The sequence below is a fragment of the Tyto alba genome, unplaced genomic scaffold (assembly GCF_018691265.1).
Source record: "Tyto alba isolate M040663 unplaced genomic scaffold, T.alba_DEE_v4.0 Super-Scaffold_44, whole genome shotgun sequence".
NCBI lineage: Eukaryota > Metazoa > Chordata > Aves > Strigiformes > Tytonidae > Tyto > Tyto alba.
In genome coordinates, this window is record NW_024881320.1 from 10,376,484 (window position 1) to 10,447,865 (window position 71,382).

The 71,382-nt window shown below is 42.7% G+C and overlaps 3 protein-coding genes and 1 long non-coding RNA gene across 4 annotated transcripts; 1 reads left to right on the plus strand and 3 right to left on the minus strand.

Moving 5' to 3' along the window:
• Positions 1-364: 364 nt before the first annotated feature.
• Positions 365-4,818, minus strand: SDF2L1 (stromal cell derived factor 2 like 1). Its single transcript, XM_033008393.2, has 3 exons — positions 4,595-4,818; positions 3,536-3,732; positions 365-1,521 (listed from the first exon to the last, which is right to left on the minus strand). Exons 1-3 carry the CDS (start codon positions 4,761-4,763, stop codon positions 1,243-1,245), a joined length of 645 nt encoding a protein of 214 aa, XP_032864284.1. The 5' UTR covers positions 4,764-4,818; the 3' UTR covers positions 365-1,242.
• A 9,292-nt stretch (positions 4,819-14,110) lies between these two features.
• Positions 14,111-30,610, plus strand: YDJC (YdjC chitooligosaccharide deacetylase homolog). The gene is made up of 6 exons (XM_042805158.1): positions 14,111-14,311; positions 14,937-15,109; positions 23,708-23,867; positions 24,620-24,719; positions 25,681-25,858; positions 28,016-30,610. Exons 2-6 carry the CDS (start codon positions 14,952-14,954, stop codon positions 28,338-28,340), a joined length of 921 nt encoding a protein of 306 aa, XP_042661092.1. The 5' UTR covers positions 14,111-14,311; positions 14,937-14,951; the 3' UTR covers positions 28,341-30,610.
• LOC116965347 lies at positions 15,820-27,010 on the minus strand. Its single transcript, XR_004409303.2, has 3 exons — positions 26,799-27,010; positions 24,678-24,805; positions 15,820-15,940 (listed from the first exon to the last, which is right to left on the minus strand). It is a non-coding gene; the product is annotated as an uncharacterized LOC116965347 (long non-coding RNA).
• Positions 30,611-32,611: 2,001 nt separating the features above from the next.
• On the minus strand, positions 32,612-48,888 carry UBE2L3 (ubiquitin conjugating enzyme E2 L3). The gene is made up of 4 exons (XM_042805159.1): positions 48,782-48,888; positions 40,127-40,222; positions 36,889-37,075; positions 32,612-33,431 (listed from the first exon to the last, which is right to left on the minus strand). Exons 1-4 carry the CDS (start codon positions 48,806-48,808, stop codon positions 33,277-33,279), a joined length of 465 nt encoding a protein of 154 aa, XP_042661093.1. The 5' UTR covers positions 48,809-48,888; the 3' UTR covers positions 32,612-33,276.
• Positions 48,889-71,382: the final 22,494 nt, after the last annotated feature.

Sequence of the window (71,382 nt, forward strand, 5' to 3'; positions counted from 1 at the left end):
CTTTAACTGATTGACTAATTAAGACCCTAATCAGTAAACTATTTACACATGGAGACAAGCACATCTGAATTTTCTGACTTTTCACAGACATTTTGTGAGCTTTTCTGTTTAAAGCAAACAGAAAATATATGGTACTTTGAATTTTAATCAGTATTTCTAGTAACACCATGCAACAAACACATTCAAGAATTAGGGTTTTTTTTCTTCTTTCCACAAAGGAACACAGAAATTCATAACTTAGTCAATGAAGATTCCTTGCTAACACTCCAGAGAGCATACCATTCTGTCAAAAATCCAGGACCAAACCATTGTCTAAGATTATTTTTTCTCTTCTTCTGGATTCACACAAAACACCCCACAGAGGTATATGCCCCACTATTTATTCATCTGGATTCTCATACCGACCTTGCAGAGTGATATGCAAGTACAACATTAGTCAAATTCAACTATTCCTTCATACCACGTGGAATTTTATAAAATTCTAATATTAATTAAATAAACAGTAGCTTTCTGCACCAGGTCATAGAGCAGAGCAGTCTTACCATTTGACACCTAGAAATATCACCATTACCAGAAAAATCTAAACCTCTTGGAGGAAATTAATAAATTAAAACTTTGTCTTCTTACTCCAACATAGACAGTATATTCAACTCTTCTAATACAGTACACAATGAAACTCATGAAAGACATTGGAAGCAATCTTCAAATGGACCACATTTTTTTTCTGGAAGGCTGAATAGCTGACTTCAAGCCGTTCAAAAGACACCATCTTTGATAACTATTTTTCCCTTTCTAGACTTACTCCATCTCCTCATTAATAACATTCTCTCACTAAGAAGTAGAAATCAGTTTCCAAACATTTAATTACAATTTGGAAAAGATTACAAAAGGTAAAGTTTTATTGTACTCGGGACTACAGAAATATATTGCTTCAGTTTTTCCATTTCCTTCATATTCAAGAAAAAGTAACAAGCAAAACAAATGACAACAAAGACTAACAGATGTATGTACTAGTTTCACCAATTAAGCTTGAAAATTCAGAAAGGATTTCACCAAATAAATTTCAATGGCTGAACCTGGCAGATGCCATTCCCCACAGAAGTGCCGCATTCCTAGAATGAACTAGTGCCCTTCAGTAATACAGAAAGTCAGTCACTTAGGCAAGGCAGGACTTGTAAGAGACCAAGGATTAGCATCTCCGAACATTAGAGTAAGCCGAAGCATTTTGGATCCTCTGTCAATTCAGAGCTCATCATGTTTTGCAGGGTCCATACTGGGTTTGATGAAGACTCCCTCCATTGCTTTCCAATAGTTGTGATGATTAGCAGTAGGCATACCATGAACTTCCCGTTGGCCTCTAATGGGATGGCCATACTGTTCCCCTGTTATCGAAAGGAACACCTCAGTTCCTACGTGCTTGAAGCGCACTGCATCCTCCCGCTCCCAGTAAGTCCCACTGCATTGCACAATCCATATATCGAGGTCATCTCCTTCGCCATCATCACCAAAGGCACTTACTTCCTGTTAGAGACACAAACTTCCTGAAGTGAAAATGTAAACAAACACCTCCAATACACACACAAAAATATCCACCACATAGTCAGCAGTGTATAAAGGCAAGGATGGAGAGAAAAGAAAAAGTGTTCTTGCATTGCTCTGTCAACAGCTATCAAATCCAGAAGTAGCAACTTTCTACCACTACAATCCGAACACAAAGTACCAACAAACTCCACCATGTAATCTGAGCAAAAGGTGCCAACATACCCCAACATACATTACAAATTAAATTAAAGAGGACTTGAGCACAGAGATCAGAACAATTCTGTTGAGTAAAAATTCAAAAGAAACAACACTAATGCTGACGCAAATCTTCCCCACTCAAAAATGCTTGTAACTGTAGACAGTTTAATTGTATGACCATCTTCATAGTTACCATTGCAACAGGTTTTTTTCAGCATGCATTTATCACAACAGCCCAACAATTTAGCTTATTAAGTAAGCGTATTCTTTTTTTACTTAATTATACCAAGCTTACAATTGGGTCAACAACTATTCTGGTTTACACTCTTTCTTCAGATAGACAGATGAATAGCTCTTTAAAAAAATAAGGAAGACCATTAACGCAAATGAATTCCTGCTAAACAAAAGTTAGAGATTAGATTTCATTATGTATCAAAAAATTTCCAAGCATTTCCAGAAACCAGATAGGCTAAGCTCCAACTGTTTAGGACTCTAGACAGCCTTTAGTTCTTAAAAAAAATATAATTAGAAGTGATGAACAACTTGAAAACAGAACTGCAATAATTTGTACCTTGACCCCTAAAATTTTAGGGTCATGTTAATTCAAGTTTATGTAGTCCAAAAAGTGTAAAAATCCACATACTAGTTGAAAATCCAACTTCTGTTAAGAAAATGATATAAAAGTTTGTGTTCATAACTATATCATATTTCAATAATGTCGTAAGTCAACAACCCTGTCAATCTCTGGAAAGTCATGCAAACTTTCCTTTCACCAAAGATACTGTGCAAACACTGCAAAACCAGAGAAACACAATGACAATTGCGAACATTTTTATTTTAGTGGCAATGCTATACAAATTGTCTAAGCTGACAAATGAAAACTGGGAGAAGGTTTTAGAGTCAATCTGTTCTTTACATAATTCTTCTGAAATGCTGTTTTTTCCATCACTTCTTTTGTTTTAATAACCAGATCACCTAGATACCCTACACAAAACTGAACCTTATTGCTTCAGCCACTTTACTTGTGGTAAAAGACAAACCTTTTTCACAGAGAGTCAGGTCTTCCAACTTTGAATGTAATGACCTATCTACACAGCCTGAAGGAAGACTAAAATGACTACTAATGACAAACTTCCAACAAGTTTGGATTATTTATTTTAAGAGAGATTTTTAATCCTGTAGAAGCATTTGTTCAAGGACAATACTGTGACCTAATTACAGTTAGAAATTACACTCTTCTAGATATGTACAAAATGATAAATAACTATGATTGTGAGAGCAGATTAATTTTTCCTGTGGAAGGACAGATTAAGAATAGTGAACTAAAATGGGGATAGTGAGAAGATGACTAATAGATTGGATCACCAAGGAACTTAGATATAGGAATGCCTAGTGTTATAACAAATGATTAGTTGCCTTGCTCTAGAGCAATCTTCACAATGTTGAAGGAGGTGCCCAGTCTCCTACACCTTGAAAATGCTAAACATTTCAAAACAGTCTTCCCAGTAGCAATGGTGCAGAATAAAAAAAAAAAAAAAAAAAAAAAAAGGCAGATTTGTTAAAACTACTGTGAAATACTGATACTCATACATATTAAATTTTACCTTTGTCAAGAACTTAAATACATTATTCCAAGATGCAGAAAAGCATACACTTGAACTCTGGATATGCATAGACATACTGCTTCTGGCAGCTGGTACCCAAGCCTGGTTCTTCAAAAACATGAGAAACTGGAGAGACTGTTGCCAATAGCATGCACTATTTATACAAAAGCTTAAGATTTAAAACAACTCACTTGGTTATTTGAGAGTGGTGATGGGAAGTGATGAGTGTGTAAATTTTTTCCTGTGTTAACGTGGGTGAGTCGTACAGCTTGCCCACATTTCACCGGAGTCCCACGCTGGCAACTGCCATCGCTTTTCCCACGGATCCGCCAGTAACTGTTAGCATCATCTGAAGCTTCAACTCCTGTCACTGACTGTTGCCCACTTCCTGTTTGAATAGAATTAAATGGCAGGAGACTTAACCCACTTCCCCAGTTCAAAAAGTCCTGACAGAAGTAAAGCAATTTGTTTTAATATTCTCATGCCTTCAAGTTTAAGGGGTGTTTAATCCCCACAGTCTTGTTTTTTGACTGCAATTTTTACAGCAATGAGAACACAGGTACCAAATAATCTTCTAGACTGAAGAAGTTACACACAGCATGTGTTAGCAGATGCAAACTGTCAAAGTTCATGCTGGCCACATGAGAAGAAAATATAATCTATGATGGATACTACTCACAGCATCCTGCCTTTCTCAAAAATACTGCCAAGTTTTTTGTGTCCCCAGACAAACCAGCACCCTCATTGCCAGAAATGATGCTGGGAAGGTACTGCTGAGGCCCTAGATAGAGAGCAGGGCTCACCTCATGGATGAGGGCAAAGCATCCCTGTCACATCCCCGCTCCAGGACCTGTGGAGTGCAGCTGCAACACCCTCCTGTACCCGGGGCCTCAGCACCCTCCTCTTGCTGCCAGGTCTCCAGTGGCCCCATCACCCCATCCCCAGCCTGCTGCTCCTTCTGCACCAAGGACACGAACCTCAGCAACCTCTAACCTCCCTCTCCTTCCCTGACACTCCTCACTGCCCGCCCTCCCATTTCTCTGCCATCCCGCCAATCCCCTGTTTCCCTCACGGTTTGTCCCCCCACCGCTTCCTTGTCCCCGGCACAGCCGCTTCCCTGCCCCCCTCCCGCCATTTTCCCGCCCCGCTCACCACCTGCCCCCCAACGCTTCCCAGCTCCCGCTATTTTCCAGGTGCCTCTCACGGCTCCCCGCCCGCTACTTCTCAGCCCTCGGCCCGGCTCTGCTCACCGGAGCCGTACTTGACCTCGTGCGAGTGGAGCCGCACGCTGTGGCGGGTGTTGAGCAGCTTCAGCACCGAGCCGCAGGTAACAGCGCCCGGCGCCGGTTCCCTGCCGTGGCACAGTCCACGCAGCAGCGCCAGGAGCAGGAGCGGGAAGAGGCGGCAGCCGCCCCTCATCGCTCCGCACCCCGGCTGCCGCCGCCGCCGTCCTCAGCCGAGCGCGCTTCCGCACCCCCCCGCCCCCGCCGGCACAGCCAATCGCCCCGCGCCAGCACCGCGGCCGACCAATCCCCGCCCGCCCGCTGCTTGGCCTCGCTCCCGCATTGGGCCATGGCTTAGTGACCTCACCGCCGGGAGCCCTATAGCAGGAGGAGCTCATTGGGCCGAGGGAAAAGGTGACCAATCGGAGCAGGCAGCGTGGCACCTCCCCGGGCAGGGCGCGCGGGGGGACGGCGGCGCTTTTACCTCAGCGACGCCTCAGGCAGGTCCCCGGGCTGGGTCGGGCCCACGGCCCCCGGGACGGGCCAGCGCCCACTGGGGCCTGCCGTGCCGCCACCCGAGCCCGGAGCGTTGTCATCCCCGGCTGCCGGGCGCTCCAGCGGGCGACGGCCCCGAGCATCCCCGGGACAGCGCTGACAGGAATCTTGTGTTTCTCTCACTGGGAGTTTGCTCCTGCAGAGAACTGGTTTATGTCGGAGGAGAGCAGCCCAGGTTTGTTACAGCAGCGGCCCCCCCCCCCCCCCCCCCCCAACATGTAGTCTGAGCTGTAAGAAAAATACTAGATGGGTCGCTCTGTTAAGCGTCTTGTGAGAAAACATGTTGCAAGTAGGACTGATCAATCAATTATCATCAGAGCCAGGGAAGAACATATGTCTTCACAGTGAGAGCACCATCAGCCATAAACCAGCTCTAAGGTCACTAACCCAAGTATGGGTGATGGCCTAAGATACAGCCTCAGGGAGCCAGAATTGGCACAAATAGGTCAATCAGCCCATGCTGTTGCATTCAGGCCACTTCTAGCTCAGAGCTGGCAGGTGACACTTTCAGGTCTGCTCATCCCTGCAGTTCTAGATCTTACAGCTTTGTAAATATGTACCCATTTTAGGGATTTATAGACAAATGTAACAATGTTGAAAAACAAAGGAAATTCACGGTAGTGAACTGTCTTGCATGATAGTACACCACTGGTCCAGTCATTTCTGGATTATATTAGAGCTTCTGACGATAGGGCATAAATACTGTACAAACAAGAACTAACAATGGTTGCTGTATCATTAAACTATAGCTATTACATATTTGCTTTTGGATCTGGAATTTCACCAGGGATTCAGTCTCTTTTGTGAAGATTATTAACCTCTCTTCTGTATCAGACAGCTGCATTAATTAACATTTGTACTGTCCTTCATTGCATAGTTTTGCTGACTGAAGAATACAACCCTTCCACACACACCCCCCCTACACACTCCCACCCCCCCCCCAAAAAAGTCTCTTTTATCAATAGGAAGCAACCATGGACAAAGGAGACAGGAACACCCACATACTCCGTTTGCTTTTGACTATGAAATGGCTCAGTGGATTGACCCATGTATCACATTCACAGACAGTCTGGTGTGAGTCTTGTGTAACAGTCCCAGGAATACAAAGTAATTTAACAGAACAAAAACTTTTGACCTTCTTAGCAGAAAGGAAACAGGTAGATGGGCACCTGCATTGGAACTTAAGTCTTTATAACAATGGTATTTTGTGTGTGCAACAGCAAACAATTGAAACACTGCACTTTCTATTACAGGATGATTTAGAAAGCACATTAGTGTTGCTGGCTAGAGGAAACATCATAAGATGCTCAGCTGACACTATCTCTTTCACCAGACTTGGATCTGCAAGGCTTTTTCCTACCCATGTGATACCATTCAGTTGAACAATTAGTACTCTTTATGCTGGCTTTGGCCCATTTCATATATCTATACTTACATCTAAGAAAAAATCTGACTTAAATGTCAGGCCTGCATTAAAACAAGATTGAGTACTAAACTCAGTCACATACGTGCACAGGTACACAGACTCAGTGTGTTTTTCCGAGGACTAAAAACTCATTTCCTACTGCCAGAAGTATAAATATTTGCTCACATAAAAGCAAAAGATCACCCATTGATAGTCAAATGCCATATTTCTATGTAATTCTAAGAAGCCTTGCTGTTCTGACTAAGACAACAGCTCGCATTTGCTGCTGTTGTTATAAATGGGGCAAAACCAGATGTCTGTGGTTGCCATTTTAGCCGTGGAAAATCAATCATATGGGGCTTTAGCTGGCACCTGTCTATCTTTCTGGGAGGTCGCTCAGTCTCAGTGCATTTAGTGCCATTTACATGGTGCTCCCTACAATGCTTTTCAGTCCTACTTTAGAAACATAATTGGGTTAGAACGGTTGCCAACAAAGAACCCCATCAATGCCAAACACCCGTGGCAATTAACAGCCACCTCATTGCTACAGGGCCCAATATTGTTTCTAGTAGTCTGCTGTAAGCTACAGGTAAAATTGCCTCAGAAATTATGTGACAGTGCACAGGGGTAATGGAAACATCAGCTTTTTTGATAGGAATGTCATGATTCTTGTTTATGCACACGAACAAAATAATTTGACAATGCTGTAAAAGGGGAAAATGTATAATGTAACTAGAATGTCTTATGCCTTCAACCACTTAACCCTGTAGTCCTTGTGCATGCTCGATTTTCAAGGATTTTCAAAATGCCTACCATTTCCACTCAGGTGCACCTGTAGGTATAACCTGGCCCTCCCAGAAAAACAGGTTTTAGCGGATTTGGCAGCACCAAATGCTTTCATGAATGAGAAGTCTGTGGCACATGAAAATTTCAGAGGGCATATATTCTGGTCCAAAGCAACATATTATAGAAAAATTATTTTCCTTCTTTTTATATTGGCCGTTGTTAGACATGCTTTTAAGCTTTCTATTTGCTTTGCATGACGAAAGCAATGATTGACAACTAAGATAGCACAGCAGGCAACTCCTGGGATTGATCTACATCCCAAAAAGCAGTGGTGCATCTTTGGCTATAGAAAGCCCTTGATTTAAGAACACTGCAGTAACATTGCCTGGATTCTTTCTCAGACTGTCACTAGCCTTAAGCAAAACAGATAGGGCACAGTTCTGAAGATATTAGTATCTGATACAAAAATAAGTTAACATGAGCTCTTCCATTGACTTTTCTCTGTACCTGGACCTCTCTCTGATATCACTAAGGATGAACTGTACTGAAATTAATATACTAACATTAGAGAATAAGGCCTGTAAACATTCCATGTTTTTTTCTGTCTCTTTTTTTCACCCCACTTCGATGAACTGATGGCTATAAACCTCACTTCAGATCAAACATTTGTATCCATTAGCATAACTTACAACAGAGCTTTTCTAACTGTGATCCCTAAGCATAATACAAATATTAAACACTAGTAATAACAATAAAATGCTGTCACCCAGGGAGAAATCAAAATGACAGAAAAGATGGCTTGCCAAAAATGTATAGAATTACATAGTTTCTTATCACTCAGCCCAAATTGTTAAAGGACTAGAGACCCAAAATCAGCTATACAGATTCTGCATTCAGTATATATAATGTAAGAATAAGCAGAGTAAGTAAATAAGCAGAAGACACTAAAAAAAAAAAAAGTATTAACATATACATGTTTAAATGGAAGAATTTTTCATCTGGGGAAGAAGAGTTGATGATTTTTTTATTGCTATCTTGTGTTTCTAGTCTTTGAGGAAGAGAGGACTTCCTTCAAAGTTCTGCAGAGTCCTGGCAAGCTGCATCTGGTAACACTGTCAGCATCTCTCAACTACTCTCCTGACTGATGCTAGTCCTTCAGGATGACGGAATCTCTTCTCAGAGCTCCAAAAGAATTATTGTGTATTTCTGCTCAGTCAACTGAGATTCTCCAGGTGCTTTCAGTGATGCTGGGAGGTGACAACAATCACTGTAAGTGATCTGCCAGATTAACTTACATGTGTACTAACATTGCTGAGGAGTTCCCAATGTTCTCATTGGTAACACTAAATCTTTTGTAGAAGGAACTCTTTTGAGATGACAAGGAATACTGACGGCTCTACAGCTGTCTCTTTTTCCATGTCTGATAAAATAGGTAGTTCTCCCTGGCTATTATTTGTACCACTAGATTTTTTAGATGTTGTTGTTTCTCTTAAAAGTTCATCAGTAGCCTGCTTTAGTGAGTCTTCTACCTGTTGTGGTAGACTTTCAGGGAATTCTGGAGGCTGTAATTCTGTCATCTCTGGCACAGGAGTGATACTTTGGCTAATGGATTCCTTGGTTAATTCTACTTTGGTGATACTCATTTTTTGTTTAGGCAAAATCTTTTTATCCCCCACTCCTGATGTAAGCTTCTGAGATTTATAAGAACTCTTTGTATATTTAATAGACCTCAACATCAGGCAAAGAGGCATCTGGAATAGGAATGGGCAGGCTTTATATCATCTCAAACCCAAGCAGAAATCACAGATGCTGCAGCTCAGTTCATATTCAAATGCTAATTTTTACTCCACATTAGCCACTCTGAAAGAAACACAGCAGAGAAAAAATAACATTCTGAAAAATTAGAAGGTGGATTAAAATTCACTATCATCGAGCAATACATAGAATCACTGAAGACCAGAGGCCTGCTATTTGCATCAGGAAGGATATGAGCTTGATACTTTAACAGTATGCTATCATTTAATTCAACGTCAAGTTAATAATAAGGTCATGATGGCAAATTTTGCCTTTTACTTCCAGCAACCTTGCTAGCATCAGGCACCTTGTCAGGTAATGATGTTATTTTGCGCTGGTGTAAATTCAGGTCATTTCAGAAAAAGGGAGAGGGAAGATGACAGGTATACCACCCAGCTGGTCTTACATGTTGTGCAGGGAGACCTTTCGACTCTTAGCAGAATTACCCTAGAATTTGGGGATTTAAACCCCTTTTTGATGCCAGATGGACAAAGCTGTATGGAAGAGACTGCAAGTCGCAAGGGGACTAACCACAGGATTTTGTTGTGTTATATGATTAGTTTTGAGTCCATTTGGAGCAACGCCCTTTGCTGCTTTCATCTCAGGTAACAGTGCTCGTGCCCAGGGTTCAGAAGAGCTGCCTCTGGGCAGAAGCCACCTGCTACATGCTCTCCCTATTGGGGATTTGCACAACCAACCATCTGGCATGCCCTGACATTGTGCACACTCAGATTTGCTCATGAACTGCTCTGTCTTGTCACCTTCTAAGCTGGGTGTCATCGTAAAGGCCAACAGGACCATAAGGGCCCCTGCATTGTCCCACAGCTGCACACCCCGCCATGAGCTCTGGCCCAGCCCCCCAGGGGCTCCCAGTCTCTCTCAGGCACCGTCAGACCCACTTTGGCAGGGAAGCCCGCACAGTTAGAGGGCTGCCCAGGAGCAGGGTGGGCGGGAGAAAGGGAACATGCTGCTCTTCTTCGGGCTCCTCTTTACCATTACTGCCAGCCACGTTAGAGGAGAAAACCTCTCCCTCACCACAAAATGGCGCCCACGTGCCTTGCTGCCTCCTACCCAGACAGCACCGCGCCAACAGCTGGGGCGGGAGCGGGCGCTGCGCAAGCGCAACGGCCACCTCCGCCGCGAGGCACGCCGGGAGCTGTAGTGCGGACGGGGGCGGCGGGACGGGCTGCGGGCCCTCACCGCACCGGCACACGCAGCACGGGAGTCTGTCGAAGGGCTGAAGAAACCTGCTTTTCTGTCTCACCCAAGGCAGGTCATGTCTGTGAATTTTAGGAAATCTGGGCACTTGCAGTCCTGCTCCCCTCATAGTTACCTTTCTTCACTTCTATTCAGATTCTCTCAGCTCAGAGGCTGAAAATTACAGCTATCAACGCATGCCCCTACAGCACTCTTGCATGTCCCCTACCTCAACCTCTGCAAAAGCCCACTCGATTTATTTTCCTTTCTGTGCTACGCTTCATCGCAGCACACTCCATCTCTTGCCCTGGCCAACTGACCAGACAGTTTTGTACCCGGGCTATAGACCGTTGTGGGTACTGCAGCCTCCGAGCCACATGCTGCATTGGCTTGCTTGTTGTGGGGTCGTCACCTGTGCTGCAAAAGGGGTTGGAATTGTCCAAGGCATCCCACTGCTACTAAGAGAGGACCGAGACAGGCACCTACAACATGAACACAAATGTCTTGTTTCCTCTGAAAACCAACCTTGGTGGAGTGATGAAAAGATTTTCAGTTAAGCATTTATACAGAAGCCACTGAACTTCCAACATTTTATAAATCTTTGAGGCTGGGAAAGAGAAGAAAATGGTAACATCCTTTCATTTACTAAAAGGATTTTACTTAGTCTCATTCAAATGTCTTTTACAATTCACAATTTCAACAAAATTTCATGCAAGGAAAAGACAAACCAAGTCCTACTGTGCTACCATTGTAATCCCAAATGAACTAACTCACTGCAGCCAAGGGAACAAGAAAAAGAAAATACATTTTTTATGTCAACAGACAGCTTGATGGAAGCATTAATTGTTAGGAAATACTTTTGTGAAATACAGAAAACCTCTAAATCTGCTACTGAATAACTCGAAGTTCAGAGAAAGAAATTCACTTGAGGTTGGAGTGAGCTCTTGCTGGCTTCTTCAACTAAGATAAGGTAGGGCTGTGTTTTGTTTCAGTTAAGCTGGAAGGTGCAGCCTGTGCTTAGTACATGTTGTGGCTTATGCAGCACTACCAGAAACATTGGCCAATATTCTCATTCATGTCTTCGTGGAAGAGGAGAGACTAGCCAGAGGAAGCCAGCCTTGCCTTTCAGCTCCAGGTTGAATTTGTAACAGACTTTTCTCCGGACTGTGTGGGGGTTGGCTGCAAGGGCTATTTTAGCAGCCAGCTGGGGTACACAGGCTACAGAGGAAATGCTGTGCTGGGATCTGAGGGGGGATATGGCACAATGGCAAGATTTTCATGCTGGGGAGTTTTTGTTTTCAGTCATGGGAAGGAGAGCTGGATAAACAGGAATGAAATCAGAAAAGAAAAGCCTCCAGGAACTGCATTCAATATTTAAGAAGGATGTTACCCTTAACAGCATTAAACACATACTAAGGTTAAGAAGGCTGAGAAGCCAAGGTTTGTCTAAGATTCTTATGTAGTGCCTCTTACCTGTGCAGAGGTAAGCAGCATTGACTGTGCGAGAAAGAGGCAGAAAACCCCAGAATTTGCATTGGCAAAGGCAGGAAGTATTTGGTTTTGATTCATGACATTACTTCAGAGTTGTGGTGACTTCATCTGTTATAGTAATAGCCCTCATCAGTAAGTGAATCCTTGGGGGAATGTGGGCAGGCTGTGAGGTTCATTTCCCAGAAGGGGAAGCAAATAGCAGTTGCACAAATATCTACTCTGAAATACCAAGGGCCCTGGAAACTCTTACAGACCATGAAAAACTTTCCTGTAACAGAGACATACAAATATCAAATGATGGAAATGCTCACAGGAATTGCTAGAATGAAGATTTAGCAAGTTCTCTACAGCATGTTGATGTGATTTGTTTGGAATTTCATTCCAGATAATTTTTTTATGAGAAAGGAATTACGAAGGGGGCAGAAGGCTGTCTCCCGCTCTCACCATGATTTCCTGTAGTCAGTGTTCATTTACATGTCAGGGAACAGTAAGCTCTACAAAGTGACAGCTGATGTCCACTCTAGATCCAGCAGAAGTCTCCATGCAGCCCATTTCAGGCACAGCCTAGGAACCAAATTTGTGCATAAATAACATTGCTACCACACATTCTTCTTTTATTTTCTTCCTTCAAAGTATCAAAATACTCTCACAAAGAAGTATCCAGATCTTGGCTGTCCCTCAAAGTGCCCTCAGGTTAATGGAAACATTTTTTCTGCTGCAGAGTACTGAGGTGGGAGGCAGAGGCATTCCCCTCCCAAGGTTCTGTAGCAGTTTGCTATGTGGACTGTAATTGATGAGAGCCTAAAGATCAACGGGGTGCAACCCACTTCAATTCACTGATTTCAAATTCCTTGTGAGGAAACAGACATGGAGAACCACTGGGTATGCAGGTGGTTGTGCCCCCACATACAGGTGTTTCATACCTCAGCTCTGGGTATGAAAGCGGTGGAATTCCCTCTGCAGAACTGTGCTGCTTTGTCTCCACAAACTGATGGTTCTTCCTTTGCTGAGACAGATGGTCAGTCTCTGGTTATGCTTGCACATCATCTCCTTGACATTGGGGCTTGTGTATGATGGCTGTCATTTAGGAATTTAATTCTGCAGAAAGAGAACACCTGGAGGCTTTGATTTCTTCATGCAAGGACTGCCCAGAACTGAAAACAGGGTTGTGGTTGCAATGAAAGAGAGCTAAGTTAGTCCAAATGACTTTATCTTAGCCACGAATTAAGCAGCAGGATAGTCAGTTCATTCTCACAGAAACAACTCTTGAAGCCTTTTCCAACCTGTTCCACCCCCAGCTGCTCTTTCAAGAAGCCTGTGCTTGGCCTGACAGCTGTTTCTTCTCTTCCTCAGTCTTCTTACCTCCATGTTGACACAGGTTTAGACATGGAAATCACCATCATCCATGCACGGGTACCAGTGCCAGTGTGTTCCCTGCTTCCTAGGGCAGGTTAACAGCAACCACTAAGACAGCTACCCTAAATCCACGGACATGTTACTCTGGCACTTTCTGAACTATCACTCTCTCCAAACATCAGTTTGTTGCTTCTCCTGCAACATCAGGAGCAGGTGAATATTTGGGGCTAACATTACAGACCAAGAAGGGGTATGTTCTACTCTGATAGGACTTCTTCTACAGGTGGAAAACATAGGCTGATAGTATCTCCTACTCAAGATTTCTAAACTACTTCGTGCTTTCACTTTCATTCTGGTTGATCAAGAATAGCTTTTCTGCAGTAAGAAAAAGCAGCAGTTCCATCCCAGGACAAACAAGATTTTACATGCAGCCTGATGGAGAACTGGCTTACATCCAGCACTGAACCTTCCTTAGAAGTTGCCCTTCCTGGGGCTCTCTCCTGTTCTCCCTGCCCTTCCCCAGCCCAGCATCAAGAGCTGCGGGGACTTCCTGACCAGGGTTTACTGACCTGCAGCTCTAAACTCGCACCCGGTTCAGACTGCCAGCAACCCACGGTGGGGGGGGAAAGAGGCACGCAGGTACTACGAAGGTCACGGGTTGAGGGCCTGTATATTCATGGCATTGTTGGGATGGTTAATTTTGCCCTGAAGCAACCAAGGAGCACAAACCGAACGGCTTATCCCACCTGCGGCTACCGGCGCAAGCCTCGTCTGGAGCGGGAGAGCCCCATCCTTGCGCGGCGATAGCCGAGAGCCGCGGCCGCCGAGCCCCCTTCCCCGCCGCCCCGGCCCGCTCCAGCCCCGCCGGCGCCCGGCCCTGACCCGAACCGCCGGGCCGCGCTGCGAGCCGCGGCCGCCAGGGGCCGCCGGCGGGACAGGACGGAGCGGAGCGGAGCGGAGCGGCCGCCCCGGTGCTCGCAGCGCTGCGGAGGCGCCGGGCTCTGCGGCGGGGCAGCCGCTCGCCGCGGGTGAGCTCCCGGCTGGGGCTGCTCGGCAGCACCGGGGGAAAGGGGATGCGTCAGGGGGGGCCGGCATCCCCCCCTCCCCCGGGGCAGCGGCGACAGCCCGCACCTGGCGCGGCCCTGCGTACGGGAGCGGAGGTACGCACCGCCCCGTGGTGGTGGTGGGATGGGGGGCTGGCGGGGCCCCCTCCGCCCCAGCGGGAAGGCAGGGCCTGAACCGCGCCGCCGGAGGCCGCGCCTCTCCGGTTCTCCCCGCGGACACGGCCCGCACCCCGCTGGCCGTGCTGGGGAAGCGGGGATGGCGAGGCGTCGCGGCCGTGGGGCTGCCGCAGGCGCTTCGCACCGATGCCCGCTTCACCGGGCACCGCGGGCGAGGGCGTGCGGCAGGGAGAATTTGAACCCCTGACGCGCCCTCAGGCGATTAAATCAGCCCACGAAGTCCCTGACCCTTTGCACACCCCTCGTCTGCAGCAGTGCAAAGTGCAGGCCGGCCGGCCTTTGCTCCCACAGAGAGCGGCAGGCTGTGGTGCTCGCACTGCAGGAGCAGGCAGGTGTGGTGCGAGCCAGGCGGCTGCATGCAAATCGGGCTACTGTGCGAGCTGCAAGACAGTGGCAGGCTGAGGTGGAGCAGGAGGAGTTTAGTCAGGGGCTGAGTCACGACTGGGTTCGCCCCCGTTGAGCCTGTCTTTTCCTGTTTGCCTGTGATCTGCAGACGGCTGATTCTTCTAATTTTCCCTCCTTGACTTTTTTTTTTTTTTGCTAGGGATGACCTCTAAGGATGCTTCAGGTGAAGCTAATAGTAACTGGAGATGACTTTGGCTATTGTCCTCGGAGAAACCAAGGCATCGTGGACTGTTTCCTGGCTGGTGCGGTATCTAACGTGTCCCTTTTAGTCAACGGAAGTGCTGCAGCAGATGCAGCCAAGCTGGCAAGGAGGTAAGCTACTTTCTTTAGCTCCTCTGTGGACAGCCTCCACAGACTATCCATGGAAAGCCAAGCCTGTAAAATTTAGTATTTTGTAGCCCCAGTATAAACACTGTATCATAGCCCAGACTGGTATAAGAAAACTGGATCCCAAGTATATTTACTAAGACTCCTCATAGTAAAACCAGTGACCTGCCAACCATACCCATAATGGCTCTTTCTCTGGTATTAGCCACTGCACCTTTTTTCTCTCATGATAGAAAGCCACTAACACAATTCATCTACTAGAGTTTGGGTTTGTTGGACCATGCTTCTAAAAGATGCACCATCAGAATGAAAGTCCATGGTATATACCCTGATCAAGCTGCTACCCCTAAAACTGTTGGAGCATAGAAGCACAGATCTTTAAATCTCATTTAATTTGATGCATTTCAGCCAGGCTGAACACAGGGTCAGCCAGGTTCACTGCAGAATTGGGGAATGGTATGATTCTGTGAGGGATAAGTTATAAATCTGGGCAGTGAAAAACTTGGGGTTTTCCATCCCAGAAACCTTTTTAAAAAGAACCTCAATATTTCAATTAATTCTAGGTTTGATAAGTCCGTTTGTAAAAACTGCATGTGTAAAGAGAGGGACAATACTTTGTACCTACCACCTTTACTCCACAAACTTTTCCAAGCTTGCTGGCACAGTTAGCTCACTAGCAAATTAAATGCTGTGTGTCATTCTTAGGGACTAGCCCAGAAAATCCTTTATTAGGAAGTATTACTTCCATTTAGAAGGTAAAACCCAACTAATGCTTCAGCTCCAGTGTGGGCAGGCACTTGGAAGCAGGAGTATGTCCTGAAAGAGAGAGCAGCAGGGTTGAGAAACAATTTAGGAAAGCAGAAAACCAAGAGAGTTGTACTGGTACTACAAGAACTGAAACCTTATGCTTCACAGCTGCTGCAGGGGACAGTTTCATGAGAGTCACGCTGCCCGTGTTCTGGAGCATCTCTCCCCAGTTTGGCTATGATTTTAGGGGTACTTGGAAATTGCTTGTAGCTTTGGTGTTGGGTGGTATAGGAAAGTCAGGGTGTGGTGTTAGTGGCAAACTGTTCTTCTGTTAAAAGGGTTAGAAATTACACACAAACATTGACAGAGGAACTGCCTCTGGGATGATAACGAGAGAGGCAGAAGGACACAACACTCTTGAGGTACCCAAAATCCTGTTAGTAGAAGAAACAAATGAAATGTGAAACATAGAAATAAAGCCACCACTTCTCTCAGAGACACTGTGAAACCCTTTAAGTGCCAGCACTCTGGTAATGATGACAACTACTTTAGCTGTGGTCTTGAGCAGGCTTTTAAATATAGAATCCACCTGGCCTCATTTCCATAGACAGAAAGTAGGCCATGTAATCAGAGGTTTAAAAAGCATCTTTGAATCCAGGTCATGACACTTGTGCTCACAGCTGATAGGGGCATGAAAAGCCAGGTTGGAGGGCAGGTGATAGCAGAAGCTGCAACCTGCTGCTACAATTTAATTTTTTGGGGGGGAGGTAGCTTTGAATTGTAAATGTGAATTAAGTAGATTTATATCTGTTTCTGAGAATATAAGCAAGGTGACTTTGGGAACGTGTGTCAGTACTGAAGATCAACAGACCAGGTTCTGCAATTCCTCATTGGTGTAACTCTCTGCAGCTGTATTCTGCCCTACCCAAGCATGGGGAAGGCATCTGTAGGTTTGCGGCAGAAGGTTGGTCATGTTCTAATGCAAGCCCTGCTTCAGGTGCTGCTAGTACACGTGCACTTAATTGGCACCTGTGCATGTAAACAAATTCTTGTGTTACCCCTAAGATATCCGTTCCTCTATTGCAAAGGTTCATCCAAACTCTTTAAGACACAGATAGGTCAGACTTACCAGAAATGTCACTGAATCCTCCTCGTCTTGTGGTGCAAAAACAAGAAAGAGCCCCTGTTGCTTGACTGCCTTGCCACTCTTATTCCCTCTTCCCTCCTGCTTGGTGTTGTCTCCCATCCCACTGTGAATATTGAGGCTTCGCGACACTTTGTGTTTTATGGGATGAACCACTGCTCTGTTTTTTCTCCCCATGTTTGTCTTACCCCACAGACACCCCGCTACCACTAAGCAAGTACCATATATATACAATAGATCTATACACGTGTGCATATATGCTTAGCTCCATAGCAGGCGTTTCAGCCTTGACCAGTGGTGTGAACAGGGAGACTGGATCTATCACCAGCTGAGAGAAGACGCTTGAAGCAAGTAGCTTGTTCTTTCGCATGGTGTATTCCAAGTGTTGTGGTATTTGGTCTTTTGAACACGTAGTGCCAGGATTGTCAGAGTGCTGGACTGTTTCTATGGCTTGTGGAGATTATCTGGGTGGTTCTTAATTAACTGTCTGACATTGTTTGCTTGTCACTGCAGGTCTTGAGCTCTCTCTTCACCTGGTTTTCAGTTAATTGGACACAGGCAAAGCTAATTAGTAACAAGACAACTTTTCTTGCAGGATAGTCCTTCTTAAGCACCTTATGCTGCCCTGCAATGTTAGGACTCAGCATCCTTCAGAAAGGAACACAGGTCCTCTGGAATTTCATTCTTCCCTTCATTTTCACGATAATTCTGCAGGCTTCTGGGTATACCATCTGTTGTCCTGTGTTTTGATTAGAAGCCTTGGCAGAAATACAGTGGTAGTCAGCAGATCTTTGTATTAGCTCTAACACAAACTAATTGCAAAACAGCAGAACCAAGCAGTAAATAATATACCTTCCTTAACATCTAGGTTCTGAATCTTGGGCTTTTCTCATTCAGTGTCACAACTGGTCTAAAAGAAGGGACTCACTCACTTCAGGCAAAAGAGAAGTTTCAGCAGAGGCCCGATTGATCACCAAATGACAAACCTGTTGATGCCAACTGCTAGAGCAGTACATAACCAGAGCAGCAGGCAGGAGAACAGACTTCCATTGTGGGTTTTTTTTTGGTTTTTTTTTTTTTTTTTTCGGTAACTGAAAACTTTTCTCTTTATGGGGCATAGACTCACTGCAACTGCCTGGTTATCCATATAATCTCAATTTTCTACTCATCAAGCCCCATCTTCAAGTCAGCCAGTCTTCCTGGTGATTATTCCAGGGACTTTCCCAGAGATTGGAAGGGTTATTTTGCTACCTGAAATTAACAGGTCCCTTAATTTTTCTGTAGTAATATAGAGATAGCAGAAATAAAGAGAGCTGAGATTGTTTGCTGCCATGTTTTCCCCTTTGTCAACCAGCTCAGTTGTGACTATTGGGACCCTTTTCCAGATTATTATACCCATATATATGATATATATATATATGCTTATATCCATATATATGATGAAGAATGATACATTTTAGAACACAATGTCAGTCTTCATGAGTTTTTTGCAGTTTAAATGTTGCACATCAGCTACACAAAAGCTGAAGCCCCCACAACATCTGGGTACATTTAACAGAAGAATCTAACAAAACCACATTTAATTGCTGTCTATGTTTTCACTTCCTTTCCCATCAACACTAATTGCAAAATGTGTGTATAAATTGTGACTTAATTCTGACCCTCCCAGTCAACATCTGACTAATCTAGAAGTCTCTCATGCTTTCTCATCACCCTTTTATCTGACTGTTAATCACATAGCAGACAATTCCACTGCTGAACTGTTCTTGGATTAGGGGTGGGGCCCAATCTGAGGCTTTAAACTAGAATCCTAGAATTTTACTGACAGCAGCACTTTTTGTTGATGTAAGGTCAGGGACACAGGAGCTTCAGTTGATACAAAGATGTAATTAAAGAGAAAGTCACATCCCTAAGCTATGTTACAGTACCAGTTCTTAACACTGCGGGGGCTTTGGAGTGTTTCTTCCAGCAGAAATAAGTCCTTAGCAGTAATGGAGCAAGACAAGATGGTATTTGATGAAAGACAGTTAGATCTTACAGTTTGCTGAAGGGTAAAAAGAGGGGGTAGGAAGTATGCAAATGCCAACATGGAGAAACTAAGAGGTGTACTTTTTCGCACAAAGCACAGCCTTGCTTTCTCTCACTCCAGACACTTGGATGTTTACTGAAGCAGGATCTCTAGATACAGATATTTACATGAAGCTCTTAATTGTGTCACACTTGGGCTGAAACCTGGTGAGCCAGTAATTTCCTGGATAAAGATACAAACAGGATGTTGAAGGTGGGATCTGTTTAACCATTAAGGCAAAGGGTAAGTGCCGTGCTTATGCCAGAGCATACAGCCTTCAGCAAGACAGTTGGGACTGTGCTCAGGAAATCACATAATTCCCACTGCATCTGCTCCCAGGAATGCAGGGACTGCACAGAGGCTGTGCCATGGCCAGGCAGGACCCAGGGCACTCATCCCCCAAGCTCAGAAATGTGTAAAACTGGTGAGCACTTTAAGGAGTGACTCAGTATAGTTACAGTCTCCACGGACCCTTTACTGCTAAGGATATGAATGAACAGGGATTTCAACTGCACAAAAGCCCATTGCCTCAGCAGAGACATTTGTTCAGAGCACTCATGTGGCAAAAGAAGCAACTACTTGAAAAGGAAGCAGTTTAGCTGATTGTATTTCTTCTCTCTATTTGATAACTGGGCTGGGCTTGCTGACTCAGAGATGTTTCCAGACTGAATTCCTTGTTGACCCTTGTAGCATTTATTGTAAGGGTATCTCTTCCCCACCCCCTCTACAGGGGATGCTGAGCAGAGAACCACAGAACCAGGCTGGCTTTAACAGCCAACTTTCTCTCAGTGGAAACAGCTCACTAATGGACTAATTTTAGTGGCTTCAGAAGCTACTGGCCTGAACCCCTTAGCAAGCTCACAGACAGCCCAGTCTCATGCTCCTTATGCTATAGGAGCACACATTTGTAGACACTGTTCTTTGGTTTTATCAGGAGTGAACTGAACCCTTGTGCTAAATCCTGCTTCAAGTCTATGTATTCTCCAGGGCAGTGGGACAGAGTTGCACCTAGACCTGGGCCTCTCCAAACAGGTTGTGGAAGGGTCATTGCTGCTTAAAACAACCACCAAAATGAGTTTAGAGACACCAAGCAGATTCCTGGCATCATTTGTTTTGGCAACAGTAGCTGTTACTGCAGTGCTTTTGTTGCAGAAACTAAACTGTTGCTTGAAGATTAATGCCAATCCTTTTATTCTGGATTTTAGGTGGAACGATTAGCAGTTAGACTTGACTGGCAATGACCAGCAGGGCTCACCCTGTCCCATCTATAAAGGACTTAAGCAGAGGAGCGGGTGTGAAGCCAAACCCACAACAGCTGAGCTCTGTTCCCAGTGTGGCATCACATGGTATATAAGCTGCTTGAGCTGCTGGTCTCTGCATCCATATTTCAGCCAGTAAAATAGCAGATGCTTTACAGTTTTTTAAAAGATGTGGGCAATGATAAACTATGTGCAGCAGAAACAGTCATCTGCCCTCTGAAAAAAGGGCCCTTCCATGATATTCCCATAACTTGACTTTTCTCCCTGCCTTTTTTACAATACAGCATGTCTTGGCATTGCTCTTTGGTTGCAGAAGCTACTTTTCAGTGGTGAGAGGCACTCAGGATTACCAGTTAGTCCACTGTGTGTGGTAGCCAGTGGGAAAGCCTGTTCGTTCAGTCTTAAAGTCGAAGCCTCTGGTCAGGACAGAGCGTGACTAGAGCTCTGTCTTCCAGGGTACAGCCCAGCTAATTACTGTAATGCTTTAAGTTTTGCTCATGATTTCATCTCATTGCACTTAGGACTTCAGATAGTCCTGACACAGCATGAGTGTTAGGAATGAATGTGGGGCAGCAGCACACTTGGTGCTGAATAGGGGCATCATCTGGCTCATTGCATCCAGAGGAAACACATATTTAGGTACAGGAAAATGTTAGCTAGCAGCTGAACCTTGCTGTTCTTGCTGCATGGTCCTCCTTCCTATATCCTTACATCTTTCCCAGCATGCCTCCTTCTGTGCATCTCCCACAGATGAATGTTTCTGAACAAGTTTCTCATGTGCTGCGTTTTGAGTTTTTGTTTCAGTCCCTGTATGCCAGAGCTGTTAAACACTATCAGTTCCTCTTTAGATGCCTCAGCATGGACAGTCTGTCAAACCAGCCAGGACTAACTCTTAGAGAAAACTATTAAGGTATTCAGCTGGTGTTAGCCAAAGCTCTGAAACATGCTCTAAAGTTACAGCCAGAGTGTCCCCTTACAGCAAGAACAAGGCCGGCTCTCTCTGCACTTCCACATTCTGCACATTCCCCAGCTCTGGGGCTGGCTTCAGCTCAGGCTGAGGAGCAGCTCTAATGTTACGCAGTGCAGCGCTTGGCTCCTTGGTGTCCCACACCTGTTGGAGGGGCTTGCCTTTTCCTGGAAATAGCCTCCCTCACAGCATTTGAGGCATTGCACAAGTGGAGGTAGTTCATTTGATGCTCCTGGGAGACAACACTGAGAGGTTCAGCTGTTCATTTCTTGCCCTCCCACAACACATGAGAAGGAGAGTGCTCAACAAAAAAAGCCTCCCATCTGCTGATTCATGGTAACACATGAATTCTTTTTCTTGCAGAAGGCAGTGGCTGTGGTACAAATAATGCTATCAGCTGATTCAGTCAGACCTTCCCAGAGACATGATAAAGAATCTGGGATGGGCTTCTAAAAAAAAACAAAACAAAACCACACACTCCCCCCTCTGCTCTGCCTTTCCGCTCATGCATGGCACACAGCAGGTCACTGGATGGAGGGGAAGCCCTCCTGCCACAGCATCCCTTCTCCCCTGTACTGCCTCCTGCCCTGCCATCAGCTGCCTGCTTAAGGGCCCCCACTCCCAATGATGGCATCTTCCAGTTATTGTGTTAGCAAGGAGTTAGTGTGCACATCATGTGCTCAGCCCCCATGTATGAAACCCAGATGAACATTTATTCACCAATTATACAATCAGGCCCTGCTGCAGAGAAATCACCAGATCAGAAAAGCCAGAGATAACCTTTCTCTCCACAAGCTGTTTTGCTCCATTAAGCAAACGTTCAAGCTCCCTAATCTTACACGTTGGACTGGAAAGACATGGACTCCTTTTGTTTCACTGAGCTGTCCATAGAACTTGACTCATAACATTTATGTCTCTGAGAAGGAGCAGTACCTAGCAACACACTACACCATTGGCCTGGAGCACGAGACATGGATGAACCAGGAAAAAAGACTTTAAATCCTGCAAGGGCCAAAGCCTTAGGACCTGAAGGAGCTCAGTGACTCTGACTTGGTCCAATCTACCCATGACCCCTCTGTCTCCAGTAACTTGGTGCTTCACTAGTCAGCTTCAGGGCAGCAGACAGAAGGGGAAGATCTGTTTTTTTGCACACTTTACCTAAATGAAGATTGCTTTTGTTTTCCTCTCTGTGGTAAGGGGCCTGTAACAGGGACAGACCACGCCCAGGTTTAGCAGCTCCATGCAGAAGTTCGAGGAAGGATTTAAAGTATCACAGACTTGTTGCCTTGAAATTAACTCTTCACCATGACTCGGACTGGGCAACATAGAAGGAACATTTCACTGCTGTCATTTACTTACTGAGTCAGCCAGAGGCCAGGGGTTGTCTTGGAAAAAGTTTAATTCTGGACACTGATTCTGAGGATTTCCAGAAGTGCTAATGGAACTCAGCACAAATCTGAGCACTCACAGGTCCTGTTTTTATTGTAGGGGAATCCACAGCATAGACCAAGCAGGAAACACCAGCACTCTGCAAAGCCTTGTGGCTGAGAGGAGCTCTGCAGATACACTAGCTCCATAGTTGTTTTTGTTTTGTTTTGTTTTTTAAATTATTATTATTAATGTTGCAGAGTGCAACTAGTTAATAAACTGTACCCTTGTGATTCCTCAGCAAGGTTCTACACTTCCACTGCTGCCCTCCCTCCAGTAATCCTTTGTGCCCGAGAGATGCTACTTTGTACAGCTTATCCTTGTCACTCCATGAGGGATCATATGCACCAGTAGACAGAAACTTGGCCACTGCAGGCAATTTCAGCTGCAGCCAGGAAACCCTTAAACTCAGACAGTATTTACACTTGTAGCCTATGCTGTTGCCATAACAGCTGCCTTGGGTGCTGTTTATATATGGATTCTACTTAAGGGCAACTTTAGAATTTAAGTAAAACTCACATGTCTCATAAATGTAGCATCTTTAATAGTTTGAACAACTCAAGGAATACCTAGCAAGGGCTAATGAAGTGCTTTACAATAAGGTTGCAAGGTCCAGATTTTTCTGTTAGTTGTTAGTGACTGCAGGGCAGTTGCTAGTAGCATGCAGTTATAGCATTTAGCCTGAGATACCTCGTGGCTGCTCTCTCCACGTGAGTCAGGGTGGGACCAGGGTTGGGGGAATCTCACAGACTGGCCCTTGGCAGACTGCACAGGGTTGTTACCTGGAGATATTCTGCTCTGTTTAGTGTTCTACTTTCCTTTCTAGAAGAGCAGAGATATGAAGATGTACTCCAGTGAGTAGACCACCACTTTTTAGCTCAGTCTAGATTTTTCACTGAAATGTCCCCCTTTGGCCACAGTAAGGAAGGTAGAAGTGCAAAGCTTAACAGGGATTTCATTCCTGTTACAGATACAACATCCCAATAGGCCTGCATGCCAACCTCTCCGAGGGCTCTCCTGTATGTGAGGTGCTCAAAACAAACTCTACTCTGCTCAACCAAGATGGATTCTTCCATGGGAAAATGGGATTCAGAACAGCTCTATCAAAAGGTCTCCTGAATATGTCAGAGGTAGGAGAAAGCCCCATACAGCCATGAAACTTGCTTTCCTGATATGGATCAGCCTGCACATACGCCAGCGTGTAACAGCTGAAGATCTTTCCCAGGTCCCAGCTGTGAGTAAGCTTAGAGATGAATCTTTACTGTGTTGCTTGGGCAGCTGGAACCGGCTTTCTGGGTCCTGGGCCTAATTCTGCTGAAGGTTCTGCTGTCTTTGGGAACTCATTCCTCCCTGCTTCAGTGCCTGCATAGACTAACGTCCTGTTAACTACTATCTGAGGGGGCAGAAGAGTTATTGGAACAGATATTTACAAAGAACCTAGAGATCAGCAAAGGGAAAATGCTAGAGAAGTATTAAGTAGGCAGTGGGCTTTTCATCAGCTTGTGAGAGGCTTTTGTTCTCTAGGGAGACTGGTTTTGCCTCATGAGCAAGGATCAATGTGTTCAGGTGATCAAAACTGCCCATGGAATATGAGCACCCATTTCCCCATTCATTTTAAAGGGAAATGGGTATTCAAATGTCCTCTGTATTTCAGAAAATTCCAGTATCGGCACCATCCACATAACCAGTACCGTAAAGAGACCCACACCTAGGGGACGCTCTGGGCAACCCAGCAGCACTGCGTGTCCACTCACACCACAGCACTTTGTGCCTCCCAGGGGCAGGTCCCCAGCACTGGCCAGCGAGGCCTCTGGCAGCCCCCTGTGCTCTCCTGATCTCAGCCTGCTGACAGGTCTTGCTCTGACCCTTCTCTGCTGTGCAGGTGAAGCAGGAGCTAAAGGCCCAGGTGGAGCTGTTCCATGAGCTGACAGGTCACCTACCTCCTCACATGGATGGGCACCAGCACATCCACGTCCTGCCAGGTAAGAAGGGAGTCCTCTTCTTCCCGGTGCTGAGCAGGTGAGACTCGGAGAGAGAGATCAGAGGGGACTCGCCTTGCCATGGCTCCCTGTTTGGGCAATAAACCTCACCGTAAGCTACTTGATCTGCAATTGCAGTTTGAATGTTCCCCCCTGGGCCCTGGTGAGACAGTTCTGCTCGGGCCCAAAGTGGCTGCTTGGTGACCTGGGTCTTCCTGTAGCAGTGCAAGGGGATTAACTGCACAAATAGTCCAGGCTACTCCTTTTCCTCCCAATGACTCCTTTCACCTCATCATCCTAATGCCATGCTCCTGCCCACACTGAAGGAGGCAGACCAGGGCCAGCAGCAGACTGGCCATTTTAATCTGGAATGCTGGAGTTTGCAAAAGCTGGTAGCTCTTTCAGGTGCTACAAGAACACCATCCTGCCAGTTGTGTTTCCATACCAATCTCTGCAAGTCTCAGCATGCTTTACAGAGATGAGTATGCATCTCTTGTCCCTGTTTTGTGAATAAGGTAATTGTGGTACAAGGATGGAAAAGTGAGAAAAACCAATCCAGACTTCCCCACTGCAGCACTCAGCTGCCTCCAGATGACATTGCCCTTGGCAACTTTCCCTCAAAAATCTGGCTGTGCAGGGACTTGATGAAGAACTTGTTCCTGACTCTGCAGTCAGGTCTGGCGCACTCTAGGACCAGAGTCACTAACTTAGAAGGGGCTGCTGGACTAAATGCTCAGTGCTGAAGGGAAGGCAAGGCACCTATAGCAGATGTTGAGGGAGTAATACTTCCAGTACAGAAGGGGACTCCCATCCAAATAAAGAAAATCATTTCGGCAGGAGATAAACCAAATGGGACTATATTTTCTTAAACATGGAAAGGAAGGATCTCTGTGCTAACGGCTCACAGAGGACATGACGAGCTGGTTACCCAACTCCTGACTAGTGTCTTTGTTTTTACTTGCAGAGGTCAGGCACGTATTTGCAGAGGTGTTAGAGGAATATGGGATTAAGTACACACGTGTCCCAATAGAGCCAGGCCTTCATAACTGTGACTGGATTCCACCATCCCTGATGGACTTTTATCAGGGAGTAGAAGAAGATTCTTTTAACACAGTCGATGTGTTTACAAGGCATGGAATAAGGTAAGACAGGCATTACTCATCCTTCTTGTAGTAAAGCTTTTAAGATTTTATCAGTTCCCGATAGCATCTTTCAGAATGAAACACCACCTTTCTCTTTCCACTTTGGGGCTTACAAGGAGGTTCAGAAGGAGTACAAAAGTGCTGGGGGCACTAGGGCTTAGAAGGAATTTTGTTTGAAGAGATGACTCACTTCTCACCTGAAAGAGATTGTTCTTTTCAGGGCATGTTTCTCAGCCTTTCTAGTGAAGCTGTGTTAGCCTGGCAGCTGGGACAGCAGGAAGCTGAAGTGCTGTATCAACACAGGAATTTTAAAAGTATGATCTAGGGAAAGTTTTTAAGAAATAACTTTTAATCTCCCTGAAGAGTGGAGAAAGGGTGTTAAGTAGCGGGAAAGAGATGAATTAGAAACAAATGTTTGTTGTCAAGGGGAGGCAAGCAGCTCAGGGAGCTTGCAGTGCCACAGCAGGTAATCACTGCTCTAAGCAAAGTCTTGCCAGTGCCCTGCATCTCAGGGGCCAGACCCCAAAAGCTCAGCACTCCCCCCAATAACATACTTTTCCTAAAAGCTTAGACAGTGTTTCATTAATTAAAGACATTTGAGACCCTTGCAGTCACCTGTCCTTTGGGGCAGATTTCACTACTTCCTAATTCTACCGAAAAAGTTATTTTCCTGGATTTTTTGGGGTTGTTCGTTGTTCTGCGCAGTAGCAGCAGGCAAGCATTTTCACCGTGCGCTTTCCTGCCCGAGCACACGGGCTGTGCTCAAACGGCCCGTGTCTGAGCCAGAGACGGGCACAGCCGCTCGCCGAGCGGTTCAGCAGGAGAGAGGACCCCTCCCCGCGGGGCTGTCACGGCGGGGCCGTGCGGGAGAGTTGGTGGAAGCCCCGCACGCTCCGGGGCTCCCCGCGGTAGCAGAGGGGCGGGGGGGGGGTCGAGCTACCTCCGAGAAGCCGCCGTCGCTCCGGTGCTCCGCCGCTCCGGGGGCGCAGGGAGGAACTGGCGGCACCGCCCCCGGGACCTGCGCGGTTCCACCCGCCGCCGCTCCGCCTCCTCTGCCGGCGTCGAGGGGCGAGGAGGGGCAGACTCTTACAAAAGAAACGTAACACGAGGAAACCCAGGAAAATGAGAAGAGTGTGGTCAGCTGGAGTCATAGGGAACCCAATTCTGCAGCTCAGTTTCAGCATCTGTGCAGAGAGGAACCCCACTGAGCCCCGGAGTTACTTTATGACACTAGAGAGCACAAGACTGCTTACCGCATAGCAACGAGGCAAGTTTAGGCAGTTTACAGTTAAAAAAAGTTAAAAAAAGTTAAAGCTTTTCCTTCTAAGTCCTGAAAACTCTTCTGAAGAAGAGCTGAGTGTTCAGCTGGGCTCTTCCTTATCATGCAAGTGAAGACTCCAGCCTTGGTTTCTTCCAAAAACTTTCTCATTCTGCCCTCGCGCACACTTGCACAGCCCTCCTGCACTAGGACTGAGGTTTGTAGCCAGACTTGAACAAAGGATTGTGTTGAAGCTACACAGGAAACACCCTCTAGCCGGTGTCCTCTTCAGTGTGATGTCTTTAATAGTAACATTGGGTCCAGTGTTTTGGCTTTGTTATGGCTCTGATACATTCTAGCACAATGCTTTGTTAGCAAGGTGTTTCCATTTTATTGCAGTCACTTTTCTCATTTCCATGTAGCGGAGGGCTATTGTATAGAGATATTTATTCAGGTTTTAATTAGCCTAGCAATGGTATGTTATTTTGGTAGCATGGCATTTCTCAGTTTAGCTCTGCTCTTCCCTCTTGTGCCAACCAAACGCACATGTGAACTCACAGGTGCCCAACAGTCCTTGGGCTGTGACACAGTACACGTAAACACAGTAATAGCAGCAGTGCTGGTACTGGGGCTGTGCTGGGACTTCTCTCAGACTGAAGGTCTGCTGCTTCAAATTGTATCCTGGTTTCAGTTAGGAAAGAAAAAGCATTGGCAGTTTGTAGTTCTGGTTTTACTTTTGTTTATAGTCAAAAATTTTACACACACCACCCCCCCACTCCCCCTCGCCTTTTCTATCTTAAGTTTTAGGTAAATTTTGATTCCTAATCCACTGGACATAACACACTCTTTTTCACCTACCTCATTAGCATTAATACCAGTGTTCCCTCCCCTGGCTACAGGTGGCCAGACATTTACATAGGTTTGAGCACCATGGGCAAGAACATGTCCGTCAGTAACATCGGGAGTGCCATCGACACCGCCATCCTGCAGCTCACCTCCCGGGCGCCCGCGCAGCCGACGCCGCAGAGCAGGACAGTGACGATTGAGCTGATGGTGCACCCGGGGTACCCCAGTGTCCCGCCCGTCGGTGGCTGTGGGGAAGGACCAGATGATTTCTCACAGTCCTGGGAGCGCCTCCATGAACTCCAGACATTAATTAAGCCAGAGCTGCAGAGCCATTACAAAACCAGGAACATTCAGCTTTGTTCATTCAAAGATCTTTAAGTAAATAAGCATACGTACATACATTTATTCCCACTCTGAAGACAGGCAGTTGCTAATGTCCGGAAGCCAGACCACTGTTATCAGTGCAGTTACCTCCTGGTACAGCTGACAGGAGCTGGGAACAGCCTGGGAACAGCATCAGGATGTTCATGGAAGAGCAACACGCTGGGAGCAGCTACAGGCAGTGCCCCGACTGGCGGTTTTTAGGCCACAGCATCTGCTCTGAATGCACCAAACCTCTTCCACATCACCCCCTCGGACACCATTCCAGCGCAGTGCGGCAGCCAAGGGCCAGCTCTCCTCCCAGGGCTCAGTTCCTGCCCAGGCAATGGTGAGCAGCACCAAGACACGCTTTGCTGTGAGGCCAGGGAGCACATGGCACCCCGAGGGTTCTGATCATTTCTCTTTTTGGACTTGCCCGCAAAGAATGAAAGGTGTTGGGGAGCAAGGGCTGCTTTGGAGCAACGGCTCGGTGTAGGCTGCCCACAGGCCTCGGAACCTTCAGCATCTGGTTTTCTTAAAGCACTCTGGCGTGGTGCCTTCCCCTCTGCCCGTACCAGCTCATCAGTGTTGGGGGCACTGGGGCACGTTACCCTCACAGCGTCTCTCTGCTCAGAGCAGTCGCGGCGCAGGTTGAGTGTGGTGGTGTTGCTGCCATACGCCACCTCCAGCCTCAGCCAGCGGCGAGCACGGCTCTTCCCAGTTACGTTGCCTCTTGGCATTGAGGCAGGATAGGAAAGTAACATCAGCCACAGCCCTTTCAGAGAGGCTTTTCTTTTTTTTTTTGGATGACTTTGCAAGAACAGCAACTGTTGACCCATCTGCTATTTCAGTAACTGCTGCATATGAGAGCTCACCAGCAACTGTTCCTGCGCTGCCCACTGCCTCTCATGAAAAACGTGTGGGAAGGCTGCGTACCAACTCTGAGCAAATCTTCGAGTGGAAAAGGTCCTTGTAGTTGTCCATTCTTGTTGTTGTCGTCAAATCATTCAAACTTCAGCAAGCCCTAATAATACTGATACATTTAACTGTGTTCTTAACTGTAGTCCTATCACTCACACGTAACTTTCACATGGGAAAATTATTTTTGATTTGTACAGAAAATTAGCATAAACAGTGCTCTATTTAGCATAATAATTTTTGGTTAATCATTTTTTTAAACATTTCAATACGATCATCATTTTTTTAAGTGAAAAATAAACTCAGGCCTTTTTCTACTGTAATGCTTCAGGAAGCTTTTGGTTTTAGTGGCAGCTGGAGAGCAAACGGAACGCACTCCCCTGCCTGCTCCAGTCGCGGGGTGCTGGAAGGTGCCTCTTTCTGTCGTCTGTGGGACCCGTCAGACCTTCCCTGTAAAACATCTGAGGAAGTTTTTGTTCTGTACAAATATGAAAACCAACATCAAGGATGCTTTAGAAAATATTTTTCCAGGTTCCTTCCTAAGTTATTGTCGTGAAATTAATTTGATATATGACAAGTTTGTTTCTAACAAACCCCACCCACCGTACCCTGGAAGTGCTGCCCACCCGGCCGGGAGCAGCAGGTACCGTCCCGGCCCGCGCGGTTTCTGGGGCCGGTCCCCTCGGGCTCTGCTGGCGAAGTTCCCGCTGTGTGATAACAGAGAATAAAAACCCCCGAGGTGCCAGACCTGCAGGAAGCAGCTGCAGCTCCAGAGCACAGACCCGTGAGTGCCATCTAGTGACCGATGATATTTTATTTACATCAGGGTTAAGCCTGACAGCAACACTGGTTACTTAATACCAGAGCTCAGCTTTTTATGTAATGTGACCGTATTTTGATGGATTTTTTTACCCTTATTTTTAACGTTTAAATTGCTCCATGTTCGAATCGATGAATTTGCTCTGATCACAACCATCAGGACGTTACGCACTTGCTGACTGTTGTATGTATTTTCTGCCAGCCGAACACTGAAAACACGAGTTAGTTCTGTATTGCAAACAAAAAGATATATTTTGCAAATTTTATATTTCAAAATGAACAGCATTAAACTCCAAATTTTATTTTAAATGCAAGGGAGTTTTAAGTGGAGAAATTAATAACTGCTAAAGGCTTCTAAATAGGGAACCTTTGAATTGCATAAAACAGGGAGCTAAGAAAGGAAGGTTGTCAGTGGTTCTATCAAAAGCTTTAAAGAAAACACTGAGTTCAAATTAAAACCCCATTCAGACCACTACCTACAAATGTCATTGTGCCGGGATACTGAAGAAGTCTAAACCCCAAGCCTCTCTGAAAATAAAACCATGCCACAACACCTTTGAGAGCAATTTTTATTAGGGTAGCAGAATGGAATTGCAGAAAGCCTATACCAGTACTCCTGGGTGTGGTTTCACCGGTACGTTGGTTTTATTTTGGATATTAAACTGCACGTTTAGAATTCAGCATGGCTTAGGGAACCAGAGAGAACAAGAGCTTGATTTCCTGAGTTAACATAGGACTTTGCACTTTTGATTTTCTTCTCCTCAGACTTCAGCCATACAGTACAGTATTTGATCTGTCTTTTTTTCAGAGGGCTGCCTACGAACAAAAGCCATCACTTAGGTTACACATCTCGTAGTTTAGAAATTGAACTATGAGGAACACACCAAGAGAACTGATAGCATTATCTGTCTTCTATGTGACCTTTGCAGATGCAATCGAACGGCTGGTACAGCGCTGCTGTAGGCCTGTACGATTTGACTGGAGTTCCTTGAATTGCACAGCCCTTCCTGCTCCCTCTCAACAGCGTCCAAGTCACACCGATTTGGAAAAACGCAGTCTTTGACCTGAGAGGCTTACAACCAGAAAGTATACTATTTAGTAGTAACGAGGGCAGCAAGCTAGTGCTACAGTTTTGTTTTAAATAAAATTTAGATAATGGCAAGCTTCCACGCCAACAGACATGATCAAAAGGTACAGTGACTCATGTGATGCAGAACTTACACACTTCAGTTTGACAGATAATTTGGCATTATTTTATTATGAATCCAAGTGAGCGTGAATGAAACAAAATCAGTACCAACTTTCTGCAAATGAAGACACAAAGATGTGAAAATTTGGTAATAGACAGTGCTCTCACAAGCCTGAAAACACTTAGGAAATGCAAGTTTCCGTAAATAAGGTGAATGTGGTTTAACTTTATTTACCTGCCAAAGAATCTGTCTAAGAACACTTAAACATAAAATTTCTTAGCTCCCTAACTTATAAAAAAATTTACTTTCAACAGAGGTGAGGTACTGGGCTGTCATTGTTCACACTAAGTCGGAAATGAAAGCCGGATGAGAGGGACGAATGAAGAAATAGCAAATATACAAGACATTTAAACCAAAAGAGACCTACTGCTCGACACACTACTTCGGAAAGGTTGCAAAGGCAGAGGCTGTGTTACAACTGAATTCAGGAGTACAGACAACCATGTGGGTGTGAGGGATCTGCAAAGTCAGCTTCCCGCACATCAAAATGATATGTGCTCCCAGATACCTATGGATTTGGGGAGATAAATCTGTTTGCTCAGTAACATACCTAAGTTCGACAGGCGGGGAGGAGGCGGCAGTTTGACTGTATGGCAGTTTGACTGTGGAGCTATGATCAGACTTCAGACTGGGGAAAAAAGACAGGCAGGCAGGGAAAAGCGAGAGCGCCGCAGTGGAGGACGCTGGGTTCTGAACAGAAAGGGCTGCCTTCAGCATGCGTCAGTGTGCCCTGGAGCAACGGGAAAACAGCGCTGCCTGATTAAGTTAGAATGATCGAATGATACCTGAAGTAGTCATTAAATCATCTAACCCGTGTGTTTTTAAAACACAGGAACAGTAGCAGTGAGGCGCACTCTGTTACAGGTTATTGCTTAGTCCTGGTCTCATACCATCTTCAGTGAGAACTGTACGTCACTTGGGATGGGAAGTGGCACCAGTGCCCTCCCGTAAACACAGATGTTTCTTACCCAGTCTGATGGAAAAGCGTTCCAAGATGCCCAGCAGTGCTGTCAGATTTAGGACTTGATTTCAAAGTTAACAGTTCCAAAATACCAATTTTGAACTCAAAAAACAGTTTATCACTTTGGTACCTCTTGGTCCCCAATTTCTGAAACTCTTCTAACCAGGTTGCAATGTTGTTCTGTGCACATTTCCCTGGCTACTCTGCATAGGTATTACGAATAGACTTGAAAGAAGTTTGTAATCACATTCCACTACTCATTTGCTGCAGAATTTTTTTTTCCAACGTTTTCCAAAAGCAGGACATAAGCCATATTTTAATTCAATGACGCAGACAAAAACTTGGGTTTCCCCGTTTAATAAACATTTTGTGGTAACATCAGCCAGATTTACATAAGACCTGGACATTATTTCTGATTGTTTTTGTGGGGTTTGTTTCGTTTTTTGTTTAATATGTTACAAACTGAAGTTAGGGGGAACTTGCAACAAGTCCCACAAAGCACAGTGCAACATTTAAAAAGAAAAGTAAACAAAACTGCCAAACACTCAATCATTTTCTGCCAGAACTGGGATACTTTTTCTAAGACATCAGTTTAGGGAGGGGGATAAAATTCAATGAATAATTAAATGAACTCCGGATAGTGGGAACTGCAAGGAAAAATAAGAAATGACAGCCACAACCTTTTCAATTTAAGGGCAGAATATAAGTCTAAGATATTTTTGATAAATTCTGACAAGAAAAAGAAAACAGCATACTTTAAAGTATATTGAAGCAGTGATTTTTAAACAAAGAAAGCAGAACTAGAACATCTTAAATTTTAATCCTTTCTTTACAGGTTACCTAGCCCACTTTTGATTAAGAAAACTGTAGAAAGTTAGTAACAGCCACAAGTTAACACCGAAAGGTGGCACTTGTCAATTTTCCATAGAGTCCTGCTTTACAGGGTGTCTCAAATGCACTGCTCCGATCTTCTACCATACGTTGCTGACATCAATTGTGTCAGATTTTAGTCCACTGGTCGCTTTTCACCATATTTCTTTGTAAACTCTTCAGCGTTCTTACAGAATTTTTTACGGTCCTTAGAGTATTCTTCAGCTAGGTCAGCCCGAAGGGGATGCTCAGGCTGTGGATCATTCACCAGTGCTATGAGGGACTGGATTACTGTCAAAAGAAGTATAAATACCATCAGAGACTAACATAGTTAATTTTTAACTATCAAAATGTAAACAAAATTCCCTGGTAAGAAAAGAGCTTCAACTACATTTAAATACATCTCCGTAAATCCAGGGTCTTTTCAAAAGCAGAGCGTGAATAAGCTACAGCAATATGCCAATATTTAGTTCAATGACCACGAATGAACACCAGAAAATCGTATTTGTAAACAAAATCAACTTGAATAGAGACCAGAATAGACTACAAATTATTTCCCATGTAACGGGCATCCTATCTGAAATTTTCTCCTATGGCTAAGGAAGAAATAAAGTTTCACAGACAAGTTCATCTAAAAGGGACTGGGTAAAGATGGAATTTCCATCATGAAACATTTTTTCATAACACTTGTCACAAGGATGCAGTTGTAACTGGGCCCGGTTTTGAAAACCATTTTTTTCAGCTTTATTTTTCTATGACTCTTACTTCTCCTATAAACAGCAGACAATTCTTCCTTTTATACTCAACTGCCAAATACACCCACTAGTAGAGATACACCAGGCAAGCAAATGGGTAAGAACTGCAAGACGCTTTTCACCCCACTGCTGACAGCCATTTCATCAACGTTCCCCTATCACTTTCAAAGGAAATGTCATTCTTAAAATAACTGAACTGTACTTGACATTTACACAGTGAACTTCACATACTACAATGACATTTATTGCTACATTTTCCTCATACACATTCTCACGACCATTTAAAGCTAGATAGGTCACAATAACCAGGAGTTCTCATCGCCATCCACTAAAAGGTATATGTGTAACTGAGCACACAGAAAAAGCATTTCACTGTACCGTGATATTAATAATATTCCACTTGAGGTAAGTTTCAGCTTACATGGAATACAATGGGAATCCAAAGCAGCACTCCAAGAGATTTTGAAGCAAGTATATAACACAACTCTGTTAACTTCAGGCAGTGCACACTAGAGCCAGCTGCCTCCTCCTGAACTCACACAAACACCAACACCGTCCAGCAGCAGTTCTGCAACTCAGCTACACACTGTGTGAAAAGTCAGAGTCGAACGTTTGTTCTGAAACTGCTACTTGGCAGTTTAACAGAATTCTCCCTAGTTCTGCAATGTAAGTTCATATAATCCTTATCACTCCAGTAGATGCTAGAATACCAAAGCAGCTTCTTTCAGAGCATCAATCTTATTGTGCTCATACTCTTTTCTACCTTATGTGGTAGGAACAGGGAACATACCTCAAAACACTCAAAATCCAGAGAAATGAGCTTGTTACTATATTGCTAAGCAGGAATATTTCTTACCACAGATCAGAGTTTAAACTAAGCAATCCATCTAAGGAATGTAGTATTGATACTGGCTTCCTTCATAGGAACTCACCAGTCATGAATTTAGGACAACTGTCATCATACTAATGAGTACATAGGAAAATAGCATCGATAGTACGTGTCAATCCCTTCTCTCAGTAAGAGACACTAAAACATCAGACAGAGTATTAGTGCTATTAAGCTTATTTAATATAAAAGCCAGAAGAAAAATGGATTGTTGTAGCAGGAGTTGCCTCAATATCCACAGCATTTTAAGACTACTGTTGCAACAACTTGTTTTAATATTAAGCATAAATTCATAAAAAGTACAGCAGCAAGATGCATGTTTAGTGCACGAAAGGCAAGTTAATGATTTATGATAAACCTAATCTCCACTTGACACCTGACTGATCAACACCAATCACTTTGATGCTGTACTAATAATGTTGCGTTATTTCCTTGAGAAAGGCCCAAGTAGCAGACTGAAGTTTATTTTCCAGTGCAGAAGAGTTCTGGGAAAAAAGGAATAGATGCTTAAGCAGGGCTGTAACAACACTGTTGCAGGTTCATATAAGATGCAGTAACAACAGCCACTGACACTAAAACAACTTCTTGAAGAAAGAGTTAAAAGACAAACAGAAGACCACAAAACAGCAGAAGCTGAGAGATTTGCAATATTTTGGAACCCAGGGTTTGTTCCAAATTCTGATTTTAGCAGAGTTTTTATTCACTCTCAGATAAAAAGGGAATTGCTACTTCTCAGGGAGACACCGACTATTTCCTGCATGCAAACAACTGCTTCAATAGTTCCAACCAATGCCAACTTGCATTTCAAACTGGGTAGAGACATGTTGTTCCTTTACTTAAATAGAGAAGGCTCATAAGATTAAGACAACTGCTAAGGTGTTAACAAGAAACCTTCTATATGACGTTTCGGTTTCATCTCTCCCAAGGATCTTTGTCCTGTATAATCTGGGATAAATCAACAACAAGTCATAAGATCTTCACTGACCTATTTGAGTTTAACAGGTTCTTTTTGCTGCCACCTCCGCTTTCTCCAACACTCAACTGCTTGATCTTTTCTGAAACAACTACAGGAATTTTCCTATTTTCTCTTTGGGGCAAGATCATGCAGACTAAGTAGTTTTATTAGCATACAGAAGTACACAGAAAAAAATAAATCTTAAGTACAGCACTGTTTACATCAGGAACACAGTTCCAGTGGAAACCACCTTAAAGAGGAGTCTGGAAGAAAGAAATACTTTCTCCTACAGAGCAAGATACTTCAGTGTCACTGCAGCTCTTGCACTGGAATAATCTACTCATTTGAATTATCATTATTACAAAATACACCATTTTTTCAAGGATTTTGCAATTTTCTTTATGTGCAATAATAAGTGCTTAATGTCAAACTAATCATTTCCTGCCAGAAAACATGAAATTCTCACCCCAACAACTAGCGGAAGTAACAAGAACAGAAAAAAACCTACTCAGATCACACTCTCCGTCTGCCACAGAACCTGATGAAACTTTTTTCCTTACAATATTTAAATTCTTATCCAAAGACATGCTACACCATAAGCCTCACAGCAGTGATCTTTTAAGAACAAAGAGTTAATTTGTGTTATGATTTCAGGTTTTGTTTATGACTCCCTAGATATTTCAAACCATATGTTCAAATCACTGAACCACATGGCAGAGATTATAAAATATACAAAGCTTTGAGATTTTAGACCCTTTCCTTCAGACATCCAGAAATGTACTGAACACCTCTGGATTATAAAGTAACTGTTCAAAAAGAAACACAAAATAACCCCCAGACAAACTACCACCAGAATTTTAAAGTATGCAGAGGGCACTACCTGAATAAACTCCCCAGGCACAAAGAGTTTTGTGGTTTCCTGGAGGTGGAAATGCCACATGCCAGTGTCATTACCTTACGCTCCAGTAACAAAGGAGATTCCAAGAGAGTTGCACACCATGCTCAAAACCCGTAACTCATGACAAACCTTACGGCAAGGAACACACCATAAGAGCAGTGACCAGCTGTCAAGCTCTAACGCTACTAGCTTTAAATTGAAGCACAATACAAAAATTTCTCCATATCCAGTTCTTTCTCCACATGGAGTCCTACCTTGGTCAGTTTTGGTTGCTGGCTTCCAGTTTTCAGCACTAATTACTGGCAGACAAACCTGCCCCTTTTCATCGATGTTAGGGTGATAGATCTTTGTTTTAAATGTAATCTTAGGAGGTTTGAATGGATATTCTGCTGGGAAGTTGATTTCGATTCTGAAGGCTCCTTTATCATACGGAGGATTGTCCTGCAACAAGAAGGCAGAATGTCAAGAACGTGGCATATTTTAATGGATACAACTAAGAAAAAGCACGCTCCAGGCTCGGATCTATCACATAACCTCTTTTAAAGGCACTTTCTTTCAACACATGCTGCTGTGTCTGTGTTAAGAAAGAACAAAACCTATTTGGTAAGAGAGAGGCAATACTACCTCTACAACATTTGTATTCACCCTGGAAAAAGCAGATTACAATTGTTCTGAAGTTGGCTGACATTGCTACTGGTAAGAAAGCATCCAATCCCAATTACTCCAAACTCAAGGTCCTATCTAATATGTAGTTTTATTCCCAACTTTGTATTTCAAAAAACATTGTAAACCCTTCCCGAGATACAAACAGGAAGCCTGACAAGGAATACTGGTTTCTCTAAACCCAGTTGTTTTATGTGTCTCACAACATGGTGGTATGGACAGCAAAGCAATTTGATTTGTCAGATTTCCCTATATGTGCAGAGAACATTTTTGTGCTGACTACACAAAAATTTGCTGAGCATTCATTGGTACTAAAGATAGATATTCACTGCGTCTGCTGATGAGAACATTCTGAATTTGTATGCAGTTTTAGCACCCACTCTTATCAGATCATTTTTGAAGGAGCATGATGAGAGAACTGTGAAGTAAGCAAAGCAGTTCTTCAAACTGAAACAGAAAAAATAATGCCCAGAATCTCATTTAGGAAACCTGTTAGACTATTGATACCACTTTGAATACTAACTGCAGAAGAAAAGCAGAAGAAAAATAAACCATTGCTACATTAAAGCTTATGAAAATACCATTCTGCACTGAAAACTAACTACGGCATGAAGCCTTTCCAAACACTCTGGGAACAAGAATCAAAGGATGAGAGTTTCCAGTTGGTGTAATCACACACATTCTTCATCAGCAACCAGACCATCCCCTGCAATCAAACCCACTCCAGAAGTTAAAAAGGTTTACCAATATTTGGGGGTGGGGAGCGTTCTATTAAAGTATCATTCAACAGAAAACATCTTATTTTAGTTTCATCCATACGGAGAAGTCTGGTTGTGCATTTCTAAGAAACACAGCACAATTTCTACAGTTAAGGGAAGAGGTGACTGGAGTGGCTTTGAATCACTTTTTATCCAAGTGATCCCGAAAGCTTTGGCAGTTTAATAACTAACTTTTGGTGGTGGTGACAACTTAAGCAGTTAGTGCCCTCTCCCCCCCGGCTCACTTGTTCTTGCCTCCATCACATGATATAATTTGTGAGGATGTTCAGTGAAGTGACAGAGGAACTGACCTGGCTTCAAAATGTCCATTTTCTGCTTGACTGTCAGAACAGTTCTTCACTATCATTCATCAATAAATGACAAAATTCCCCCTTAACTATACCAGTGGTGAATTTATGGCTACTGCCCTCGTAACAGGGCATATTATAAACCAAAAGGCAGGTATAAAGCATGGTTCACTGCATCAATGTTTGAACACTTGTGATGTTGTGAACCTTTGCAAAACAAACACAAAGCTCATACTCCGGTGAGCAGAAACTGTTGAAAATAGATGCTGTACAGCACATCATATTGCTAATTTTAACAGGCATAAACAAGTATTTTGGTGTTTTGCTTTATTAGTAATATTTACCGACCTTATACTGCTTCAAAGTATTACCAAAGCAGTGAACTGTTACACACGAACCACAAATATGAGAGTGGCTTATCAAAGCATATGGCTCCTCAGCTCTGTCAAGTTTTAATGTCAAATCCAGGTTGCTTTATTTGCAAGAGTAGCCTCAACCACACAGAGGAATTAATTGCAGAGGTATATAAGTAAACAGAGTAAACTAAATGTACTCAACAATATTTAAAATGCAAAGGCCTAGCCATTATCTCAGCCTGTGTGATCTGAATTTGGGGATGCCCTCTAGCAGAGCAGAGGCACTGCTCAAGAGATGCTTCAAAGTCTTAGATTTACATTGGTTGGGGGACCTTTTAGGTAGCACCCGAGGAAAAGCAGAACTGATGCCCTAGTGGCACAGCCTCTATTGCTGCAGACTTAAAAGTAGCTCATGTAGCAAAGGGAACATGGGCCACAACAGTGGAAAATAGGAGGTGAAAATCCAAGTGACTTCAACCAAGGAATTCAACATAGTAGATTCCCTGCTTTCCCCTTCATAACAAATCCCTCTCTATTCAACTAATACAGCAGTTATTTACTTCTATTAAACATTCTCCTAAAAGACTGTAGTGATTTAAAAAAAAAATAAAGTGTGAGGGGGTGTTTGACATTAATTAATGCCTAAATAAAGAGACTCTTTTAAAGAGCTCACTTCTGAAAATTCAAACCTTTTCCTTGCATCAAACTTTTTCCACTACTCAATTTTATCCTGGAAATAAATCTAGTTGATAAAAAAAAAATCTATTAAGGAGGAAACAAATTATTTCATACCTCAGCTTTTTTTCCTATGATGATGTAGATTTTGTATTTTAAGCTTAATGTAATAAGCTACAAATTTCATTTGCTTCCCCCTCCCAACACCTCTCCCAAGTAACCCAGTGCCATCACTGAGTCCACAGCCCTCACCAGCTGCAGCCAGGTGTTAGACCAGGCTTACAGTTATGAAGCATCCAGGTAGGTATTGATCAGAGAAGTCTATAACACCTTTCAATTACATATGGATTTTTCTTCAGACTAGTTATAAGAAACACCTACTAACATTATCAGTCTTCAATAAAACAAAACACAGAAGACACTAAAATAAAATGAGACAAGAAGATTACATGATTTGTCCAAGATTATACAAGGTGTCTGAAGAGAGTCAAGAATTAAATCCAGCACACGTTGCTACCCAGAATATGCTTGAGATGCTGCAGGATAATCTATAGAGATGTCTGTTGTATTTATAAATGACTGGCTTCTGCACAAACCCACAAGTCTGAAAGCCAGTCAGGGTGCAAAAATTAGATAATGGTCACCAGCATCACTACTAAACTGTGGATTTATGAGATACAAACGATCCTTATTTTATTTTAAAGCTCATTAAAATAAGGAGTCTATACTCACAGGAACAATAAGCCCTTGCCAGGTCAATAAATTAGCTTCATCAACCTGGATATTACGGAAGTTTTTCATTCCACATTTGCGGATTTCTTCAAGCTCCTGAAAAGCAAGCAAAGTGTAAATTAATAACAGTACTAGGCTAGACACTCATATTTATTTTTCAAAATGCTTAGAGGTCAACATGGGTTTCTTTAATGTTAAGGATGCTTGAGGTTTTAGTGGTAACAACCCACACAAATAAGAAAAAGAATTTTGTACCTACAAGAAGTAAAATTTTCTGAGACAAGGTATTAAAAAAAAGCAAATTATTTTTTGATATATCAGGAAAATACAAAAATGCCTTGTTATTAACATCATTACAGACACAGCAAAGTAGGATTATTATAAAAACATTTTAAATGCACTTTTTTATCTCAAATGCAAATCAGCGCCTTTGGTAGCAGACTATTGATAACTCTGAAGCACAGAAATAAAATGCATCTCGGGACTTGTCTGAAGGAAAACAGTGATTTGGAAGAATTATTTCATATCAGTTTTAAACACTGATAAAGTCACTGAACAGGCCAGTTATTTCAACTGCAAACTAACAAATTCCTGCATGACCAACTTAAAATGATGCAAACCCAGAAAAAAAAAAAAGGGAAACTAGTCTTATTTAGACTAACAACTTGAAAAGATATAGCTTTATCTGTTTTGTACATCAAAATTAACAGCATATATTAAGATACCTCTCTCTATAGCTGTATCACTCTTGAACAACGTATCTTTCTGCACCAGTCAAACCATTTTTGATCAGTTAGTGATCCAGGTATCACCAAAATAAGTATTTAGGCATTTCTATATTTAAAATTAGGTATAAGGCCTAGTGTAGCCACTGTTTCCTGGAGTATTTCATAAGACCTAAAAAGAAACACCTCAAGGTTTCACTTGTTTTTTTTCCCATAACAATTTGCTATCAAGTTCAGCAGTTTTATCTTTAAATGTAATTCGAATTTTAATTCAAATTCAAAGTCATCCACAGTAAAATATAAAACTTTTCCAGTGCTTTCGATACTGATGCACATGCCTGCATGTCTACATAGGTTAGGAAAAATGTTGCTTATACAGCAACACTGGTGCACTCTGCCAGCACACAGTTCTTCACTGGGTGCTAAGTGTAGTTGCAAAGCTAGACTGTATATTATTATGATAAAAACACCAACCACTAGCAAAGAAACTATACACTGAAAAACAAGAGAGATAGTTTTCCTGGTACAAGTGCTGTACTACCCCTGTTTTGGTTGTTTGTTGTTCTGTTTTTGTGGTTTTTTTTTTTTTTTTTGGTTTGTTTGTTTGTTTTGTTTTCCTTAAAATAGCTCTATGTTCATCTTATATCAAATCTTTCTGCATCTGCAGATATTTAATACCTGCAGTAATTGCTTGCATAAACTTAGCATCATGATAAAATGCAAACTAAAAAGGGAAAATGAGATTTCCAAACACACATGAAACAAAAGTCACATGACAGCCACACATCAGAAGATGAACATTCACATTCCCACCCACTGCACCTATGAAAGCAAGAGCACAGTCAGAACATGGCAGTTTAATCTTGGAGTCTTGGATATTGAATCGATGCCCAACACAATCTTCAGGACTCTAAACCCAACTATTTAGTCTAAACCTGTGGATTAATTCCCAAATTCCACTGCTGCTAGGTTTATACAACATCACAGTTTGTGTGTTTTTTTTAAAAAGGGTAAAATGATTGTCCTGTTTCCTTAGAGCAGGAAAACAGATACAAACCACACAAAAATAATCCCGTGAAGCACATTTATAGGGATACAGAGCAAACCAAAATATTCGAAAGAAAATAACCTTTGTGATTGCAGCTATAAGAGATCCTTTACGATCACTGAAACTGCAAATCCACACAGTGCCTTACAGCTGGCTTTGAGTGCTCAGAGCCCCGAGCAGCAGGTCAGGGAGCCCGACTGACACCAGACCGACTCTTCCCTGACAAGGTCTCAGAACAGCGTTTTGAGATGGTGACACTCCCTCTGCCCATACAGAACTGTGAAGTCCTGGCAAACCACTACTCCACAGCATGTTCAAGGGATAAATCCCAGTCCATACTAGATGTAACACATCAAACACTGGCAATAAAATAAGCTAATTAACCAGTGAGTATTTAGCATGAATAAACATGCATCACAAGTGCCTTCACTCTAAGATAAGGAAAGAAAAATCGGTTTAGATAATTTTCTAGTTACTATTTTCAAAATACTATACATATGACAGAAATTCCCCCCCATAATGTCCCAGTGGGAACAGAGCTTCCACGCAGAAGGTTCAGATGATAGCATTGCACACTTCTGGCCCAGAGAACCATTGCCCAGACACAGAAAAAGGGAGGATTATGACTGTGTAATTCAGGTATGTTATTAAGCTAATAAAACAAATTAGAAAAACATGGCTTCACATTACTAGAAAATTAAACACCTACATTTTATAATTAGATTCAGGTTAAAAAATTGGATGCTGAATTAAGAAATGCAAAAATTCAGTACAGAGATCATTACGAAACTGTAAGATTTCGTATGAAAATAAAAGTTTAAAACAAATATGCAGACTGCTCTCCATTTTCCCTGAGTCCACCACATGAGAGAGGGCATTAAGCAGCCTAGAAGACACTAAAGAACAAGCCGAAAATGATTCAGGAGATCTTCCTCTTTAAACTGACATGTAAAGCCTCTGCAGGAATTCACGTTCAAAATCAATGAAGTGGTAAATCACTACAGTGTATCAGGACTACATTGGGTGCTACTGCTGCTGCCTTGGGTCCTGCGGTGGTAACCGCCAACCAAAAAAGAAGATAGATGCCGACAAATCAGGGAATTTCTTCCTCACAGTCAGGACTGCAAAGGTGATGGAGAATCAAGCCTACCTTAGCAGAGGACTTGCCTGAACTATGTGCTCAAGACAGATTCCAATTTATAAGAGAAATTAATTTTCTTACACTAGAAGTAACTAAGATTTCATATGCCACTCCAAATGAATCAATTCCATGTTATTTACAAATAGCTTTTTTCCCCCATACAACTATCCCCATAAATACAATGTAACACTATACTTGCAAGTCATGCTTTTAGGGATTTTGTGTTTAGTGCATCAGGGGTGGTAAGAGATTTGCCATTCACAATTTAAGGGCGTGTGTGTGTGTGTGGGATGTTTGGGTTTTTTTTGATGGCACCTGTCAAAACTCATAATAAAAATTTAACTGCCTCACAGAGGCAGACACAACTTCAGAATAAAGGTACTTGTAAAAAAGTGAATGAGCTACTAAATACTTTCCAACAGCACAGATTAAAAGTTAATACTGCATTTAACATGGGCTTGAACAACTCCAAAGGGACAAAAATTATTTTATGAGGGAAAAGAATGTAGTCCAGATATTTACTTCAAAATAACATTTAAGTCAAGGCAGACAGTAAAATAGATTAATTCCTCTTCTTCTCCTCCACCCCTTAATTTTGTCAAGTAATATAATTAAAGGAGCACAGGAAGAGCGTAACTAAAGATTAGAAGACTGCAGCAAGAATTTCAGTCAGTCTTCATTTCCCACTCCACCTTGCACATGACCTCACTGCATTGGTTTCCCCATTTGTAGAACAGAAATGTCTTTATTTCACAGGACTCTCTTGAGACACCTTTGTAGTTTGGATGTTCAGAGAAAGTGTTACGCACAGCACATGAAATGGAGAAAACATTGTTTCAGAGGTGATATCTGATTTTCAAGTATAGTGCTGAAGGTAGTCATAAAAGTACATACTACCTCTCAAATATAATCAATAAGGATTTAAAATTGTTATTTTCAATACTGTATCATAATTTCTGCTGTTCAAAGCAAAACATAAATGTTTGAAATTAAAAAAGAAAAGTAAGTGGCATCAGCTTAAAATGCAGTTAAGTCTTAAAAAACCCCTGCAACCGTTTTGCCCATGCATCTTTCAAGTTTTGGGACTTCTCTAAAAAAACAAGCCTGATAGGAACGTGCACTGAAGACAAACACTTGTAAGAGTGCAATCCAAGAATATGGGAATATGTGTAAGAGCTCAAGTTCTGCAGCAAGCCCAAAAATGCTATGAAATGCACAAAGAAACACAAAAGTCTACTGAAATAACTCTAAACCATGGATTCTCTGTTTACAACTTATGTTTACCTGTTTATAAATACATTCTCTTAGGAACTGGCCAGTTTTACTTTCCGAATCTCATACAGTACAGAGAAGTGTTAAAACACCTTAAAATGAAACAAAATTCTACAAGAACCCCCCCCAAAATACCAAAACCCCAAACAGATTCTAGCTCTAATTTTTATAAGAACTATTATTAAGCCTCCTCTGCAGTATTACAACCCTGTATACTCACATGTCTTTCATTTACTGAGCAATTCTACTTTCTGGAAAAGTATTTTCATCTGATTAAAAACCCTTTTGTCAATTCTCAGTTTCAAAAAGGGAAAACGAATCAGTATTCTCACTTCTGTGTAACGACAATCATATGTTGCTCAAACCCACATTTCCCTTGTTACCGAGAATCGGTGTTTGGATCAATTTAAAATTGTTTTTCAAATATCAAAGTTGTTTAAAACCCCTTTATTTGGAAAGCTACAGTGTTTACAAGACCACAGCATACTGGAGATGGCAGGCTATCTACAGCAGGTACCTGGGTGCGGCCTTGTGTTTGTATTTTATCATGGAGTTCAACAGTTGCATAAATGTTTGACTATGCAATTATGAAAGCAGAGTAAAACCAGTAAGATTAAAATAATTGTCCACGTGCCTCACTTCATATGTTTTCAATTTTCAATACTAAAGATACTTTTGAACATTTAAAAAGCAGGAAACAAAAGCGTGGCTCTTGCATACACCTTAACTCAATCATATTGGAGATCACCACAGAAGGGAGTAGCTCCACACACGAGACAGGCCAGCCTTCTCAATCACTACCTAAAAACGCCCGTTGAAGGTAACACACATTACTACACCACCAAGTACGTACTATGACTATCCAGCACGGAAATAGCCTTCCCTTTGCAACTACCCACTACCTCTCCACACAGCATTTAGTTGCAGATCTCGCATGGAAAACGGCTTGTTTTACATTAGTGGGCGGCAACTGTGAAAAGCCTTTCATTGAAATCTCTGGCATGTCTCTTGGAGATCTATGTTCCCAATCATACATGTTTGGAGACAATTTATTTTTTATGAGAAAGGGTCGTGAAGCAAAGCAGCTCCCTTAAGAGAGAAGCCTTAGATCCTTGCCTAAATATAATTACTCCATACCTGCCTGTTTTTACCCTAAGAGATCGTCCATAACAACATATCCTTGACAAAGACTGCTTTATTCCCACCTCTCACATTTCATGACAAGTCAAGATTTGACAACTGTGGCTCTCTGAAGAGGTGTAATGGTGGCTCATAGATCAAAACTCCACCTCAACATCGCTGGAATATGATTCACTAGCTATGTTTATTTCACATTTTTGCTAACCTAGGTGTGCTCCTGGAAAAGGCACACCTCCACTGATTTTTTTGTGTATCAGTAGATAAAACTTCAGTTAGGCTACCGATGGCATAAAGCTCAGCAAAAATAGGCCATAAATAAGGCCTTTGGCCTAGGAAATGTAATTTGTTCCAAAAGAGCCTGAGATAACAAGACAATCTTATTCTTGTTATAACTGGACTTCATGTCTAAAATTGACCTGTCCAAGTACAATGGCAAAATTTGTAATACCCCTTCCACAAGGAGCTTTGCAAACTGAAGATATAAATGGCTTCTACAATCTGAAAAGGACACCCATTTCCACCTGGAAGGTAGAAACTATACTCCCAGTTTTCTACAGGCAGACAGTGTGTTATTATGAACTTACTACATCCAGTCTCTCTGAGCTGCTCTGATTAATATGAATAACTATGATGTATGACACGAGTCCAGAAAAAATGCAGTACTTCAAAATGTTGGCAAGACCTTAAGGAAATGGAGATTGCTTTATATTATGTGACCTGTAAAAGGTTCAAAGTATATTCTCACTTACCAAAGAGAAACTTGGTATTTAGCTCAAAGAAAAGACAGTTAATGCTTATCCTAAATTATTTTAAACACAATTGAGTGACATGCTGAAAAAGTCTTATTTCCTGTCGTTATAATCACTCATCATTCTATGACCCCGAGAAAGACACACCACAGACTCTTCTATATTGCAAAACTTCAACAGTGAAAGACTTTTTGATGTGGATCTGTGAATTTGAAACTTGAACAATTATATTAGGTTGATACACATACAAGTTTGGCCCTTCAAAACATGCTGCAGCAACTCAGATTACATCATCTGTACAAGAGCTCTACCGTGTTCCTACTGAGATGAATGGCAAAACTCAAAGCCATTCAGGCTGACTCAACTCTCCAAAAAAGCAGGAAGGTTGCTGCTTCTTTAACAGTCTTTCCAAGTCATGCAATACTGCATCTCACAGCTCTTGAACTGGCATAAAAAAAAAATGCACACAACGTGCACAACCCACAAACATCAGGCAATAAAAAAGAAAGTAAAAATGTAAAAGGGAAGTTATCAGTCTCCTTCCTTCCTACACCACTCCCTCTGAAAAGCAACTGCCACACCATTTTTCTAGAAAAGCAGGAGGTCACGTTGTCAAAACCCGTTTTTATGGCATTTTAGTGAAAGATTAAAGCACCAACTACCGTTTCAGGAGTAGTGAAACTGAAGAGAGGGACTGAAAGCAAGAGCTACTGCAGCTATTAAGAACAATTTTTCTTGCCTTTCAGATTTTTATGTTCTATTTTAAACTTAAAAAGAAGAAATAATTGGAAAGATATTTTTTTCCTACCAGAGTAGTAGGGATGTGCTTTTGAACAATTAAGGTATTTTTTCAGAACCAACAGAAAAGTTGCCTTACAACAATATAAAATTAAATGATTGTTTACTATCTGTAACTAAGAGGGATCTTATTTGAATATAAAGCAACAGACATATTGATTATGATACTAAAGCTGTGAGAAAACATAACAGCTATCAAAAATGAAATTAGAAAATGAATGCCATCTCATCAGGATCCTTAAGGACAATTACAGGTTTATACCTACTGATTTAATATATATGAATGACTTTGGACACAACGTATCTACTATTTAATTTTTAATTGTGCCACAGCACATTTAAAACAACAAAACTAGCCTTATGAAAGCCCTGCTGAGCTATTCGTTTATTCAAAAATAACCAAGTTATAACGGCTAACTATGTATCTGCACAATTAAGGAAACGCAACTTCAAAACCTGTAATCTACACACCCCTAGTGAGCTCCCAGCCCTATTAGGGGTCCACGTCCTTGAAACCAGCTGTAAAACTGATATTAAAAGATTAACAGAATTGCCCATGCATCTGTCAAATTCTAGTGCACAGTTACATTGCACCTCATAGGGGCAGGTTTTTTAATAAAGCTGAAACATCACCCAACAGTTACAGGGTCTCTCCCTGAGATTTCACAGGACTAGCCTGTAAAGTTCATTGATTTACGTTACAGGCACTTTGCATGCAAAGACTGTAGGGTATTGCCATAGCATTTTACAGATGACTAAATATTACACCACTAAGTATGCATGTCCTAGGCAAACCCCACTGCATACAGTTTGTGATGTTAATTGGCAATTATATACAACACTTAAAATAAACTTGTATGCTTTGGGGACAATGTTTATCATTTTCTTTCTAAGTACCACCTTACTCCTCAATCAAAATGGTAAGAAACATAATCCCAAGCAGTGTTTTATGATAAACTATACATGCTCTTGGTTAAAACCCAGCCAAGGCAACGTTCACATTTACAAATATCACCTACACTTTAGAACAAACAGAGCGAAGACAAAAACATTACCACGTCTGCAGCCAACGAGGAAACTTCTGAACCCAGGTCCGTATTTCAGCGTGATAAACCTCTTCCTCATACAAGGAAGAGGCTACTCTCCGAAACAACGAAAACGAAATTATTTCATCCCGGGGCGTTCGGGGAAGTTCCCTCACCAAGGAGAGCGCGGGGAGAGCTGAGAACCCCCACCCGCGGGGAAGCGGGGAGGGAGGAGAGGGCGCTTCCCCGCCGCCGGGCCAAGCCCTCCCGGCGGGCAGCCCCGGGGACCGCGCCGCGGCTGCGGCACCGCCGGCGGCGGGGCGACCCCTCATGCCGCCCCGGGGATCGGCCCGGCCCCGGGCGGGGGCCGAGGCGTCCCGGCAGCGGCGTTTCCTTCCCCCCCCCGGCCCTTCCTCTTTGCTTAGTCACCGCAGGAGCCCCCCGAGGGAGGGGGACGGGGCGGCCCGCGGCGCCCGCCGAGCGCCCCCGCCCAGCCCCGGGCGGCGGCCGGGGGCCGCGCGGCGCTGCCGGACCCCGGGGCGGCGGCGGGGCCCCTCACGGCCGCGGCCTAGGTGCCGGCTGCCGCCGTTCCGCTCGCTCCAGCCCGGGGTGCCACCGAGGGGAGCGGGGGAGGCCGCCCCGCCGGGCCGCGGCAGGGGAGGCGACCCCCCGCGCCCGGAGCGCCGCCGGAGCGGAGAAGGGGGTCGCCCGGGGGTGCCCGCCCGCCGGCCCTTCCCGGCGCGGCGCTGGCTGTTACCTTCATCAGCCTCCTGCTGGCCGCCATCTTGGCTCTGCTGCTGCCGCCCCACAATGCATGGCGGCGGCGGGCAGGGCGCTAAAGCCCCGCGCTTCCTGGGGCGGGCCCGCCGGGGCCTGGCTGCGCCCCGGGCCCGCCCCGCCGCCGCTGCCCCCGCTGCCCCCGCGCACACCGGCGGCTCGGGCCGCGCCCGCGGGGGCCGGGCGGCTTCGCCCCGCGGGGGGAGGCGGCGGAGAGCGCTGCGCGCCGGCCCGCAGCCCGGCGGGCCCGCACCCTGCCCCCGGGCTGAGGGCGCCTGCAGCGTCCTCTCTCTGAGGGCCGGTTGCCTGCCTTCCTCCGGCGCTCGGTGATGGCTTTTGTCCGAGCGTATTGTTCTGATCATCGGTCCGTGCTTTAAAACGCTGGCGTGGCTTATTTTATTTACTGTGCATTACCCCAAAGGCAGTATCCTCTCCCTTGGCGGGGAAAGAGACAACAACCTGCAGTTACAGGTCTTCTCAAATAAGCCCACATCATGTCAAGAGCCCTTCACAACCTTTATTTCGTAGTTTCTCAACATACTCTGAAAAGAGAGGGCAGAGAGTTGCCAGAAGAGGTACCTGCCCCACAGAAACCATACCCAGACCTTCTGGGCTGATGAAACCCACCCAACCCAGCGCATCGCTGGCCTTACCACAACCAGTTCAGTCCAGCCTTGCCCCTGAGCTTCCAGCATGCTGTGCCCTGCTGCAGTCTCCTGGAGAAAATAAAGCTGTGGAAGAGGAGATAATGTCACTGTCATTATTAATCAAGACTGTAATTTGCCATATGCTTTTTAGCTCTTTAATGGTGCTCTAACTGCTCTCCAGCTCTGATCCTCCCCAGCTGGCCTCTAGCAACCACCGTAGGAGCAGTTCAGATGTCTAACCATGGGCATCCAGTGTCATCTCAGGTGCCCTAAGGTATCCAAGACACAGGGCTAGCAGATATGGCATAGGACGTAAGTTACTATACTATATGACATCCAAAATGCCACCACACATCAGTGTCAGGCGCCTGGCTTGTTCCCTAAAACATTCTCTACTGACCCAGCGTACTCAGGAATTACTCCAAGATCTGCCCTGCCAAAGTGTGGCCTTATTTCCCCTTTCCTCCTCCCTCACGTCAGTTAACATACTCACTTGATCTAACACTTGTTCTATGGAACAACTCATCTGAAAAAGTTCTAAGCTCTAAAATAAACTTTACAGACTCAGACAACCTGAAAAAGGAAATGTGGTTATTACAGGAGGCTTCCAAAAACTCAAAAAAATGCAACAAAAGTTGTTAATGATGAAGCACAGGATTCTAGTATACTATCTTAAAATTATTTCCCTGAACAGCTATTTGATAGTCAATATTTTGCACAAATATAGTGCTTATTGCTGCAAAGCTCAATTAAATTTGTTAATGAAGTAAGCTATACAGCACCTACAGGAATCGATACCTACTTCATATGGGTATTATTAAATAATTTGTAAATAATTATTATAATATTAAACATATTTGAAGATCATCATAACTTTATTCTATTAGATATGTAAAGATTTCATTTTACTCAAGGAAAATGGAGTCAGAAGAAACCGAAAATGAAAGAGGCAGACCATCCTGGTGAAGTAACAGAGAGATGTAAAGCAAGCGTGTGTGTGGACTGGCTGGGGAAGTAACACACGTGCCAGGCAGGTACATGCTGTGTGAAGACAGAAGCTGCAGAGCTTCTCTGAGGATTCTTGATGTGCTGCTGAAATGGGATGCTAGTGAAGATTTAAAATTGCTGACATCTGATAAAAGGGCTAGTTCAGATTATAGGATTCTGAAATATAGAAATACCTAAATCTGATACCATGGTAACTTGGAAGAACACTTCTTACAATTTATTTTCCAGATGTCTACAAATATGAAAAATAAGCTGCTTCAGATACTATCTTGATTTCTTTATTTGCCAAAACTCTATTTATATCTTAATCTCATCTTTATTTGACTGCATAATTTTCCAAGACCACCATATGTCTCTGAGTATTCGCTAAACACTTTTTTCACCCAAATACAGTTATTCAGGCCCTTGCCTATACCTGCACTGATACACAGCCACCACACACAAGAGACAGTACTAGAAGCATCACAGGGAATTCTGAGCTTACTATCTGTAATTTTAATCCATGCATTTATAGCTTGTAAGAGAGTGTCAGAAGTATCTGGGATAATTATAAGATAATCTGCATTTCCTTTGACAAGAAAAAAATACCACCCACACTATAACTTAGAACATCCCAGCCAGTTCTTAAGAAATCATTGTTGAGTGTAGCTGTCCTCACAAATTGCCACTTAATGTTGAAATCCTTTATTACAGCAGGGTGTTTGAGAAGTTTACACAGAAGTAGGCACATTTCACATACCTGCTGCCGGTATCCTGGATCCTTTCAGTACCTAGTTTCAGATTGGATCCAGAGCAGTGGTAACACCATAGGATCTGATGCATATCTTGTTTATGAACAAGGGCCGTGCAACCGTACGCCTATTGCTGGATCTCGCCTGGATGCCAATTACTGGCAGTCATGATGTGCTGTTGTACAGTCTTGAAGAAGCAGCAGAAATTTTCTTTCAGACAGAATTTCATCAATTATACCTCCTACTTTCCTGTTAGCAACAAGACCCATCCTACTAGTTATACTGAGTTTTGCAGATGAGCCTGCATTTTTTAACTTGTTTTTAGTTGTGGTTCCCAGGTTGTATCCATTATTTTACTTGACAATTAAGAGTGTCCAGGATACAGTTTTTAGTGCTTATCATATGATGTCTTCAAGGGACTGGACACTACATTTATGCCTGCCCACTCTCAAAGACACCTTTCTATCACATTTCCACTGTTTTAAGGAACATAACCATTCAACTTAAAAAAAAGAAATTTTGTAAACAGACTTTCTGAACAGGTGAGTCACTACACAGCCCAGCCCTTGAAAACTTTGGAAAAAAACTCTCCTTGCTTCTTTACTGTTATGAAATGGCCATCTGGAAGAAAACAAAAATTATCATGAAAACTGAAGGGGAGGAGGAAAGAGTAAGAATAATTTTGTTGCTGTATGAAATTTTGGCACACCCCATCTTGCTTACAAGAGGGACAGGTCTATACACCTCAAGAGGAATACAACAGAATTAGGGAAGGTAAAGAGAAGGGCAGACACAATGATCAAGAGGGTGGAATAGTGCTGTATTAAGAGCAGCTAAAATGGCTGGTGCTCTTCCACCTGCAGAGGAGAAGGCTGAGAAAAGATATGATCAAGGCTTACAAAATCATAAAGGCAGTGGGTAAGGTGAATACGAAGTTGTTATTTATCAGGTACTAGAATGAAGGTACACACAGTGAGACTAATTGGCCATTACTAACAGCCAAAAGACAGTACCTTTTTTCACAGTAGGTAATTAACGTCTGGCAGTCCCTACCACAGGCTGCAGTAAAGGCAATAGTCAGCAGGTTCAAAAAACCCTAGTCAAACTGGGTAACAGGTCTATAAACAGATTTAAAAAAGAGAATAGGCATGGAATCATCATTTAATATCTCTGATTGATGCCTAGGTATAATTATGGGTGCTTGGGAGTATGAGATGAACAGACCATGGGCTTGCATGCTGGTCCCCAAATAGAGCATCCTCTAGTGCCGTGGACAGTAAGAGAGTACTGGACTAGATAGACCTCTGTGCTGGTGCAACAGGACACTCCTTATGTTCAGGATTATTTGGATATGCTGGTTTGCAGAATATAGACAGAATTCAGACTTCAAACAGATTCTAATTAACTCAAAACATGTCAAAGGGATCTACCTGATCCACAAGGGCAAAGTTCATCTCCAGGAGTGACTAAAATAAAAAAATCATAAAAATAATTAATGCCTTCAATCATTATATGCCTCTCAATTTGAACTGCTAAAGCTAAAATGGATAAAAAAAAAATACATAATTTGTTTTTTGTTAACAATCCTCCATCCTATGTTCCTGTAAAACTGCCAACTAATTGAAGTTTTTATATAGGTTTTCTTGTTCCTTCAGTTTCCTAGATCTCTAATGACAAGCATTTTAAAGCAATTAATTATTTATTATGTTTGTTATCTGACATTTGTTCTATCAGGTAAGCATCCACAATAGAATTATAAACTAATTTTCTTCCTCCTGCATTTTGTATGTCACACACTTTATTAAAGTGATTCTGTCCTACACAGACCCCTTTCCACTTGAATGCAATATTTCTTAACTGTTTATGAAAACCAGAATACATTAAGTCCCCTTTGCCTCCAAGAAAAAAAAAAAAAGGGAGTTCTGTTGATTATCTTTGTACTAACAGTAACAATAAATATATAACAGACTGCAGCTCAAGTTAACACTGCACAAGCCCTTCTAGACTCTCAAGCTCTTTTCGTACTATGGAAATATGAGCTCATGACTGATTTCTTTCATTCTTAACTTTGTGAATTGCTTCCCCTCCATCTGTGATCATATAACACCTAACAGACCATGCAGGAATTTGCTTATATAGGAAAGTCATGCGTATCGCTATGTTTTTAGCTACTTCGCAGTGAAACACAGCAGCGTGCAAGAAAGGACGAGGTCGCACCCAGGCCCTGGCCAGCACTGCATAAACAGGCACAAAGCAGAGAAAATACGGAGAATTCCTCAGCAGGCGAGAGCTCAGCTCAGACCTCACCTGGCCCCAGCATTTCCACAGTTCCTCAGTGTTATGAAGCAATTTGAAAAATATTCTCTCATATCTGCATAACTGTGCTAACAAGATAGCACAGATAGATTGGTAAAAAAATGTTTAAAAGTAGCTCTAATAAAATCATTGCCAAATTACACTGGGTTTCAACAGCAACTCTTTAAGTGTGCTGCTGGAAACTGATGTACAGATGGCAAGGGGAATTTACAAAGTATTACAACAACTATACTATGAACTTTAAGCTGCAAGTATGTGAGTTTTCTTCAGGCTGAACCAGAGATAGGGTGCCATGGTGCTGGAAACTCCAAATATCACACTGAAAAAAGTCTCTCACTAAAAAAAACTGAGAAGCCAGTGGTGCATCCCTCTCAGAATAACGTGGGAGATAGAACAGCTGACAAATGCGTGCCATTTCTTGGAAGACCAGTTAATTGCATGTTCCAGCATATATCTTGGGGCCTTCTCTGAATGCTGAGGCCAGGCAGGTCCCAGGGCCTGAGGAGTTGCTCCCCTGCCCCAGTTTGGGGGTAGGAGGGCTGTCCTGACGGAAGGGGTTTAGGTGACCCTGCTGAGTTACAGTTCAGGATACAGTAACAAGCACCAGGCACATTGTCTGTCTCTAACAGTACAGTAACAAAATGAATCAGTAGTGCATTTGTCTGGATTGAAACAACAGCAAATCCAGTAGTTCACCATTACTGGATTAGACTTAATATCCAGGTGCACAAAGACTCCCATACCCATGCATTACCCGGGCTTGTTAACAAGCCATCGCATTCCAGCTCTGCTCCCGCACTGTGCCGGTCCTGTCCCTGGTGGGCACGGGGTCTGGGAACACCATTGCCAAGGGTTGTACAGCAACCTGCACAGCCACTCCCGCCCTCCCCAGTGGGACAGGGAGAGAATAGAAAGAGCAAAAGTGAGAAAGCTCATGGGTCAAGATAAAGACAATTTATTAAGCAAAGAGAAAAGGAAGGGGGGGGGGGGGGAAATATGGCTAGCAGCCAGACTGAGCCTCGGTCTTCCCAGCCAGTGCTACAAAAAATACTTCCTTTCCTCCCTGAAAGCCACAGCATAGAGCAGCAGAAAACCTGCAAGGGTCCCAGGAAGAAGGGAACAGCATGGAGTTTCTGCCAGAGACTGTGGGTGAAGACGTCGTGCTGCGTGGCTTGGACTCCCTGCCAGAAGAAAGGGCAGGCAGTGGTGGGTCTGCGGAAGAGAGCAGCATGCAGGCAGGAGGGCAGCAAGAGGACAGTCTGCCTGGCAGCAGGGACAGCCACCCCCAGGGTGCTGTGAAGGGCCTGGAGAGATGCAGCAATGTCCTTCAAAATAAGAACTGCCTGCTGAGGAAGGGAAGCTCTCTGGCAGAGTGGCAGGAGACAAAGCAGCTCAAGCAGAAGAATGCTAAATTGCTTCCACTACCAAGCAACCAGAAGAAAGATCCAGGCAACTACATGAGACCACTTTTAAGGTAATCAGGTCTTGACTTCTTTCAGAGGAGAACACTTCATGAGACACGGGACTCAGTAATGGACAAAAGTTTCTTAATCCTAGAGTCTTCAAGACAAAAACCGGAAAAAATTATTCTTAGCTCGATACAGCTATGACCCTTTTGATGGTCCTAATAAGTACCCTGAAGTAGAGCTTCCTCTAACTACTGGGGAATATGGCTTATATCTTCTGAGACATGGATGAAGATGGTTTCTTTGAGAGGAGCTGACTGATGGCAGAGGAGGACAGGTCCCCTCTAACATGATAGAAATTTCAGAGGATGACATGATGATGGCTGAGCCTCCAGAGCCAAGTGAGATCTTGCAGAATGCAAATCACAACATGAGATTTTGTAGCAGAAACAATAGCAATGGAGGAGAAAGCAATGGTCCTGACAAAGGAATCTGTGTCATTGTGTTGGCCGATAGACTAGGAGACACAGAGATTCCTCTTAATCATGCAGCAGTACCTTATCCAAGAAATCTCACTCTAATAGAGTAATTTGCAAGAAGTATTATTATTGGCTGGGAGCCTCTGCTTGTGCTAGCTCTGTAGATACCAAATGTAGTTTATATAGTCAGAATGTGAGATTCAGCTCAGAAACAAAAGCAGTGATTGAAGACTTGGATTTAAAAAAAATCAGACTTACTGAATTCTAGTTCAAAGTGTAACAGAGAAGGGAAATTCAGGTAAGAGGCAGCATACTATCCTAGTAGGGAAAGATTGCAAAATAGCTCCCAAATGTTTGAAACTTAGAAGCATACTTCTTATTTCAACAGAGGCCACTTGGATGCCAAGCAGCAATTATTTGCATGCTGTGTACCTTTGCGGGACTGTGATGTGGCAAAGGCAGAAGTCCACTGGTCCACCTTCCAAAGCTTGCAACCCAACATTCAGAAAGAAGCAAGAGTGAAAGTGCGGCCTATAGACATGAAATGGCACATTAATCAAGAGAAGCAGGAGCAAAATTCACCAACGACGAGATTTGCTACTCCATCTGCGCAACTACCTCGTGCTCTACTTGATGTTCATGAGGGGCCTGACCCATTGGTGGATGGTTTGCTTATCAGCTGACAAGCAGGGACAGTCAGTGCTGGAGGATCTTCCAAAGGAAGACAATTGCTGTGTGTATCAGTGGACAGAGACAGAAGTTGCATCTCCAACACTGGTGGAACCCTGGTGGTTTAACTGAGAGTTCAGTACTGTGGAAGACACTCCTTTCTTCAACCAAGAGAAGAAACCCTCACATAGTTGTTTTCACTAAGTTTCATTTTATCTGGACAAAACTTAGGAAATTTGTATTTATTTAATTAAAAAACAAAACACAACTTTCCTCTTGACTTCAACTGTTAACATACAACTCCCTCTTCCCCATTAGATGTATGTATAGTTTTTATCTGTATTTAGAGAATGAAAAAAGTGCACCATTTCCTGTTCCAGTTGAATTATTTTTTTTTCATCGACTTCCAAAAGTGTGGGATTAATGTACCAATTCTTTTCTATCTCTAGATCTAGATACAGACAATTGTACCATAAATAAGTATGTCTTAATTGATATTGCACAGAGGAGTTACTGCCAAAAACATTCTTCTGCTAAGACATTAATTAAATAACCTTGCACACTATAAGGACTATGTACACTCAAGAAAAAGTTTTCCTTAGCAAAGATTTTAGAAGAAAGGATTCTGCTCAGCTAGCACTAAAGTATCTAGTTTTGCAGCAATTCCACCCATATGTGGAAGTCCCCCTACACAGTTACATCCAGAATCAGTCACCTTTTGGGCATTTTCTATACAAATATATACAATAATATATCAATATAGTATATACAATATATATAAATATAAATGGTTTTGTTTTCTGTAACTTATTAGATAGTTTTCCTTGTATAGACTGGTTTGCTTGAAATGTTACACGGTTTTCCTTATTAAGTTTAAACTCTTTTTTCTTATATAAATACTTACCTTATTTCTAGTGTGTTTGGCTTTGACTATAAATGCTGTAAAGGGTGACTCACAGCTAAATTATATGTGGAATATTTTAAACTAAGTGAATATTCAAATTTTAAAATAACATTCTTTAAGATGTTTATTCGTTTAGACCAGTGGAAGGCTTATTGGTTTTTAAAGCATTGCTGGTTTCTGTACCTGTCCCATTGTTTGTCTTAAGATACAAATTTGTTTAGTCTTTGAAAACATGGATGTTGGAGATAGCTTGTTTTACATAAGCCTTTATTACAATAATGCAATTTCTTGTGGCTTTTCAGCATTTGCTTTCAAAACCACTGTTTAGTGAAGGATACATTTGTAAAACCTTATTAAAGTTATTTTGCCCTTGCATTGTATTTAGTCCCACAGTTAATTCATAAATTAATCTCTTTGATGAGAAAAGGATCTTGCAGACAGAAGGTGACAGGTCTAGTGTGGGTTTTACTGATTTCTGTGGGGAAATCAATCTGTACCTCCCAGATGCTGGGATAGTTGTGGGCCAATTACACTGTATACATTAACACTGTCCTAGGGACTGTTCTGACTTTTGTCCTGCCTCTATAAGTACCTACAGACCCATCAGTAATTTAGACTATGCTTTTTATATCTTTGCAACTTGTGAGCCGTAGTTAGTTTTACAGAGAGGTACAGAGTACAGAAAACTTATGCTTACTACTGGCATAAGACTGCTTTTCTTAATTATTGTTAGATATTTCATCAACACGGACAGTAGGATTGAGTGCACCCTCAGCAAGTGCAGTGATGCCACCGAGCTGTGCGGTGCGGTGACACGCTGGAGGGCAGGGATGCCATCCCGAGGGACCTGGACAGGCTGGAGAGGTGGGACCGTGCAAACCTGATGAAGTTCAACAAGGCCAAGTGCAAGGTCCTGCACAGGGGTCGGGGCGATCCCAAGCCCAAATCCAGGCTGGGTGAGGAGTGGATGGAGAGCAGCCCTGCGGAGAAGGACTTGGGGGGGTTAGTGGATGGAAAACTGACCGTGAGCCAGCAATGTGTGCTCACAGCCCAGAAAGCCACCCGTGTCCTGGGCTGCATCCAGAGCAGGGGGGGCAGCAGGTCGAGGGAGGGGATTCTCCCCCTCTGCTCCACTCTGGGGAGACCCCCCTGCAGTGCTGGGTCCAGCTCTGGGGCCCCAACAGCAGAAGGACACAGACCTGCTCGAGCGGGGCCAGAGGAGGCCACGAAGATGCTGGGGGGAGATGGAGCCCCTCCCTTAGGAGGCCAGGCTGAGAGAGTTGGGGGGGTTCAGCCTGGAGAAGAGAAGGCTCTGGGGAGACCTTAGATCGGCCTCCCAGGGCTTAAAGGGGGGACAGGAAAGGTGGGGAGGGACTCTTGGTCAGGGGGTGTAGGGATAGAATGAGGGGTAACGGCTTTAAACTGAAGGAGGGTAGATTTAGATTAAATATAAGGCAGAAATTCTTCCCTGTGCGGGGGGTGAGGCCCTGGCCCAGGGTGCCCAGAGCAGCTGTGGCTGCCCCCTCCCTGGAAGGGTTCAAGGCCAGGTTGGACGGGGCTGGGAGCCCCCTGGGCTGGGGGAAGGGGGCCCTGCCCGGGGCAGGGGGGTTGGGACTAGATGATCTTTAAGGTCCTTTCCAGCCTGAAGTATTCTATGATTCTACAATCTTAGTAGCTCATAACCCCCTGCTCTAACATAAATGGTTCGCTCTGTAATTAGGAGAAACGTTATTTCTTTCTAACATTAATTTTCTAGAGTTCTTTAATGAGGGGGTGGGAAAAAAAAAAAAAAAAACCAAAATAAAGAAAAGGAAAAAACCCCCACTTGCTATTAAAGTAGTGCTGCCGAGGCAGAAAGCAACGATTTCTCGACTGAGTGTGGAAATGCCGAGGAAACCGTCAGGTGGCGGCAGAGCCCGCGGGACGGGCCGGGCCGGGGCGGCGGGAGCGGGGGGGCCCGGGGCGTGGGAGGAGCCCTGAGCAGAACACTTGCTCTGTGGTACGTTACATTTTGCTTGTCTCACAGCTGCAATAGTCTGAAGAGTAATCCGATCTCTCTTTTTTAACAAGTGATTTTTCTTTTAGTTTATGCGCATCTTTAGATCTGCCTCCAGTTTGGAAAAGGTAGCTTAAAAGCAAGTCTCACTTTTGAGCCAAACTTGACTTTCTAGTGTTCATTCCTCAGACCAGTCTATTTAGGAATACTTCATTACTGAAATGTTACTATATTTAGTGTTTTGTTTTGTTTTGTTTTGTTTTTTTTCTTTGTGGTTTTCTTTAGCTGGTTGCAGTGTTACAAAGAAATATCTAAACTTGATCATAATGGAATGGACCAGATTAGAAGACTCCAGGCACTTAAAAGCAAAGTGAAGCTCTTTTTATTGTAAATAATCTCTAGAGAGATTGCTTCCACTACTATAAAGCATGTTTCATTGTGACTGAAAAAAGTTTAAATCTCACTGCCCTAATTGCAAAGGAAAAAAAAAAAAAAAAGGTAGAGACATCTTTTACCGCAATAAACCGTACTAAAGTATACATAAAGATAGTATGAGCTCAAGTGATATAGAAAGGGTTGAGGAAACTATCAAAAGGCTGCTTCTCCAGTTGTATAGCTAGAAGTTTGGGAAACAACAGATACAGGAATAATCTAGTGGTCTAGATCTAGCAAGGGTCCTGAAGATGGGCTTGGTGAAGTCAGGGGGGGGAGCATTAGGGCCAGCTTGAAGGTGGCTTCTGTGTCATTTGTGGGGAAGCCATGGGGACGGTAGGAGCTGGCGTGTTTAGCAGCACCCAGTGGGAAGGAGAGAGGGCATTGTACAGTCACATTGTACAGACACAAATCAGGTTAGGTACCTGCTTGCAGCAGCTGGTAGAAAAGTAAGCTGGGCTCCGTTCAGTTGAATATTAGCCGTGAACTGGCTGCCTGCCACTGTGGAGGGCACATCCTGGCTCATCAGATGGACATATCACAGAGCGGTCCTGAGCCAGACTGAAACAGAAAGTAATTCAGTAATAGATGTAACACTGGATTTTTCTGTGGCACCATAAATATCACTAAGTACAGTTGTCTTGGATATCACCACCCACATGTGACCTGCAAATTCACTGCAAGATTAGGCAGATGAAGGACAAAGATGATATCATTTGGCAATGGACTTCAAGGGTGTTGAAAGGATAAGTGGCAGGTCTTACATCCCAGGAGGTATTGCTTTTAGTTAAAAAACCTGAAATTTCCTCAAGATGCACAAAGCCAGACTAGTTAAAAGGTCTCAAAATATCACAAAAGCAACTGCATGTTCACAGAGAGATGACATTAGATGACTGATTATTATTTTCATGTCTGATTTCTATGTTTAAATAGGCCCATAACCCCTCATTTTTATGTTAGAGGTGTGTTCCATTCACACCCAGGTTTTAACTTGAAGAACAATTGAGGGGTAATAGAATGAACCAGAATGCTGAACATGGTTTTTAATAAATCAACTTTGAAGAAAGGCATCATCTGTCAGAAACCACACTTCCTGCACAAAAAAAATCAGAGAAAACAGTCCAGACTTATAGGTTGAGGCTTTCCCTATACCTATGCCCTTCAAACCAGGTTCCTTTACTGTACAGGCTGTGAGCTTCTGAGCATGGGCTCAGGCATAGGTGAAATCCAGCTCTTTGAGCACACAGATATGCAAGAATGACTGGTGGATGAGGGGCTCTGCCAGACACACAGAGCAGTCCACAGGGTGGTCCACAAAGTAACCCCATAAAATGGAGGCAGAACACTCACGCTTGCCCCACTGCTGACACAGGCTGGAGATGGATAGGTGCCTTTCCCAAGCAAGGCTTACAGTACTCCTCTATTCTTAGCTCAGTTACCTCTGTACACTCTTGGTGGAGCAAACTGTGGAATAACATCACATTAAGTCAAGTCTAATTTTATCAGATTTTAGTATTTCAAAAACCCTAATATTACTCTAACCAATGAAATGCAGGAATGTCATCCACTTGAAGGGGATATATTTTGCTATGATTTTTACCCCTGATCTTTCCTGCACAACACATTTCATTCTCATGACCCAAGCACAACTGGTGCTTGCTATTCAAGCTGTCACATCCCTGTAGAAGGGGGAAGTAGGGCTGGCATTAGCAACTTGCTGCTTATTCAATGAGTCAGGCCTGTGACAAGAAGACAGATCCCAAGAGTAGGATCTGGCCGTTGAGGCTGGCATATTTAGGTTATGCTGGTTGACAAAAAGATTCATCTGTATTAGGTAAGTACCTTCTTCATGGCGCATATCCCTTATTGCCGGTAGGTAAAGAATTGGTGAACATGGTTTGAAAGGGAAGGTTTAGATTGGGTTCTTCTTATGATAAATCACAACAGGAAGTAATTCCTTATGTCACTTATTCCTCAACCATATGACCAAAAGCACGTTCTCAGCCAAATTGCTGGCATCCTCCATTACAGAATGGGTTCACTTCTGGTTACAAGCTGCAAGACAAATGCCTTCAGCCCATATCTCCATGGGTGCCTGTTCAGTCACAGGAGATGGGACTTTCATGTATTAAGAGAAGAGATTAACAGATATGACTGTTGAACCACAAGTGGACTTTTGTCTACATGATGGAGAAAGCAGCAGAGAGGGCCAGAGGGATTATTCTGCCACTTTGCATCTGGCTCCCAGTCCGTGGTTCTTCATACTTGCTTTACCAAAAGGATCTTTTCTAAAAAAAGGGGCATAATAGTGTTTCTTAATCAGCTGTTGACTGTCCCTGCTGCATTCCTGAATTCAGCGACCTTTCAGAAAAACTGAGGAGAAGTGGCAGGAGTATTGCTAGTGCAAGAGATAACTATCAACTTCTGCCGTCACTTCTTATAATTTACAGAAATTCAGTTATTAAAAATTTAAAAATACTCTATACTTTAGATCACTTTCAGTTCTGGTCTTTCTTCACTAAACATTGTCATAATTTTACTTCACATCATACTAATAACTTAGTTTAGAAAGTTCTAGCACCATAGGGTTTATAACTGATCTGTAAAACGTGAGGACCAAAAAGTTGCCCTAGTTTTTTTACTAATGCTATTCATCCCAAGATAAAAACACACAAAGGAAGTTCTTAATGCTTTGAATAATCAAATAGCAACATAGGAAACCCATCTGAGTTTTAAAACAAACTCACCACACATTACTGATGATCTCTGAAACAGCAGCTGGGTGGCAAGAAACATAGTAAAAACAAAAATATTTTTTCAGCAGCATTTGCAGTGTATTTTATACTGAAAATAGCCCTCTGAATTCTAACAGAAATCACTATTATTTACCTTACCCTAGTACAGGAAGACAAAAAGCCCAGGGAGAACAGAGCTTCCATGGCTTATGGCTTTTAAAAATTACCTGCCAAGTGTGTAATTTTAAAGTGATTGTCTTCCATTAGGGCTACAATAAACAGCATGGTGGAAAATTCAATCTGATTAGCTTTTCTAATGAGCTGCAGGAGGTTGTGGAGGCCAGAGCAGAAGAATCTTAAACATTTCATCACTGATTACAAACCTGCCTCTGAATTAATCAGATAATGAAGTGCATAGATTTAATGAACCTAATGCTGATCAACAAATTATCAGTGATCCTTGTAGATTTTTGGCAGGTTAAACACCTTTTTTTCTAAGATTTCCTAAAGCAGGAAGGTTGCAGGAAGTATGTGCTCTATGTGTAGTTTTTTATGCAATAACCAGTAGATGTAAACTTTATAATTCATACAATTATTTAATTTACTCACAATGTGTTCAAGTTCCTGTTGGGTCTCCAGGAGGGCTGTTGTTATCACAGATGCAATTTAACTGAGACAGCAGCAATTAAAAAGATGAGCTACATCCTGAGAACAACTTTTAACTACAGACTCACTGGAACAAATGGAACTCTTACTCTGGAAATGAGAGCAAACCAGGTTTTAGATGCTGCCAATGTACTAGGTGCAAGCCCAAATGTCTAAACCCCGACTGTCCCTTTTGGTAGAACTACTCACCACCACTCGCATTCAAATTGCAGCTGCACTGACCTCCTGGTGTGTGCTCTAAGGTCTTCCCTGCTTCAGCCATTTCTTTTCCCTCCAAATTCCATTTGTGTTGCTAGAGCTTAATTACATGCTTCCATTTTGCAACAGAAAAACTGGCCATAGTACCCCAAAGCAGTTGTATCTAGCTGGGTGAAAGAACAAACCACATAAATGCCACTGGTACACAACACTATAAGTTTGAGCAACCCCAGTGTTCCCTCTGAGGGTAACACCTTTGCCACAGCTGATCAGCCTGATATATATTTCTTGTGAGACAGAGATTTTTAAGGCACAGGGAGAAATCGTTTCACTTGCTGTTTCTTCTGAGTTTTGGAATGCTCTGCTCTTGGGATTTCTTTTAATTTTCTGCTTAGTCACCAACTTAATACTCACTGAAAGATCAAAGCCGTTACTGTTAAAATCTAATATACTGCTCTTGGCTACTGCCAGAATCAGGCTATGGACTAGATAGACCTTTGCTCTGATCCAGTATGGCAGGTCTTATGCTCTTATTATGACTTAAAATTTACTTCTCCCAAAGGGATGTGCTTGTAGAAGTCCATCTGTCAAGTGATTCATGAGAAGTGGACATAAAAGAGAACTGAATATGACTAACTGAATACATTAAAAAATTTAAACAAGTATTCCTGGCAAATGAATACTTGAAAGATCTTAAATAAAAACACTAAGAGCTTGAATTTGTCACCTCTCTAGTATCTGTTTTGCATTTTAAATGGTTGCACCTTTGATGAAACATTTTTTTAACATTAAGTATTGCCCTTTTCTTATAAAAACATATGTGGCTTTTCCTTTCTATCTCAGTTGGTTTGGATTAAAGAAGAAGAGGCAATTACAGCAATATCAAAGAAAGAGACAGAAGCAATCGCATGGATCAAATTATTATCTCATTGAAATCGAGGGGCGTGTTACTTGCAAGTTCAGTCAGACCAGGATTCATCCCCAGTGCTTGGAACAGTGGCAAATTTGTTTTAATCCTTGTGCATTACTCATCTGTGCCCAATATGATTTATCCTGCAATGTTAGGTTTTTGGTATTTGTCTGAATGGCCTTTAATAAAGATATCTCTGGAAATCAAAGATACTTTGAATAAAAATGCCAAACTTCTTCCATAAAGTAAACTTTGTAAGAAATTTAATTTTTATTTCAATTACTGACTTCAAATGTTCAGAGTCACTGTGAAAGTAGAGCTGATTGTTTGACTACTTTTTGAAAGTACTTTTTACAACGTTTGTTACTGAGGAGTGGAACTAAGCTCAGTTTTATGGAAATAACCATTTTATACATTATTCCCAACATCAGTGTATATGCTTTCAAGTGGTGGCATGTGAATATGATATCTTTATGATTCTGATGGGGCATAATTAGGATAGATGCTGAAACGATAGGTATGTGACTGCATGTAGGGGTGGAATGGTATGACACTGACACTCATATAAAATAACCAAATAATCTAATTTTTCTGTCAACTGTAGAAAAAGCATTGCTCACTATAATTTTGAGGGTGACACATGTCTCTAAAATGTCTTTCTAAGCACAATTTTGAACATCAACTGTCTCATTGCTTTGGAGTTTTCATGACAGACTTCATTAGAAAACAGGATGCTGGAGCATCAGTGAGCTTTTCAAAACCCCTTAAATAATAGGAATTCTGTTGGATGCCATCTTCAGTGAAATGGAAAGACGGCAACAGCCAAAAATAAACAAAGATGAAAACTATGAAGTACTTCACATCTCACTCTCTGCTGGTGGTGCTCAGCTTCTCTGAATATCAGGCCCTACACATGTAAACTGAAAAAAACCCAGAGAACCAAATTAAGAAGCCTAAGAGTCAGAAAATAAAAATGAGTTTAACTGTGTTATTCATGATAGATTCAGAGTATTACTATTTGTTTACCAAAGAGAAGCTAACCTGAAGCATTTCTCACTGGAATTTGGACACTTTGGAATTGTTTCTTACTCTGTTGACTTACGTATTCTCGCCCACATCTCTTTATGGGAATTCTATAATGGATGTGAAACAGCTTTAAAAAACCCCACAGTTAATTGGTTATTTCTCAAGATAAAGTAAATAAAGATTTCTGGTAAATGATACCTACTTTAAGAGCCTCTGAATTTCCAAAGTATTTTTATTATTGAAACTATGACTAGCATTTTTATCTGTTGTGTCTGATGTGAATTGTCCTTATTGTAGATCAATTGGGGAAATTTATTAAGTTATTTCTAGTTATTTTGGGGTAGCCCATGCAGGCTGAGGCCACTTTCAGAAATCCCATTAATAAACCACCAAGACCTCACCAGTTTCAGGAGGCAAAGATATATATAGAAATAGGACATTGTGCTTATCTTCTTTAAACCATAGAAATGATTGTGTCTAAATTCAGACTCAAGGCAGCAGTTTGGGTTTGTTTATTTCTTTTTGCTTTTTCTCTTATTTCTTGAGAGGAAAAGCAATGCCAGCTATATGTATTCAAATCTTAGTCTTGAGTTTTTCCTTTAATTTCAGGGGGGCTAGATTTGGTCATGAAACTTCAGTCTTCCCAACAGTACAATTTAAATAACTATTTTAGTACTAAACAATCAGCACATTTTCTGCAGACCATTGTTGATTCTTTCACATATTCCATCCTGTAAATCACAAATACTTCTGTCTGGGCATTTTTCAGAGACTTCTAAAAATGTAGGGCTGGACAAATCCTCAAGATGTATTAATGACCTGATCTCTCTGTAAATTATGATCAGTGGTGATTCTTGAGACACAGGAAGGGGTTTTCTATGTCCCACTGTACAAACAGACAGAGAGTGGGGGAAACAGGATAATAAAAATAATAGTTAGCTAAGACCTGGAAGATGACTTTTTGGTTTAGTCTAAAAATTTTCCCTTTTCCCTTTGATAACCTGTTCCACTGCTGAAGCGTGCTATCCACACACGCAGAAATTAAGCCCTACTATTTAGTCTAATGCCCCTTGCTGCCAACTAGCCAACTATCTCTTATCCCATGTGAGGGAACCTAAGGAGTGATGATTGACATTTTAAAATATAAAATACAACCATCATTTACATTTTCAGAGATTTGTAGCTTCCCTTATTACCTTTTTAAATTTAACAAAGATAATTCTTTCAACCTTTCATCCCAGGTCATGTTTCCTAAATCTTTTATTGCTTTAGCTCTCCTTCTCTTTCTGTCCCCCCTCCCATCCCTCTCCACTTTTCCTCTTTTCAAACTGCAGAGTCCAGAACTAGGTACAGCAATCTGGCTCAAATCTCACAAGTGCTAAACTGAGCAGAGCACTCACCTTCTATTTCCAAAAGTGCTTTTTGCAGACACATTCAGTCTGTGATAGATGACAGTGCTTCATGCCATCCAGCTACTTATCCACTACATTCCTGGGCATTTATCTCATGGAGGACAGAAATACTGCCACAAGTAACCAACAGAAAAAATCATTCTTGATTTTAAAGCTAAATAAATGGCTGAGTTAGCATATCTCCATGTGTCCCAATCCCAAGCAGGCTCAGCATCATTCCAGCTGTGTACTATGGTAAGTGTAAGGTGGCAGTCCAGAGAAGTCTGTTTACTAGAGCGTTATGATGGGTCAAAGAAAGTTCTTGGCAGACTACGTAACCTCATGGGTCAGCTGTTATGCAGTCCTGTTTTTTTATGTCTTGTCTTTTCTGTATGAAATTCTTGGGAAGTTCTTCAATAATAAAACTTCTGTTGCTGTTGAACATGTTCCAATGTTTGAAAATCTACTGACTGAAAATCTAGGTGTTTTTGTTTACAGATGCTTGAATTCACACATTTGCTATTGAAACTTACTGCCAGTAATTCCAATCCATTTAATAAATCTAACATTTCCACATGGCTCCCGAATTCCTGCACCTCAAGGTCCTTCAAAGTGCACAGTTAAAATTGGATTGGAAGTCTGTAAATGATGCATATAGATACTGCATTTATCTGTAAGGGTAAATCTTTAAACAATAGAAGATACGCGGAACACTAATGGATCAATGTATATTCTTTATGAAGCTGAGAATGCAGGCAAGTCTATAAAGTTGTTTTTCTTTGTAATCTTCTCTATCTTTGCAGAACCCTGTAAAAAGCAACATCATAAATAGTGGTTGCTGATAGGAGAAAACCCCATTACCAAAGATTTAAACTATACAGGAACAAGAATAACTTTCAGGTCAATAATGGATTCTAATGAAATATTTTTCAAATACTTATATGCTTTTAAAGCTGAGAAAAAATATTTTTTTAGTTCCAAGAAAATGAGAGGTTTGCATTTTCAAATACAGAGCAGGTGCGTTAGGTTAGAACAATGCAACATAAGGCCAACTCCAGCAGTCCTTGCTCAGTTTTTATTCGGTCAAAACTTCCATTGATCTCTGAATGAGCATAAACTGGGCAATGACTTCAGGATATGGCTTACAGATGGTTCTTCACCCAGAGGCTTCAAACACAAACACACTTGTTAAGGTTATTATGGAATGAGTCTTTTGGTATGAATTCCTTTCATTAAGGGCCTAACCGCACTAATAAAATCAGTGGAAATTTTCTACTGTCTTCAGAAAAAGCATTTTGGGGCATTCAATGGACCTTCACAAGAAAAGCTATTGTTATAGAAGTGGGTTAGAACTGGGGGAAGGCTTTAAATGGAGAAGAGAAGGGAAAAAAAGAAAGGAAAAAAAAAAAAAAAAAGAGAAAAGAGAAAAGAGAAAAGAGAAGAGAAGAGAAGAGAAGAGAAGAGAAGAGAAGAGAAGAGAAGAGAAGAGAAGAGAAGAGAAGAGAAGAGAAGAGAAGAGAAGAGAAGAGAAGAGAAGAGAAGAGAAGAGAAGAGAAGAGAAGAGAAGAGAAGAGAAGAGAAGAAGAGAAGAGAAGAGAAGAGAAGAGAAGAGAAGAGAAGAGAAGAGAAGAGAAGAGAAGAGAAGAGAAGAGAAGAGAAGAGAAGATGCTCTTTGGACAATGTAAGAGCAGTTTATAATAATAATAAATGCATGAAGAGGGCCAAAATCGCTGCTGTCATCAGCTGCTCTGACTCTCTTGATTTAAATGATTTTCTGTCCTTTTACTCCAACCTGACCAGATCTGGCCAAATACTTTCAAAAGCTTCCAGAATATCTAGTCACACAACTGAATTCTTGCTAGATTAACTGCTTGTACAAATTTGAGTGACCCAACTGCCACATGTTCACTAATCACTTGGGCCTGCTGCCACCCTGGACCTGTGGCTGCTTTCTCAGTCATGCAGAACTGTGAAGGCTGCAAGTCATATCCACTTTAGCTGAGCAAAGCGACTCGTATGCCATTTTTTGAATATATAGCTCTATAAATCTCAGTATGGCCTTTTGAACTGTATATTACTATAGAACTGTGGGAAACCCCTTTTGGAAGAGAAGTGGCACAGTTGATATTTATCACTACAAAGTCTATTGCAACACACTGTCTCTTTCCTTTGAAATAAAAGCTTTTGAATTACAGATGATCAAATATATTCACACCCCAAGCGAAACCAGAATATTTCTGGCTTTTTGCCAGTATCGGCTTGGGTGTGAAATATTTGACATTTTGCATTAATTTTTTACAGTAATAAAAGCACTTTCTCAGCTAAAATCTCCTTTGCCATCCAGCAAGTGCCACTGGGCTTGCATCTAGTTTAGACACATATGAGTAAATCTATAGGACCCATGACTAGAGAGAACAGTAGTCCTAGGCATTGTGCTACATGACTGCTTATACATGCCACCATAGTACAATCATTGACTAAATCTAGAATTTGACAGATTAGCAACAAGCAATACTTTGGGATATATTTTAATAAAGGTAATTATATTAATCTGTGCATGTCACTGGTGAAACAAGGCTGCTATACTGTCTGTGTGCAATGTGGCTGAGTTAGCACTGATACAGGCATCTTACCTCAGCATTTCCAAAATCTCTAGCTCGGCAACCTGAATGTTGCATTAACTTATCTTCCTCTTTCATATATTGACATTTCTTTCCTTTGGGGAAGAAGGCACAAGATTTTAATGAACTGAGAAAGAAGATATTAACACTGTAAGAGGGATCAATCTCAGAGTGAGTTCTGAGTTCATCTCTAACACCCATGGTCATTGCAGTATTGCTGCTAACAGGGTAAGTATTCCTCTCTGCAGGAAATGAGGAGTCACCCTGTTAGACCCCACTCTTGTAGAGGGGAACAGAGGCTGGCAAATCTGTGAGGACCCTCAGAGCAGAGGCTGACAGATTTCAGACTGTTGAGCTGCCCAGGTTCTGTTGAGATGCAGTGAGGGAACAGATCCCACCATCTCTGCAGGACCTTGGAGACATTCACTTACTCTTCTTTCTGAGAAAGTAGAGCTGTCAATCTGACTTCCAATGTCTCAACCAAAGCTGTAATTAAATAGAAATAGAGAGGAAGAATAAATATTTTTTCTTCCTGCTACAACATTCACTTCTAGCATTTGATTCTTCTGTGAGCAGAGATCTGACACTTTAAACTTCACGGGACAGAAAGGATGTTGCCACTTGTGGGTCTGCAGGTCTGCATTTTTTAAAAGGGAACATTTCCAGGTATGAGGTTTAGACTGTCATTTCAGGTTTATTTGAAGACAGCTACCCTGGGCCTGATTTACAAAGGTATCAAGGCCCCTCATGATGCTGACAGGAGTCCAAGACCCTTGAGTCATGTAAGCCTCTAAAGCCATGATCTGAACAGAAGTTTTGTGCTTAAACTACTTAGAAAATTTTTTAAACTATTTTGGACTTATGTCCTCTTCCCACAGATACTTAAATGCCATTATGAATCAGGAATGGTTTCATTCTTCAAATGCTCTCTTTCTTGAAAGGAGTAGATAACTGGGGTTTTCCTCTTTACACTGGAAAAATTTCACCATGAGAGTCAGTCCTACAAGCTCTCAAAATTATGGGAGGTTCCCTTATAGGTCAGTGGACACTGTGAACAGCAGGGTTACAGTCTGCAAAAGTTTTGCATTTGGAAGCTACCTGAATTCCACCTAACCCTGTTTTACAAATGGATTTCTACCAAAAAAAAAAAAAAAGTTAAAAAGGAAAAAAATCCCTACACCTTAAAAGTGTTTAATTATATGTGAATAGATCTACATAGGCATCTGCGGGCCAGCAGACCTTCCTGCTCATTTATGATGTTAAGGGTTGGGGTACATGACCTAGTGGGCAGGAAATTAGGCACACACACAAAAGTTTCCCTTTTTCTGCCTCACATAGAAAGAGGATAAAGAAAACTTGGGGGGGAAGGGGATGGAGCAAGAGAGAATGAGAGACAGAACGATCGCAGTTGTTCCAGCTCTCCATCACACAGTTTTTACCAGCTGCCACCTCCAGCCATGGACGTTTTGCATGGGCTCAGGATGCTTCAGGAGAGCTCTGGCCCGTGTGAACACTCATGCACATGCGATGCACAAATGAGAACAAAAGGCTCTGTGAAGCCCCTATATGCTCCACGCTGCCTGAAATGCTGAAAGCCACTTTTAGGAGACAATTTACAGAAAAATAAAAAAGTTTACAAACTGGTTTACGAGACAGTTAAATGGTTCTAGAGGGGGGGTCTTTATAATTGAATTATAAGAACAAAAGAAATCTGAGGAGCAGGCAGAGGCCTTAAGGCCCAACATGCTTGACCTCATTTGGTTTAATTGCACTGCTGGCTCTCTCACTATAACCTTCACTTGGAGAACAGTCTCTGGAAATCATTTAAACTCCTTGCTTCAGTTGCCTTTGTTAGTGATTTAGTCAATAATTTTATTACCTCTTTGGTAAGATAGCTCTGAGTGCCCCAGTCTTTAATTAAAAGCCTCTTAGGTTTGAATCTTTCAGCAATATGAACATATCTATCCAAGATCTTTATCAGAACCTTCTATAAATTTTGTAACTTCCTCCTAGTCATCTTGAAGATGCTGTTTTCTGTTGTGAATAAACCCAGCTCCCTTTGCATTGTCAATCTGTCAGGAGCACGGCGCAGAGCTGATGGCAAGCTGAGCTCTGCAGACCTTCCTGAGCAACAGTGTAGTGCCAGCGGGAGGGTGGCCAGGGCTGCAGACGTCATTCGGCAGGGAGATCGAAGAAGTGTCTGCAACCAGGGCCAAATGGGGCCAACAGAAGTACTGCAGCACTGTTGAATCGGGATTTGGTGCTACCCCTAACACGTTTAATACTATAGCCTGGGGCTAAAGGAGCGCAGATTTTGCCTTCCTGTGTGCTGCTAGTGGTTATAGCAACATTGATGCCACAGTCCCCAAGACTTTTCCCTCTCTGTACATAATGAGTGTTAAATTTTGAGCAAGCCCTTCCTGGAAGTCTTAGCTTCAGACTGACT

What these genes read in the sequence shown, in the direction of transcription:
- SDF2L1 (XM_033008393.2), bottom strand. Translation starts at nt 4,763, where the DNA reads ATGAGGGGCGGCTGCCGCCTCTTCCCGCTCCTGCTCCTGGCGCTGCTG. An exon ending in CGAGGTCAAGTACGGCTCCG is followed by an intron (nt 3,733 to 4,594) that starts GTGAGCAGAGCC and finishes CTATTCAAACAG; the next exon opens with GAAGTGGGCAACAGTCAGTG. An exon ending in CACCACTCTCAAATAACCAA is followed by an intron (nt 1,522 to 3,535) that starts GTGAGTTGTTTT and finishes TGTCTCTAACAG; the next exon opens with GAAGTAAGTGCCTTTGGTGA.
- YDJC (XM_042805158.1), top strand. Translation starts at nt 14,952, where the DNA reads ATGCTTCAGGTGAAGCTAATAGTAACTGGAGATGACTTTGGCTATTGT. An exon ending in GTCTCCTGAATATGTCAGAG is followed by an intron (nt 23,868 to 24,619) that starts GTAGGAGAAAGC and finishes TCTGCTGTGCAG; the next exon opens with GTGAAGCAGGAGCTAAAGGC. An exon ending in TTTACAAGGCATGGAATAAG is followed by an intron (nt 25,859 to 28,015) that starts GTAAGACAGGCA and finishes CCCTGGCTACAG; the next exon opens with GTGGCCAGACATTTACATAG.
- UBE2L3 (XM_042805159.1), bottom strand. Translation starts at nt 48,808, where the DNA reads ATGGCGGCCAGCAGGAGGCTGATGAAG. An exon ending in GGCAAGGGCTTATTGTTCCT is followed by an intron (nt 37,076 to 40,126) that starts GTGAGTATAGAC and finishes TTCTTGTTGCAG; the next exon opens with GACAATCCTCCGTATGATAA. An exon ending in AGCAACCAAAACTGACCAAG is followed by an intron (nt 33,432 to 36,888) that starts GTAGGACTCCAT and finishes TTCTTTTGACAG; the next exon opens with TAATCCAGTCCCTCATAGCA.